The sequence below is a fragment of the Lycium barbarum genome, chromosome 2, assembly GCF_019175385.1.
Source record: "Lycium barbarum isolate Lr01 chromosome 2, ASM1917538v2, whole genome shotgun sequence".
Lineage (NCBI taxonomy): Eukaryota > Viridiplantae > Streptophyta > Magnoliopsida > Solanales > Solanaceae > Lycium > Lycium barbarum.
Window position 1 is genome coordinate 140,111,740 of NC_083338.1, and position 72,089 is coordinate 140,183,828.

A 72,089-nucleotide genomic window follows, 5' to 3' on the forward strand; every position below is an offset into this window, starting at 1 on the left:
GGGGTATGGTCTGCGTACACTTTACCCTCCCCAGACCCCACATTGTGGGATTTCACTGGGTATGTTGTTGTTGTTGTTGTTGTTGTTGTTGTTGTATCTATATATAAATACCAACGTGCAGCACCCATGTTTTTCCTAGAAGTAGAAAGAAAAGAAAATGAATTCTTGAAAAAGAGAAAGAGCAAGGACGTTAGTTGCTGCTATGGGCAATTGGCTTGGCAGGTCTTATTAATTCTTTCCCTATAGATAGAAATATATCATCCAACCATGTATCCTTTTTTTTTTTTTTTTGCTGCTGCTCTCCTTTACCTTAGTGGAAAGCAGTCCCCACTTTGTGGAACTTTGTCCCATTAAAATGAAAACAAAAACGTTGTTGCATATTCTTTTCATAAGTAAATGACCTTACTTTTATAAATATGAATCCTCCCATAGTGGATCTTGGGGTCCACTTCCATAATTAACTTCAATAATAACCCTCTCATCTAAATATGTCACCTACATGTATATGACACATATGCCACTAGTTGCTGCCACCAGATTCGTACATATATGTGAGTCATTTGTCATCCTACTACAATTATTAAATAATTCCTTGTCCACAATCTCTTAAATTATAATCACTTAACGCTGCCAACAAAACACAACAACACGTTGTGGCTCTAAAAAAAAATAGAAGCTGACCACTCTACCCCTCATTATGCCTAAAACGTGAAAATAAAGATAATGATTGAATCCACTTACACTTGGCTTTATTTGGCCCATGTCTACCACTTAACCAATTACTCAAACAATTAATTATGGGTTTGTCCTATTACTCCCCAACTAAAATCATTATCCAAAATAATCTTTTAACTCAACCATTTTGTTTTATTTAAAAGTTATCCACTCCGTCAAATACCATATTTACCCACTTACACCTTATATGTGTGCAAATAATATTTCTATGAATAAACTATTCACACACATTAAATACATATATTCTAAAATTTACTCGTCAATTAAATAACCGAACCACCCGTTATCGTAAGCTATAGACACCCTAAAATTAGACCACGAAAAGGTTGTTTTAGGGATATTAGGCCTAAAAGTGCTAAACGATCAAATGAGTCGTTACATCAGATACCAATTAAACAATTGCTAGTCCTCGAGCGACAAGAGAGAATGAACGCTGACGGTAACTAAAGAATCTTTAATAGGACAATGCGGGAAACCTCTACGGAATGCGCCATAAACATTGCTCTCTCTCCTTACTAGCCGGAACTCCCTCTAACTTAGATACTAATTTTCATAATTCAAAATTCAAATTTCTCCTCATTCTCGGTTTCCGAATATAAGCACTACTTTTGTCAAGATGTTTTAATCCTATATAACCAAACCTATGAACGTTATCGATAGGCCCCACAATTTTCCTTAGAACCACACCGACCTTAGACTAAGACACAAACCTTGCCCACTCTGAACTGGTAAAGTATTCTGATTCCAATAACCCTTCTTAAATTTTCTTCGTACCACGATTTCTTAGGAACACTTGAAGACCAACTCGAAACCACAACTTACTTTTGCCGGGAAAGACTCCTTGCCTTTGTGGAGCAACCTTAAGCGATCCCAACAAACTGCTTCACTCATAGCTGACCTTGCTAATTCTAAGTCTTACTTACACCTCCAAATCACAATGCAAAAGTATACCACTGAATACTCCGTAGAGCCAAGTCCGTAGGACGCCATCAGATCACCCTATAACCTCTTGCGACCATAATACCTTAAATCATTACCAAGTACTAATGTAACCCATTAATTAAATCATACTTTAACTCAATGGAATCCACAAACCTACTTTTCATGGATAAACCCCAATTTCGTACTTTAGAAATCCTGGATTAAAGTTTAAACTAAGGAATTGAATCAAGGGGAAATACTTATATTATGGTTTAGACCTTACTCCATTGAAGGAACTTGGAGAACGCCTTTGAATTCTCCTAAGTCCAAGCTTTCAATATTATGAGAAACTCCAAAGCAACATTAATAACAAAAATGCCCAGCTGTTCTGCCACATTTCTCGTGCCAACTGATCCCAAAAAACGCTTTTGATGCTTCCAACGGATTCCTTGTGAAATTTCACTCAAGTTAGGCTTTTGAATCACTCAATTTGACTTTATAATGAATGAGATATGGTGGTTTCAAGTTTTGGAAAGAATGCAGATTTTTAACACGAATTTCAGTAGCAATTTTGCAACTTTTAAGCAAAATTACACCAGAAAAACCAGCATTGAATTCCTTTAGTAAAATTATCATATCTCCCTCATACGATGGCGAAACATGAGGAGACTTGTTGCTACAACTCCGATATTACGATACGGATCTAACGGTTCAATCGAAACACGTTTCTCCAAAATAAATAATTTATCCAAATAATTGAATTCCAAAATTTTCATAGTGAAACCTCTCCCAAAGTTAATCAAATGATATCCGTTGACTTCAAATTTTGCAAGCAGGTCAAAACAAATGCTACGGAGCTTCTAGAATGGTCGATACGCCAAAAAGAGAATCGATCTTCAAAACGACCGATCGCTGCTCAAACCTGTTAATATACTCATATTCTTTCGTCGAAGTACCCATGCCAAAAATCCTTAATGGAAATAATTCCCCTTTTACCTTAGTTCATAAGTTCACTAACGTGATCACCGATATCTAAAAGTCTTTCACCATTAGTACTAGTCACACCATCATCATTTTGTTACCGTAAATAATTCCATTTACCCATGCCTTATTCGATAGTCCTCAAAAAGGTGCTCACATATGAATAACCAATCCTTACTTAACTATACCGAACCATACACATCTAACTAACCGTGTATTTTTTTTCGCTGGCCTTTGGTCAACCCTAAGTCATTGTATTCAAAATCAATGAAATCCTCAAGATTTAACCTTTGCACAACTTTCCCATAATTCTCATTCGAAAACTTAGATGCAACACCCGATAATCCTTCAACTATACCTCCATCCTTGTCCAACACAAGAGTTGTTTCTAATTGTCGATCACTGGCTCCCATTAGCCTACGACAAGTTTAGCAGACAAACGCATATACGACTTTAACACTCCCCTAAAACCAACCCACTATGAAAATGCCCACGAATCAACACTCTTGGTTTCAACAATTCCCTCTATCATCACTAACCTCGAAGATGCCAAGTGAACCCACGAACACACTTTATAAGTGAATGAACACTACTGTCTATTCCACTAGACTTCACTTATCATAAGTAACACTGCAACCTGATTTCGATCAGAAAATCATTCCCAAAAGAACTCACAACCACTAATTCTATTCTGCTATCACAATACTAATCAAATTTAAGCCAACTCCACATTTCATAGCCTATACAACATGCGCACACGCACACTTTGCAACTTATCTCATAAACGCTTCAGATACCAATTATTCCGTTCCTATAGTGGACATTGATCTATCTGACTATATATATATATATATATATATATATATATATTTCTTACGCCTTTGTCACATCATCACAATAACACTTTTACCAAAATACCATAAGAACTCTTACTTTGCTATACGCTTCCCAAAACCGATCATATCATCGAACAAATCGCTCTTATTAAGCCATAAATGCACTCTTGCCCCTTTCGAGAAAACCCAATACTATAAATATGGAGATCCTATGACCCCATGAATCACCTCTCCCATCTCTTCAACCAACCTCACAATAACGATCCAAATCACGACTCCACACAGCTGAAACCTCAAGTCATAGCTAGAAACCGAATTTAGTCACGCATCTAAATTAGGACAACACAGCTCGTACCATACCATAACATGTCGTAAACAACCGTTCGCACAAGAATTTAAGGACGAGTTCCCATCATCCGGGAGAAGGTAAAACAGAGAAGTTCATATACCAATTGGGATCCACTAGATACCAATTTGAATGAAGTAGCACGAAATAATGAAAGAATCTGAAGTTTCCTAGATGTCCCATAGCCGCCCAATTATAAGTGTGGCGCGCAACACACCCATAAGTAGGACTCTACTAGACATTGCTCTTGTACTTACTGTTGACACCAAATTTTGTCCCTCATTTATTTCAATTTATTGCCTGGAGCTTCTAAATTTATCGACGAGCTAAACACTTTATTTTCACTATTTTTTTTACTACTATTAATATCGTTACTTTCATTTCACTATTTTACTATCAAAATTACTAGTATTACTTTATCACATTTAAATGATTCGTCATCGTTTCATTTTAGGATTTGTACTCGTCAAATTAATTTTACTTTATTAAATCCTTTACGTTCTACATACTAATTATTAATTGTCTTCACGTAGTATACATTTGTACTAGTTGTTAAATTAGAAGCTCAGGAATAATTAAAATAAAGGAGGAAAGACCAATGTTTTTCAGCCAAATTAATGGCCAAAAATACATGACCATTTCTTACCCGTCCAGCCCATTATCCATTGAAATAAATCAGCCCACCAGTCCATATTTGATTATTTTCGGACCAGTCCCTACAACCAGCCCACATATTCTACCCGACCCGGCCCATCTTTACCCCTAAAAACAAAACCTAATCTCTTTCTCTTCTTCATCTCCTCACCGCCGCACCCCTACCCTTTCCCTCTCTCCCACGCTCCTTCCACTTCCCTCTGTTCCCCACGCCTGTCCCCCCGCTCCTTTGTCTCTCTCTCATACGCTCCTCTCTCTCCTCATATTTTTCTATAAAAAGGGAAATTTTACTCAGACTAAAAAAAAAAGAACAAGATAATCCAGCGTTTTTAGAAAAAAAGGGGATTGATTGAGTTTTTTGAGGGACACGGATCAATCTATTCCATTGTTTCTTGACATCAATTTGAAATTCAAAACATTTTATTCTGTTATTATTTCGAAGTCGAGTACATGAAAATTCGGGGATTCGACACTGATCGGAAAGATTGGTGATGCACGAATATTTTCTCACAAAGGTCTTGAGTTTTCCTTTTTTTTTTTTTTTTAAATCTGGTCTTGAACATTTAAATCAGAAAACACTTTGTTGAATTATGAGATTTGTGACGAAAGGTTAAATTCTTGACGATTCGATTAACTTTCGTCGTTGCTCGGCAAGAATTTTAACTACGACAGAGATACTTTAATTTCTGACTCGAGTTTCGAATCTGTCAATACGAGAGTAGATTCGAGGCCTCGACGCCCCTGTTCACTGCACCCGACAAAGGTAATTTTCCTTCCTCCAGTTTATTTGTTATTTTTCCTGCTTGATGATTATATGTGCTGAATTACTCGTGTATTCATGTTTATGTGAACTCCTCTTCCTATTTCAGTCAGATTATGTGTTTTAGTCGCTAGTTTAGGCGTATTCGTCCACGCTTTAATTCCTGTTTAACCATATCGATATGCTGGTTGTTGGTTTAGTTCATGTTTGGTTTAAGTTCAGTATGCCTCTGCCGTTTTAGTGGAATATTGGTCCTCATTATGTTGTTTGAATAATATCAGTATAGACATGAGTTTCAGGCATAAATTATTGTCCTAGTGTGTACTCTAAATAGTTGGGATCAAAGGGATCTATTATGAATAATTAGTTAAGTTTCAACTCTTGTCTTAGCATTTAGAGGAAATACAATGACACATGATTATTTAAGCTCAATCTAGGTTAATAAGAATGCTACAGACTGAAATGCCCCCCTTTAAATGGTCCTTGGATATTTCCTAAATCTACTGAATATGTTTAAAATTTGATTTCAGTAGCTGAAGAAATCTGGGGATACTAGACAAGCTAGATTTATGTGAATCTATTTGGCTATGAATGATTTGTTACTCGAGTCCGTCTAAATGTACAATTTGGGTCCAAAGATGAGAAGAGACGTGAGTTAAGTCTATCTTGACCAGAGGGAGTCAGAATGGTTGTTGTAACTGAGACCATCTGTCCGCGACCAGTTCATATAGAATCCAGCAGAACATGCTCTGAAGGTTTTAAATGGGTCTTAAAATCAGTTTTAATACCTGAAGACTTTTGCCCACATCTTGTTAAGACTAAATAAAATCATGTGATGTGCTTGAATGATGAATACTAGTTATATTCCAAATGATCAGTCCTTGATGAACTTGTAACCATGTTGTGCATCTTTGCTGATTATAAATTTCCTAATGAGTATTCTGCCTTGCCTAGATTTCCTTTAAGTTAACAATGTCTGCTATTGATTTGTAGACTTAGCTTGTATGTGTGTATGTGTTCTTTCAACTTATTATATCATTAATGAATATATGGGTTCGTTATGGCACTGTTATTGAGGCAAATGACTGTTGCGGTCTGGCCATTAGTTGCTGCCTTTAAGGGCAGATTGTTGCCGCGGTTTTAGCCCGAATGTGGCTGAATGTTGGGTACTTTGAGTTGATTTCTGTCATCAAGTCAATTGATGCATTTTTGTCTAACTGAGCTGTGCGTTTGAAATTAAAACCAACTGCGTTCCTGGGACAATTTTGCCACATTGCTGCTTTGTTTAAAGCTTCAAACTTCTTTATTTGGCTTGTTGCTTAGTTGTTGTTTGAACATAATAACTGATGCATTTTGAGAGGTTAGCTGGTGTGTTTTTGAGAGGTGGTGCTTCAGCAGATTGTGTTTAAAACTGAGGGAGATTGTTTTATTCAAAAAAAAAAAAAAAAAACTGAGTGAGATGGTCTATTTTGAGGCATCTAAGAGCTAGCTAACAGAAGCACTTTTACTAAATTTACCTGCAACAAATAGCAGTACAACGTTCAAAACTTACTTTCATTCATTTACGTCTACTGAAGCTCATTTTGACATTGCTACTTTACTATTATTTTGACTTCTGCCAAATAATTAAGGTACCAACTCATAAACATCAGGCTAAATCCAACACCATATTTACGTGATTTCATATTTTAAGCCTCATTCCACTGAACAACACGATTTAACTTTTTAAATAAGTTCTATTTTCCCAAAGTGGCATCCTCACTTTATCTTTATATGACTGATTATCCAAGCAACAGTCGTGGTGCCTTCCCTATTTGTCATTGTTCATATGGGGCGTGAGTTAGCTATTAGGTTGCAACTTGGGATTAATTGTCTGTTGGCGTTTATCGTGCTTTGTTGAGAAATTAAATTTCCCGTTGCTAATCCTTTTCTTTTCTTTTCTTTTTCTTTTGCATGACACACCGGAGTCGAAGAGTCTTACTCTAAGACTCAACGTCACCCCGCAAAGGCTTGAACATGCATCTACTCTATCATTCAAAGTTCTCATTCTTTCGACGCTCATCTGAACAAGAAAACCAAGAGAATGGCTAGCCAAGCGGCAAATTACTCTAATCATCTCATTTACATTCTTTAATGTTGTTTATGTGTTGGTGTGACTTATACTGTTAGTTGGGTGATTAGCTGCTACTAACCTTGTCCCACGTGATTATTTGGAATCTTTCCTTAGCCTTATAGCAAGAGTAATTTATTTATTAGAGAGCATATCTTTTGGATCTAGAAAACCAGACGAGTCTAACTAGAAGTTCCCATCAAATTTGGTTGATTACATAGGTGTACGATGATTAAAATTAACAAAACGATTTGCCAACCAAGCATTTTAACTCTAAAATGATTTATGGTGTGAGTCCAACTTTGAGGTCAGGTTTATTCCCAGGAGCTTAAAGGGGTATTTTAAAAGTTCCCACAATACCATTTCAAAACCCCCCATTACCCAATTTCTCAAGTCATTAGTTTTCCCATACTTTTCGCCAAACCAAAATTCTACTTTCAAAATCATATTGGCCCTTTTGTTAAAACGTCATGTTAACCAATTTACACTCTATATTATATTTATAAATAGATCTTCAACATACTTTCTTTCATAAAATGTTCACATTTTACACTTAGCCTAATTAATTGTAAGTGCGGTCGGATTAACCATTGTTAATGGAATTTAGAGGATGCCTAATACCTTCTCTCTAGATTAGTTGAACCCTTACCTAGAATCTTTCGGTTTCGTAGACTTTAAAATAAAATCAATTTTAGATAACTAGTTTAATGAATTTTAGGTGCCCTAATTCACTATAAATAATTAGGTGGCGACTCCTTAAAATAAACAAAAAATAGGAATCACCAATATGTTGTACTCTAATTTAACCCGGTTAAAATGGGGTATAACACTTATAGACAGGGTAACCTAAGCTCTGATACCAACTTGTCACGACCCAAATCATGGATCATGCGGGCACCCACACTAACCCTCCCTGGTGGGCGAACCCTTCAGTAACTACCTTAATTTGAATACAACATGCGGCATAAATGATTATGCAATGCAGTAGTCACCTCTCACGCTCCACTCTCGTACACACATGCTATGGCAATGCCTCATAGTCATGACCCATGGGTGACCCGCGAAGTCCATGTACCACTCGTGCTCTCCGGCAGCAACCTCGGAGGATATCAATTACTCTCAATCTCCGGAAAAAACCTCGGAGTCTCTCAATCATATTCAATCTCCGGCAAAGACCTCGGAGTCTCTCTCTCACTCTCAATCTCCGGCAAAGACCTCGGAGTCTCTCAATCACTCTCCTCATCATTAGGACAACATAAAAGTAATATGGAAGCATGTCATGCATGATATCAGTTTCAACTATATCACCAATATGCAATAAACAAGTACAAGTCATATTATTGTCCATGCCTCAATAATCAATATTACCCTTCCCTTTCATAAGGTGAGTGAGCTAGTATGTGATAAAGATACAACTAGGTGATAATTACATCAAATAACACATAGAATATAGGATGCATGCCTCGCATGAAATCAACCTCAATAATCACCGCAGTCATAGGTTCCATAGATTCATACTAGGAAGTGCAATTCAATATTCGGTTTCTCAGTAATAACCTTCCTCTTCCATATGACCAGTGAGATAACAAGAGAGAGGAAATTATATCAAGTACATGAAATCACAATACAGTGACAAGCTCACCTAACAATATTGTTATAATGGCGACGAGCCCACATAATAGTATTACAATAATGGCGACAAGCCCACGTAACAGCTGACAATATCAACCTAAATGGAATTTACCTCCACACCATCCTTGAAGACCTATCATGCTTTCCCCGTCAATCACTACTATCTACATACATTTTCCTAACCGGAGTCTAGACATAAAGTAAGCCGTAACCTACCTTAATGCCGAACAGGTGTCACGAACTTCCACGCCAAAGCTTTTTCCTTCTGAAGTGTTTCCGAACGGGCAAAGTCTATCAAATATATAATCTACGTTAGAATACGAATCTAATAGCGCCCATATTGCTATACCTATATTCGAAATCCAAAACTCACTCCAAAAAGTGGCCTTGGGCCCGCAAAGGCAGATTATGAATTTTATTGAAAAATAATTTCACCCATTATCTAAGGATCATATAATTCGGGCGGCATCTTCTCTGGATAATTCACCCCATGCGAACTCCAAATTACTTCCAAATCACAACAACAACACCAACAACCTTATATAATTTGAGTTTATACATCAAGTCTTAACACAAGTTTGAGTTTCTCTTCCATAATTTTCCATCCCCAACTAGTTGGTTAAGGACTAAACAAACTAAAACAAAACAAAGATGGAAATGAAATCTTACCTTAAAATTAAAACAAGCTGCTTTAGTTGGCTTACAACACCTGAACGTTGCTGCCTCCATTTTTCAATTGAAGCAAAAGCTTCACCATAATCACTTGAACGTTGCTGCCCAATTTCTTTCTCAAAATGAAGTGTAAATTTTTTTTATCAACTTTCCTAAAAAAAAACAAGTGTTCTTGATGGCTTACTAAGCACTACTTAAATTAATCCATAAGGTGCAAGTTGTCCCTTGGTTGGTTGCTCGCTGCTGTTACTGCCCTTGTTCCTCTTCAAGGGACAGATTGTTTTATTTGCAATGAGAATTCAAAAGAACCCCTCTTACATATGTCTTGAAATTTGTATAGGTATCTATATATAAATACCAACGTGCAACACCCATGTTTTTCCTAGAAGTAGAAAGAAAAGAAAATGAATTCTTGAAAAAGAGAAAGAGCAAGGGTCACATGTGATGATGATTTAAGTTCAAAATGTTTTTCCTAGAATGTTCACTATAATGCATAATTCGCCCCAGTAGCTTATACGTAACTAGTCAAGGAACCCGCGCTTCACGCGATGGTGAGTCTTTTTTAATGTTTAGTTGATCTACAGGAAATAAAAATTCTATAATAACAAAAGACAAAAAATATGTAATGTAAGACGTTCAGAAGGAACAATAAATTCTAATGACAAAAATATAGCTATGAAAAATCAAACAGAAAAGCAAATCAAAATAATCACATCATTGACTATTTTCTTATAATTTTCATAGTTAGAGAGTTCTCAAAAAACACTTCTCCTAATTTTATAGGTGAAGTTTGATAACGTCCAAATCCACTCCTCAAAGAGAAAGTGTACACGGTCGTATGCAATATAATTTATCCAACTATGAGTCGGGGTCGATCCCACAGGGAACAATATACTAGGCAATTTAAATAAGTAAGGAATTATCACGTTCTACGCTAAGCCAAACACTTGATAATATTTTGATTTTAAGAAAATTATAACTAATGCAAAAATGTAAACTAATCTAGAAAGAGAATAAAATGATCAATGACCACAAGCAAGGATACAAGGAACTGTCAAGTAACGATCCAATATAGTTTATGATTTTACAACTAAGAGCGGGTTTATGTTAATAGATAATGGTTTCTAAAATCTCATTGAAAGTCTTCCAACCAAATCAATGAATTTCACTCTAAGCTTTTCCAAGCCTTAGAGTGTGATATCAAGCACAACCAATTGAATCTCAAGTAACTTTCTCATTCCTAGCTCAAGTTATTAGATGAGTTTAATGACCCAAATTCTTGTTAATTAATCTTTCTCAACCTAGATTTCCTCTTCCGAGCTCAATCAAAGTAAATGGGTGAGTCTTAAGGTTAGCTAGTCCCTTAAGAAACATTAAAGAACAAGATTAATTAAAATAACAAAAAGACCCACTTCAATAGCAATAAAAATCATTCAATACATAAGAATAACAAGAGTTTTAATCCAACACTTGATAATGAATAATATCATAAACAAGATTCAAGTAATAGAATAAAATACAACACCCTTAAATAAGCAATACAAAGCAAGGAATTGAAGGAAGGGTTGAGAAATTTATCATTAACGAGCTCTAATCTTCTCCTCCAAAGGTGTGGTGTAAAACCCTAGCTCCAAAGCTTGTGTTGAATGGCCAAAGATGGAAATGTTTTGCCCCAAGCTTCACTTTTATAATTCCCAAATTTCCCAACTGAAAAAAGGACAAAAACAGCCCCCAAAGTTTCAGATTTTCGAAATTGCAAATCTGGCCGTTTTCGCAAATTTAGCCACTTTTCTTGTTTTCTTCAATTTGCCCTCTTTTTGACTTGTTTTCAATTGATTTCTTCTCGATCACTTCTATATCACATAAAACCTACAAAATAGAAGTAAACGACATTAAATGCACTATTTTCTCAATCAAGCATAGCAAAAATCTAAGATTAAAGAAGAGATAAGTTGGTAAAATACTAACTTATCAAAGTTAAATGTTCATTTGATTAAAAAAAAATTATTTCTAGTTTCAAATTGTGCAAGATGGAAAACAATGCCCGCTTCACAAAACCGATGTTTTCTTCCTAAGCCATTGCATTACTTATTAACATTTTATATTACTATTCCCTCTGTCTCAAATTATCCATCACTTTCTCCAGAAGTATTTTTTTTTTTCAATAAGTGCTTATTTTAAAAAGGTAGGTGTTTGGCATAGCTTTTGGGAGAAAATAAGTGCTTCTGGGGAGTAGTTTTTCAGAAGCTAAAAAGAAAAAAACTTTTGCCCAAAAGCACTTTTCTAAAAGAGCACTTTTGAGAAAAATACACTCAGAATCACTTTTTAAAAGCTTAGCCAAACACAAATTGCTTCTCAAAAGTGCTTTTTAAATTAAATGGCCAAACGCAAACTACTTTTCGTCAAAAGTTCTATAAGCACTTTTCAAAATAAGCTGATTTTAGAAACTTGGCCAAACAGGCTATAAGATATAATCTATCTCCATTAAATGTTTGCTCTATTTATGTGTGTCGTACCCCATTTTAACCGGGTTAAATTAGAAGTACAACATATTGGTGATTCCTATTTTTGTTTATGTTAAGGAGTCGCCACCTAATTATTTATGGTGAATTAGGACACCTAAAGTTTATTAAAGTTATTTTTAAAGTTAGCTCTGTTTAAGGTCTGCGAAACTTAAGATTCTAGGTAAGGGTTCAATTAGTCTAAAGGGAAGGTATTAGGCATCGTTTAAGACCCATTAACAATGATTAACCGACCGGACTTAATTAATTAGGCTAAGAAAACATCTTTATAAGAATTGTTATAATTTGGATAGGTGTATAAGAACACTATTTAAAGTAAGACTGGTAGAAAATAATGATTTGCATAAAAGAGTTTAGTTGTGGGTAAACTGAGAAAGTGCGGGATTGTATAGCATTTTATAAATATTGGAGAAAATAAGTTATACAAATTAAAAGAGTTATTATAAGATTAATAGTAATAAAACTTTAAAGGTTTTGTAGGAAGACTTATTAGTTCAATATAAGCTGTGAAAAGATTGTTTAACAAATACGTATTTCAAGTGTTGGGAAAGTAGCTTAAATTAGAACAGTTATCCATGAAAATAGTTAGTTTTCCTTATTTCTCAAAATAAGTTAACGTCAGTGCAAAATTTGTAACGCTTTAAATTGCTAAGATAGTAAGAGTGAATCTTGATTCTCAAAGTATGTAGTCATGCTATTTTAAAAAAACCAATTATCCCAACAAGTATTATAGATGCTATAAATAGTTTAGAACGTAAACCGAAGAGAATGTAAATTTGTGGAATTAACTACCCATTAGGCTAAAGCTCACCCACTAATTTTACTAGAATTCATCTAAGTTAGGAAAACAAACAAAGTAACGGGTTAGTCAAATAATACAAGTTAAATGCACAAACAAAACAGAGACTGAAATGAAATTAAATGGGCTCGGCCCATTTTTCTGGACTGCTGTGGATCTGACTACTATTGGGCTTCGGCCCAGTAGCAATTTTATATGTTGCTGCTGTTGTCTTTCCTATTGGGCTTTGGCCTAGATTTTATTTCCCGTTTGGCTGCGGATTGGCTGCTACTATATGGGGCTGACTCGAAGAGGTCATGTTGGGCTTTTAGCCCAACACCAAATGCGGGAAATGACGAGTATGCGAGATATCATGCATAAAAAATGAAAAGAAAGGATTAGTATATAATCAATAATAAGACTAAATATATATAATGTAAAAAAAATAGACCAGTGGACTGGGCGTATACCATGTATATCCAAACAGATTCATTATCTAAACAGTGTCAACATTTAGCAATTAGGCAGAATGGGGAAGTGTCAACATTGGGCATTACATCCAGATCATAGAACACAAAAGCAGAGGGATGAAAGAAAGAATTTAGAAAAAGAAAAAGCAAAAGAGGAAAGCAGCAAGCGTAATGGAAGCAGGTTTGGCAGTATGTGAATGTGTTGGATTCAAGTCATAGTGAAGGTAAAGGAACAGTGTCGTATGAATTTACTCCATTTACCCAAGTCTACAGAACATACCAAGAAACAGAGAATGACGCAAAGAGAGAAGAAAGAAAGGCCTATATGATTTTGACGTAAACGAAAGAGGTAGTATTATAGAATGATGCATAATTTTCCTGACAGGTTACATATGTCATGAAGGTGTGACAAATATAGCATCCAAGGAAACAAAGCACGGAGCAACAAAATTAGAATTAACAGGAAATGGTCCAAACAATATGAAGCAAGAAGAGATAAGTTGTGACTTAAGGGAACCGGATTTCAGATCTGGGGACAGTTTAATGCAAGCAGTGCAAGATGAACATTTTGGTTTATGACAAACATTTCATTCACAACTATGAAGAAGGCATAAATGGACAATAATTAATAAGCACATTTCCGGCTAAAGTGACATGGGACATGAGAATGCGAAGGCAACATGAGGCAATGACAAACATGGTAAATGAAGATGTCTAGTATCCCTTCCAGCAAACAGAAACAGTATCAAGGGAGTGCTAAATTATCTAAACACAATTTCACTCATTGAGTTTACGCCTGAATTATGGTGGATGAATAGTCAAGATGTCACATACCATCACATTTATATGCTGGGATAAGAATCATTCTAGTTTGGACTAGGAAAAATTAAGATATCAAACTTATTTCAAACATGTGCAGGCTGCTAGATCAAGCTGACAGGCTTCAGAGATTGGACAAGCAAATTGTGGACTTCATGGATTCGATAAATTACTATAATGCAGGGGTTTTAAACAGAATCCAAGTGTGACAACAAACAATGATTAAGAAGTTTTTAGAACATGGACATACAAAAAGTGACCCCAGGCAATCGGTAAACCAAATCAAAGCCAGGCAAATAATATGTAGAATCAATATGCATGACACACAAGTCCTGAGATTCAACAGAATTGAAGCAGTTTAAGGTGCAATATAAGAACTGAAGCAGCTTAAGGTGCAACATAAAAAAAACAACAATAAAGAACATACAAACAGACCAGCATTCAGCAGCCTATTTCGCATGATCTAAACAAACTAGGCGTTACTAAAGAACTTGTCCTAAAAGAATCAAAGAGCATCCATAAGTTCCTACTGAGTTTTTGACCTCCAAAGAAATACTTAGTCCCACAATCGTACATTCCTCAAATGGAGATTATTTAACACACATCATATGATCTGTTTTTATGGCAAAGGGAATCCTAGATCCTAGCTTAAAAATATTACTGGAAAGCATCAAACAATGCAAAGTAACAACACAAGTGGTTAACAGCAGTCTAACACAGAATGAGGATTTAAGACTAAATGAAGCCAATAGACATGCTATATAGTCATTTCCCTATATCTAAACCAAACAGGGAAATCCTTATTTGAACTTCATAATACTATACAAGTATCGACAAGGGGAATGCTCGACGTCTCTTCTCACAATACATCAACACGACAGATATCAAAATATCGACACAAGCATCAGATATTCAACATTAACATGCTCCGAAGGCCTGATTTTACACTAGAGAACTCTAATTCATGCTTTTACTTCAAACGAGCAGATTAATTATATGCTACCAGTGAAAGAAAACAAAGAAACGATTAAAGCTTAAGATTCACCGACCTTTTGTGGGTGCAGTGAACTGGGTGTCGATGGTCGCGAATCCTCTCTCGTATTGACGGATTTGAAACTCATACAAATGAATCCGAAGACCTCTGTCGTGGCCAAAGTGCACCAAGACAAAATGAACGTTTAACAATCTTAAAGTTAGGATGGTAATAAAAAATGAAAGTCGTAAAACGCTAAAGATTTCTGGTGAAATTTGAGGCGAACAAAAACTTGTATTTTTTGCAGGGGAATTTTGTAGATTCCAAATCTGGGGATTTTCCGGTCCCCTTTTTTTTGTTTTTCAGGGGGATTTTCCGATTTGTTTGATCTTGTTAATTTCGGGTTCCCGATTTTGGGTTTTTTTTTTGTTCCTCCCAAAATCCCCCCTAACTCTGTTCTCGATTCCCCTTTTTATGGGAAAAATGGAGGAGCGTAGTAGAGCGGACGAAGAGGAGCGTAGGGGAGTGGCGGTGAGTGGAAAGTGGGGTAGCGGCGGTGATGATAAAAAGGAGAAAAAGAAAGAGAGGTAGGGTAGAGGAGGAGCGGGGTGCGGCGATGAGTGGAGAGTGGGGTAGCGGAGGAGCGTGGAGTGGGGTAGCGGTGTGGGGAAGGGAGCAGAAGAGAAAGGAAGAGAGGGAGAGTAGAGAGAGAGGGGTGAGCGGCGGAGGTGAGAAAGGAGAGGAAGAGATTAGGTTTTGTTTGGTTTAGGAAATAGGAAAGTGTGGGCCGGGTCGAGTGATAAGGTTTGGGCTAGACCAGGTAGTTTAGGATGTGGGCTGGACCGAGTATTGTGGTGTGCTGGGGGAATTAAACATATGGGCTGATCTGAAATATTGGGGTGAATAAATTAGAGCATGGGCTAATAATTTGGCTGAAAATTATTGGTCCTTTTCCCCCATTTAATTTTTTTTTGGGCTTCTGATTTAATAACTAGTACGATATATACTACGTGAAGACGATTAATAATTAATATGTAGAAAAATAAGGATTTAACAAAGTGTTGTCCTGTGATTAATTTGAACGAGTCCAAACCCGAAAAATGAAAAATGATGACGAACCATTTAAAATTTGCGATAAAGTAATACTAGTAATGTTGATGGTAAAACAGTGAAAATTAATAATATTGAACATAAAGTGTTTAGCTTGTCAATAAATTTAGATGTCTGAGTAAATAAATTGAAATAAAGTAGGGGCAAAATTGGGTGTCAACAATGTGTAATCTCCATTAATACCCATCATGGACTGATTGAGATAGTTATATACTTAGACTATCACTGAGCAGATTATCTGTGAGTCTTGTTATGACTTGTGTTACTATGATTGTACTTCATTGTTTCTGGCTTTGATATGTGTTCTTGATTTATTCATTGTGATTCGATTATGAGGCATTATTGATGAGATTTGAAATTTAACTTTAAGTGTGTACCTTAAGATTTTGGGGTCATATGAATCGACGGAAGTAAGTTTGTTGAAGAAATTGGAACTTGAGTTATGTTTTGGGAAGATTTCGTATCGGGATTAGGCGTATAGCTGATACTTCACTGAACTGAAAAGAATTTAAATCTAACACTTCCCGTCTGGTTTCCTAAGTCCTGGATTATGAACATAGCTTAGTTTAAAGGTATGAGGTGTTACAATATCATTTAAACAGATAAATTTATTTATTTTCCTCCCACATTAGTTCGTTTTTTGCTGTCCGCATATTGTTGAACCCCCGAAGGACTTATATTTAGAGGATAATGTATACTACAATGTTAACTCTGCAGAAAATCATTTAATTTAGTTCATGTGGGCTCTTTGTCAACAGACGCTTAATCGCTTTGAAATTGTTATAGTAATATTCTTTTTCTCTAGAAAGTTCTCAAAGGTGTAACATAAATAGGTCATACAATGGAAGATTTATCTTTCATAGAAACTCTAGCTCCTGAGGTAGGAGTAAGGTGTCCGTACACTCTACCCTCTTCAGACTCCACTTGTAAAATTACATTGAATATGTTGTGTTGTTGTTGTTGTTGTTGTTAATAGTGAAAAAAATCCCGCATAAAGAAGGAGATAGTGTAGACAAGTCATTTTCAAAGACTAATCAATGCTACTCACATTCACATTTAAACTATGTGTTGTTGCAGTATCAAAAAACAAGGAAACTATTAACTTTAATATTGAATATATTGGAAGAACAGCATCAGAAAAAGGTTATATCATTTTCAATTGATTGTGTATAACTAAAAACTACAATACTAATCGACGATCAAGTCAGTTGACTAAACTTATTTTTCATCATTTCAACTAGTATTTTTCTTTTTCTTTTGAATTACTCATTGTTTACATATTTAATTATTATTTGTACCATATTAATTAAAAAATCGTACTAATTAATATGGGAAACGCATGCAAAGCACGTATCCAGAAACTGGTAAAATGAAAACCTATTTAAAGAATAAAGAAAACAAGGATAAAATTGGTAAATAATACTATGGCCGCTATTTTAAAAGCTATATATTTAGCCACTCTTTCCACACGATTTTTTTTTTTATTGACAAAAATATATTCAACTAAAACACGAGTGGAAACGAACATTATGCTTGAGTTCGAAAGAGGTACCATGGGTGAAGTTATCGTTTTCACATAATTTTTAGAATTTATTCATGGCACTTTTTGATACCTCTTTTGAACTAACAATGGCCTTGAGTTTAAAAAAGGTATCATGGGTGAAAATGTACTCATGGGTGCACTTGTTGAAAATAGTAGGGAGCGGAAAAAGAAAAGAAAAATGTGATATACTTGAAAGAGAAGAACTATAGAAAATTGTACCTTGCTAGAGACGTACAAAGAAAATGAAGCGAGTGCTTAATGAAAAAAGGGGACATAAAGTGGAAAAGAATGATTGAAATGTTGATGAAATAGTGGAAAGCGTAGAAGTGATAAAGTGTATGTCTTAAAAGTGCTTAGGGAGGTTAGTCACTATTTACCTACATAATTTTTACCTGTCCCTTAGCCGACATTACAAGCATTAAAGTCCTATTTGATCCTATGCTTAATATGTTTTTTAATACAGTATGACTTTAAGGCCAAGCCTATGGCGACAGGACCCTTTTTGCCTAAATTCATATAAGCGAGTCGATTTTAGAGGTTAGGATATTCTGAACAAGTTGTTGGCATATTTGAAATTGATGTACTACTTGAGATGTTGCTCTTACATATTTAACTAATCGCAGTGACTTTATCCTGAGTAGACCTATCCAATTTGGTAACGCTTGGCAAATCTTAATTGGAGTTGGGTGTGTTTCGTGTGTGTTCAAGGACAAACAAATGTTCAAGCGTAGGGTGGTGATGATAGGTGTATTATACGCCTAACCGCCGTGTTTTACCCATATTTATACCTTGTTTAGAGGACTAATTGTTCTCAATAACCTAACTATTATTGAATCTTGATTACGAGCTGTTATTGAATATTGGCTAAATAAAGGAAGAAGGACTGCCTCGCTGAGCGAAGGCAGGAGCGAGAGGCAGTCCCGCTCTCAGCTTCGCCTAGTGAAATGGATAGTTGCAAAATGGAAGTTGAAGAAAATGACTAAGTGTTGGAAGAATACTCCCCTTCGCTGAGCGAAGGCTGGAGCGAGCAGGGGCTTTGCCATAAGGCTCAACCAGCGAGCTATGTGTGGCTAAAGGATGAAGATCAAGAAAAATTGCTAAGTATAAAATGATGGTGTCCCTTCTCTGAGTGAAGGTGAAAGCGATACCCCATCTCTCTATACCTTTCGCCCAGCGAGCTCAACACGAGACAAAAGAAAAGTCGCGAAATTCACTAAGAATGGGAGAACTGCTTTGCCTCGCGGAGTGAAGGTCAAGGTGAGACACTGTCTTGCTATACACTTCGCCCAGCGAACTCGATATGTCGACATGAAATATTTTCTAAGTCTTGACCCGTTTTGAATGGGCTTTGGAGGATTATTTCCCAAACACTATAAAAAGATCCTTAGGTCATTTTGAATATAAGGGTTCAGATGTTTTATTTCACAGAGAGCAAGGGATAAGCCTTTTCATCGTAGGGTTATCTCTTTTACCTTCATTATTTCATCTTTTCTTAGATTGAACATGAAACCAATTGTTGTAATCCGATTATGAGTGGTTAAACTCTATAATTCTGGGATTGTGGTGTAACCATGAGTATTGACGTTCGAACACGTATTTTCATCTTAGTGGTTTATTCATATACGATTCTTTCTCTACTTATGTTCTTAATTGTTTGATTGCCTGCGCAACAGTCTAGTTAAGTTTACTATTTAATATATATACTTGGGAAAGATGTTATCAGATTAGAGAAGAAGTAAAGAGGGTGTGATCTGATTATCCCTATAGTTGGGTTAGGATTTGTGACTAGGATAGGAATATACTTAGTCGCCGCATTCAATTAAATACTGTAAATGAATTGCATTTTTAACAAGTCAATTTTTTTTATGTATATAGGCGGCGAACTGCTTCGAATCGACGAGTAGTGGTTTGGGAGAATACTACGAGATTAATAATCCGGTTAATTAGAAATCGTGAATAAAACTGCTAGGGTGAGGTACTTTCATTACTCAATACGATTGGTGAACCAACCACAACCCTGGAGTACTCACATCTCTGTGATAAACCCACTTAAATAAACGTTTGTGACAAATTGTTAGCATACTTATTTAGTTCTTTAGTTTTTGCATTAGTTTACAAAACAATCAAACATTCTGCACCCATACTTGCATAATTAGCAGTATTACTGCATACTAGTTTAACTGTTGATCATAAGTCTTTGTGGGTACGATATCTGACTATAAAAGTCAATATATCACTTGGCGACCACGTATACTTGCGTGTGCGTTGGGAGAAACATAGCACCTTTGGCTCATTGCTAAATAAAAAAGAAGATTCCTTGGTCTTGCATCTAAGGTTGAGCCAAATTAAAACCAACTTAGCAGTGGTGTCCTGATCAGAGTCGTTTTGGGGGGTCTTCACCTTGAGCTTGAGCCGGTTGAGGGGGTGGACGACATATTTGTGGCAAATCTTGTAGTTTGATCGGCTCTCGGTAGAGATCTCGTTCAAAGAACCAGTCACCAAATGCCTTTGCAACTGTCTGTTAAGATAAATGTAAATTCCACATCGATAGTTTAAACAAATTTGAAGTTTGACAAAAATTGGGAGCTATTGATTACCTTATTGTTCACCATGAGTAAAGGACTAGTCCAGCTGGTACTGTAGGAAATTTGTAGATGTATGAAGCAAGAGTTGACGAACATTCCTCTTTGTGAAGGGTTGTATGAGTTTGGTAATGCACTTACAAATTCTGCCCCAAAATCTGAAAACTCAAAGTCAAATGAATTATTTTAAAACAACAAAAAAACTCTAGCAGAATGTGATTCATGATCGATAAATCATACCATCTGATCTAGTACGATAAGTTATATCTTGATACCACACCAACTATATATTATAATGGTCGTGTTAGCCTTTAATTGAAGTGAAAAGAATTGTTATTGTTTAATAAAGACAATTTTTTTATTATTCTGATTTTGATTTTCATATCATGAATCATAGGTCGCGCTTTATCGCATTTTCAATGTGAAAAATATCCAATCTCGCAAAGGATTTTCCATGAAATACTATTATGATTCCGACATTATTGTGGCACTAACCTCGTAACATCTTTTGCTGATCGGAAGAGCAATTCTTGAAATCTGGCATACAATTTTCCTTAAAGTCATCTCTTTGTGCGGAGGGTATAACGGTAAATATTATCTGTAAATATACACCAAAAAGAATTTGATCAATAAAAATAACAAAGTACTATAGTTGAATTGGAAAAGGAAATTAAAAGAATATGCTTTTACTGTTGTGTATTTGGTGACTAATAAACAAACCTGGTATGAATCATAAGCAGAATTGATTATGAAAAGTGGTGTCTTGATATATTGTTGTAAATTTTGTGGGAAAAAACACTGCAAGTTATAATTTGTGAAATTATTAGTTTTAGATACATAAGAAAATAAGTCAGTTATATATGAACTGAGACTGGTGATGAAATTGCTCTTACCAATGTTGGATCCATTCTTGAAGTACATGATGAAGGCAACATCTTTGCTGAATTCTATAACCCAATAAAAGATTTCATGTAAGCATCTTGCAAGATGAGAATAATCAAATGTATTACAACAATTTTTTTTATTTCATCCTAATTATTGTTTGTGATATTTACACAAAGCTGAGTGACTACTTTTGTTGCGAATAAAAGTTTAGTGACTTTTGTGATACTGAAATGAGCACTTTATTCGTTTATAAAATAAGTTTAATGGTTTTAGTGAAATAAAGTAAAAATTGAGTGACCGTCAATGAAATTAACCTGGAATATAGTTATGACAAATCATGAAATCGAATATATATGTATTCACAAGTATATAAATTTTTCAATATGTATGAATGCATGTGGCAAGTGACCAGAACAATATATATTTCCCATCTACTTATGTTTTCGTGGATAGAGTTATTCGATATTTTTGCTGATAAGAGACAGCAGATACTTGGTGAAATGGATTAAGATGTGTGCCAAAGTACACCCAAACACCACTGTTATAAAAAATAAAATAAAAAGGACAAAATTAACACTCCCTCCATCTCAATTTATGTGGCGTCATTTGACTAGACATAGAGTTTAAAAAAGAAGATAAGATTTTTAAAAATTTTGGTCCAAAACAAGACTTAGATACTTGTGTGGCTCTAAATCATCTCATTAAGGGTCAAAAGAGATTTTTTGTCAAATTATTTATAAATTCGAGAGATGACATTCTTTTTATGACAGACCAAAAGAGAAACTATGCCACATAAATTGAGACATAGGAAGTACGTTATTTGTCTGTTCTAAAGAGAAAGATTGAGGAAGAGTACATGCAAGTTAACCACTGCAGCAAAGGTTGATTCCAATACTTTCCCTCTCTTGCCACCATTGCTAAAAGAAAGAAACTGTAATTATTATGTTGTTATTGACAAAATACAATTATGGTTCAATGCTTTTTAGTTTCTGAGTTATTTGAATCTTACTCAAGTAAAAAATAGCCACCATCCGAGAGGCATTTCACTCTAGGCGTGCTAGGTAATAGAGATCGAAAACGATCACAATGGATCATAGCAGCCAATCCACCAGCTGAATTGCCTGAAAGAATAGCCTGCCATCACAAAAATCCATTGATAACCGTCAGTAATATTCTTTGCACTATCATCACAATTTAATCTATATTATTTATTTTATCTTTCAAGTTATCATTCTTGTTTTAAAACACTAAGTGTTGTTATAGGTAACTTAATCTGATGGTATAATAATATTACAAACTATCAATTCACAACGCTTAAACTCCTTTCTTAACTTATTGTAGTTTTGTTTATTAAAATGATAGTTTAATTTGCACTAATTGACCATACATTTTTTGCATTCTTCATTCCTTTTGCTAGTAGCTCCTCCATAATTGTTTGAAAAATCCTTGCACCTCTATAATGTTGATTGGTAGCCTGAAAAAGAAGTTTGACATATTACCATAATTCCACTTCTATAACTTATAAATATATAGGACATAATTAAAGTCTAAATTTGATAACACAAATGTGGTGACGTACTTTATCGACTGATTCAACGTCTCCTGTGAATGAAGATCCATCGCAATATTTGATCATAATTCTGTGCCAATTGTAGAAGTCTGGAAAAAAATAACCATTAGTCAAGATCGTTATTATCCAATTAATAAGAAGTATATATAAAAAATATGTTCATATGTACCTGGATTATTGGTCTTGTTGTAATCTAGCAAGCCGCTAAAAACACGGGTGTTATTCATATGGTTAGAGGAACCCATGAAGTTGCCAAAACGGAGTCCACAATCTTCTACACTTCCACACCATCCTCCCCCCTAATTAATCACGTGCAAAGCTATTAATTAGCACTAGTCTACATTTTATTAACCATGATATAAACTAAGCACTGGTTTAAAATTTGGAAGCGAATTGATGTTGTTGTTGCAAATATGGATGTTAAATTTAGTCCATAAAATATAACCAGCCCAATTTTAAATAGGTTGGCGGGACATATACTCATGACAGTTTAATTCGGCACAAGTCAAATTAACACGTTAAATAAGTTACATGAAATGCCCATTTTAGAAAATACTACACTCAGTTGACGCTATATATATACCTTTCAGTTGGTATGCAACATGTAAGTTAGATACCCAAAATTATACAACGTACATAATTGTTGCATTGTAATTTCTTAAGGGACGATTTTGTGAATGATTATAGACGGAAAAATGTTTTATTCCGGGAAAAAACTCCAAGAGATAATTAGCTCATATTCAAGCCTCGAAGATTTTTTTATCGGAGATGCACGAAAATAAAGTTGTGGATAAATATGGCTCACCTCAAGAAAAACTACCCAATTATTGACTCCATCTCCAAACCCTTTGTCATAATGATATGCTGCTGGACTTCCGTCTAAACAAACTGTAAATGGTTTGTCACCACAAATCAAGTTAGTAAAATTACTCAAATAAAATTTCTCGAATCACTTTGATCTATCAAGAGTTAATTAAGGATTTGACCAGCTCCTTTTGAGACGGCGTCTTTAACAAGCGTTTTCTCAACGGTTGGTTGCAAAACCTCAGCTTTTACTTGTATCAATGAACAAATCACTAGGAATAAACACTGATGCCATCTTGATGATACACTTCTGTCAAAGGAAAAAAAAAAAGCAAATAATTACTATCTACTATAGACCAAAAGAACCACATCAAATTACGTGTGCTGATTATATTTCTATTTGGAGATATAGAATTAATGGAACTATTGTTTGCTCTTTGATCAACCCAAAATTACTGCTGGCATGTGGTAAAGGGCTGACTCCCTCGAGTCAACACTTTTGTTTTTTTGGTTAAGCATCTCCTTCTCACACATACACTTCCACTTATTCCGATTTAAGTGATTGTATTTTCTTCTTAGTCTGTTCCTAAAAGAAATGACACATTTATAAAATATGGAAATAATTCAACTTAATCTCTCACTCTATTAACGATAAAGTTTTATAGTCACACAAATATAATGCATGTTGATAATGGCAAATTTCAAAAGCCTTCATTTTTTTTAAAGTCCGCGTTCTATCAAATAGGTTACATATATAAATAAATAGAGCAGAAAGAGTACTATTTCAACCAAAGTATTAATATAAATTAAATATCTTTCACTGGAAAAATCTTGTGTATATAAAGGTTGTCTTTTTATAAGCTGAGATACCTCATTGTGGAGACCTCTTGTGCCTGCGAAGAAAAGACTTGCAATGGAGTTTTATTATTATGCCAATCCTAATTGTATTGTAATTGTCGTTTGAACAGGTATTCTCTGAGCAAATATATTAAAAATGCAGAGTCAATGCCAAGAAATGTGGTATTACGTTCGTTTATAATATTCACTCTTCATATCATTCATACGCGTATAAAACACCATTTTCTAAATATATGTATGGAGTGGAACTCTTTACGGAAAGCCAAATTAAATATTTACATTATATATATAACAATAAATATTCCTTAAAAAAGTAGAATAAGATAAAATTATCTGAATGTACTGAAAATTATTCACCAATGCCTAAAGTTCTTGAATTTGCAACGAGGATTTTTTTTTTTCTTTGTTAGTATTTATGTGTACGATATTCTCTTTTCTTTTGAAAAATTAAAAGTAATAATACAAATGCTCAAAATCCTGACTTCATGAAATCCATAACAAAATTGTGGCTATATTTGTAATTTTCAATCTCCCTAAAAAAATGCAAAATTATAAACTAATTTCTCCCTGGGAAATGATTGAAAACAAAGATGATAAAAAATTACAGGTGTCTATTACATAGTATGCAAGGCATATGGGTTTTTTTTTTTTTTTTTTTAAATATGGAAGGCATATCTAAAGCCTAAAGGTGCTTAATTATTTGGGCAATATGTAATATGCGAGCCCTATTGAATGGTAAAAACTTACTCCATCCTCGCGGTTTATATCAAACAAATAAATATACGGTGCGCGTTTTGCACACTAATCTCATTTAATTAAAATTTGTTTATATATTTTTATTTCATTAAATCAATTAACCATTATTATGAGACGGACCCGATTCTGATCTGGTAAAGTTCACTATCATCATATATGACTTAATTTCAAAAAAAAAAAAAAAAAAAAGAACCATCATCAAGTTGTATGTAGATTTTAGCGCTCACTAGGTTTCAAAGTGACACATCGTATTGGAGTGGGGCGATTGAAATGGAGGCTCACTTCCAGCATTTTGTGTGATAAAAGGTACCAGCAAGACTGAAGTGCAAGTTTTATAAAGTGGTGGTTAGACCGATTATGTTGTATGGGGCGGAGTGTTGGCCTGTTAAAAAAGCTCATGTTCAGAAAATGAAGGTAGCAGAAATGAGGATGTTGAGGTGCATGTGTGGGCATACCAGGAGATATAAGATTATAAATGAAGTGATTCGGGGGAAAGTAGGAGTAGCTCCAAGCGGGAAAAATTGTGGGAAGGGAGGTTGAGATGGCTTGGGAACATGCGGAGGAGATCTGCGGATGCTTGAGGTGCGAGAGCTAGTTGGCTGTGGTTGGGCTAAGAAGAGGGAAAGGTAGGCCTAAGAAGTCTTGGAGAGAGATGATTAGGCATGATATGGCGCAACTTCAGCTTGCCGAGGACATGACCCTTGATAAGAAGGTGTGGAGATCGAGTATAAGGGTAGAGGGTTAGTAGGTTGCACTCGATTTACTTTCCCATACTAGGAGTGGTACTATCTTTGTTTTTTCTGCTTATTATTAGATCCCTAATACTATTTGATTGTTTATTTCACACTGTCATCTTATTATTTGGTTGTTATTATTGCCTATTATTACTGATGCTTTTCATCTCTCTTTTCTTCTCTACTTGAGCCGGGGGTCTATCGAATACAGCCTCTCTACATGTCACAAGTTAGAAGTAAAGTCTGCATACACTCTACCCTTCTCAGACCCACCTGATGGGATTTTACTAGGTTGTTGTTGTTGTAGTTGTAAGGTTTCAAAGTGGTTCAAAAGCTAGGTATGGATCCAATTATTTGAGTTTGATGGAATTATGCTGTGCTTTAGAGGCATATTTTCGGAGATTTTAAAGCTTTAAGGTCTCAGTTAAAGCTAAGTATTGATTCTTTTTGATGCTTAGCTATTTTGGTTGGACTTTCGGTAAGGCAAAGCGTTCTGGCATTTTAGTTAGTTAAAATGACATTCACCACCAGTGTTTTAAAAGGCGGGCATGGGGGCGGGGCGTTTTATTATGTGAAAATATCAACATGTACTCCATACAAGTAGTGCTGCCATATCTTGAGTGCAAAAACTACAGCTGCCAACTCTAGGTCATGAGTCGGATAATTCTTTTCGTGAACCTTGAGCTGAAGAGATGCATAAGCTACAACGTTACCATGCTACATTAAGACGCATCCGAGACCAACTCCCGAAGCATCACAATAAACCACGAAACCTTCGGTTCCTTCTGGTAGAGTCAAAACTGGCGTAAAAGTCAGTCTCATTTTTAATTCCTCGAAACTGTGCTCACAGGCATCTGACCACTGAAATTTAACGTCCTTCTTCATCAGCTTGGTCAATGGTGCTGAAATAGACGAAAACCCCTCTACGAAACGTCGATAACAGCCTGCTAGACTTAAGAAATTGCGGATATCTGAAACTGATGCGGGTCTGGGCCAATTCTTACGGCCTCAATCTTCTGAGAGTCAACCTGAACACCCTCACCAGAAATCACATGACCTAAGAAGGCCACTGACTTGAGCCAAAATTCACACTTAGAGAATTTTGCATACAACTTGCGGTCCTTAAGAATCTGAAGAACTATACGAAGGTGTTCTACGTGCTCGGCCTCACTACCGGAGTAAATAAGGATATCATATATGAAGACAATGACAAAGAGGTCGAGGTATGGCTTGAAGACTCTGTTCATGAGGTCCATAAATGCCGCTGGGGCATTAGTCAAACCGAAGGACATGACAGAGAACTCGAAATGACCATATTTGGTTCTGAAGGCTGTCTTAGGAATATCTTGTCCCCTAACCTAAAGTTGATGGTAACCTGATCGGAGATCTATCTTGGAGTAACATTGGGCACCCTGAAGCTGATCAAATAAGTCATCTATTCGTGGAAGAGGGTATTTGTTCTTGACCGTGACTTTATTGAGCTGACGATAGTCAATGTACATACGCAAAGAACCATCTTTCTTGCGAACGAAAAGGACTGGGGCACCCCATGGAGAGACACTAGGTCGGATAAAACCCTTGTCTAAAAGATCTTTGAGTTGAGCCTTAAGCTCACGTAATTCTGTTGGAGCCATCCTATAAGGTGGAATAGATATAGGTTTCGTACCTGGGAGTAGGTCAATTGCGAAATCAATTTCCCTATCAGGAGGGATTTCGGGAAGTTCCTCGGGAAAGACTTCTGGAAACTCATTAACAACAGAGACTGACTGAAAAGTTGGGGTCTGGGAAGTTGAATCCCTAACCTGAACGAGATGATAGATATAATCCTTAGACACCATTTTTCTTGCCTTGAGGTAAGAAATAAACCTACCCTTAGGACTCACTGAATCACCCTTCCACTCTAAGACTGGCTCATCCGGAAACTTGAAATTTACAGTGTTGGTTCTACAATCAACTGACGCATAACATGAATATAACCAGTCCATGCCCATGATTACATCAAAATCTACCATTTCTAACTCACATAGGTCAGCTGGAACAACATGGTGATAGACTCTGACTGGACAACCCCTTATAGACACATCGAGCTATGATTGACTCACCAACTGGAGTTGACACTTCAAAAGGTTCTTTTAGCTTTTCAGGTTCGATACCAAATTTCCTAGCAACATAAGGGGTGACATAGGATAAGGTGGATCCAGGGTCCATGAGAGCATAAACATCGAAACTAAAAATAGTGAGTATCCCTGTAACAACATCAGTACGGGCATCGATATCCTGGAGCCCGGTCAAAGCATACAAAAGGTTTGGGCCACGCTCGTGTTGCCGGATCCAGCTGGTACATGTCCTGCCCGATTCTGGTTATTATGAGGAGCTGATGAATTTACTGACTGAGTCTGATTACCTCCTGTGCCTTGTCTGATTGAAGGGCAATTTCGCTGAACATGGCCCGGCTAGCCACACCCATAGCAAATATTTGATCCAGAGTGGCACTCCCCCGGATGCCTCTTCCCACACTTAGCACAAATCAGATTGGTGAAGTTACTCTGAGTCACACTGGCCTGAGACTGGGAGCCTGACCACCTAAAATTCTGTTGACGGTTATCTTTCCTGAACATGGAAACTGGAGCACTTGTCGTGGACGGAGTAAGTCCGGCTGACCTGTTCTTAAAGAACTTTCTATTTTCATTACCTATGAACTGTCCGGTAGACTTGGCCCTCTTGTTGAACTCCTTGTCTTTATTTTTTTGTAAGGCTTCTTCCTCCTTCATCCTTGTCTCATTCCCTTCTACGAAAGCAACCATCTTGGAGATAGTCATCCCCCCATTATGTGTCGCAATATTAGCCCCATCATACAAATAGGGATCAAGACCCCTAACAAACCTCCTCACTCGTGCCCTCATGTCCGGTACCATATTTTGAGCATGCTTAGCCAGACTGATAAATTCTAAATAGTAGTCCTGAACTGACCTACCATTCTGTTTAAGCTTCAGGAATTACTCATCCTTAGCTTCTCTGACTTCTGTTGGCATGAAGTGGTCCAGGAATGCACTTGTGAATTCATCCCATGTAGCATCAGGTGCATCCTCGCCTCGGAAAAATTCTCAAGATTCATACCAGGTGTTAGCAATGCTCTGCAGCTGATGAGCTCCAAAAGTAGCTGCTTCGATTGTCTTAACTGTCATAATCCTGAAGATTTTATGAAGAGCATCGATGTAGTCCTGAGGGTCCTCATCTTTCTTTGTCCCCGTAAAGACTGGGGGATTCATCCTGAGAAAGTCCTTAGTCTTAGAAGACTCTCCATTACCTCTTGAGCTTGACCCAGACTCTGACGTTCGGTCTGAGCTGCTGCCAGTTGTGTGAGCATATTGATAGCATTCCTAACATCCCCATCCGAATCAATTGGAGGTGTTACTGTAGGAGCGGTTGGGGCTGCTGTCTGAGTCGGAATAGTCTTATCACGAGTTGCTTCTGCAGTAGCCCCTTGGCTGGTAGCTGTAACCTTTCTGGTGTATTTCCTTTTCGCAGGCATTTTTTGAAAATACGTACACGCATGAATTAGAAAGACATCTTAAAAGCACTGCGCTAACTGCACGATCTAGAATATGAAAGAAGTGACAATCCTGAATGTCTTGGTGGTCAACTGTTTATATGTATGGTGCCCTCACACATATAAAAGTGACCCCACCGGACACGTTTTCATAGACTCCCTAAAGACACTTGAACCTAGGTTCTGATACCAAGCTTTGTCACGCCCCGAACCATGGCCTAGGCGTAACACGGCACTCGAGCCTTGCTTGCATGTGTCCGAGCGAACCTCATGGCTTGCTTGTCAACATGGGCATCAAAACATACAATCTATATGATGCAATTTAAATGAATCATGAAATTTAATTTGCGGAATAAACTCTTAGAATTTTCTTATAACATGAAATATCATGAAAACATAATAGTCTGCAAACATGAAAGCATAGCTGACTCTGTGAACTAATATATCTCTATGAAACCTCTAAAACATGTCTGAATACTAAGTACCAGGACATGGCCCTGGACTACCATAAACTGAATACTAATGCAGACTCCATGTTGAACCCCGAGAGGAGTGGGGCTCACCAATAAGCTGATAACTGAGGTGATCCTACTGCGCAGGTGTATGCTCCTGAAAACTAGTATCTGCACCGTGAAGTGCAGGCCCCGGACAAAAGGGACGTTAGTACATGGTGAATAGTACTAGTATGTAAAACCTGCTGAAACGAAGAACATGGCACAACATAGGTACAGGACGTGAACCGAAACTGAATGTAACTTGAACATGAGCATGAAACGTGAGTAAAGTCTGAAAACAGTAAACCAATGGAAAATACATGTATGTAAAACTACTTGTAATGTGGGGAACGCTATAGTATAACCGACAACATGATCTGGTACTTGCGTCCTACTAGGAGAACACTCACACCTTACCAGGGATATGAGATTTAAGTGATAATAAGCATGTAAGGATCCAAACTGCATAATGAATGTGTTGCCTCCTTGCTGACAACCCTTATCCTATGATGGCAACGTAGTTTCAGGCTATCTGAGCCTTCTCGGTTAACTACGCAATTTCCAAAAATATGAACTTGATATAGTTGGCTAAGAAGCCCATGATCTTCATGAAATAACTTGTAAATAACTTTTAATCATGATTTCACGAAATAACTTGTAACATGGTTTCATGAATATCTTATAATATGGTTTCATGAGATAACTTGTCATAGTTTTGCAAACATGTTCTTGATTCATGAGTAATAACAATAGTTCAAAATCATATATATATAATTGACTTGAAACATTCTTGTAACTTGCTACATAAAATCATAAAGTTTCGTATAAACATAATAAGAACACATGAGGAAGAATTCATGATTCATGGATTAAGCTAGGGTTCCTAATAACCCTAATGGAAGATTAGGAATACAATAACGAATATAGATACAAAATTCATGTACATAAATACATAATTACGGGCTACCAATATGTTGGGTTTAATGCCCTAGGGTTTGAACTTCATAGATATCAAGAAACGGAGCATGGGGAAGAACGTAGAGATTCCCACATGTGGATGGAAGTTCTACATACCTTAATTGCTCCAAAATCTTGAATTAGAGACTTGAATTTTGGAGGAGATTTCCTAAATCTTGATTCTTGAACCTTGAGATGGGTTTTCTTGATAACCCTAGATTAGGAACAATGATTTCTTGCTTAGATCAGTAGAGTGTATGTTAGAATTGTGTTGGAAGGGTTTACTCAAGTTAGAAAGGGATTAGGGACTTGAATTCAACTTAGAATCATGATAAAACTTACCTTGGAAGGTTCTTGAGGTTTGAGACTTGTTCTCTATGAATTTAGGGTGATATTTCGTGACTAGGGGTGTTAGGGAAATAAACCCCAAGCTTAAATATAACTTAAAACGCGAAATCCTGACTTTTGACCCGAACCCGACCTGTTACGCGATGGGTCCGCGATGCGGGGCTGCCGCGCGACATTCTTCAGGTCGATACTCAGAGTTGTACGATCGGCCCGCGCACCCGCACGTGCCCTGGAAAGCGACATGTGTCGATTCTATGCAGTTTTGGGTAAAATGGTCATAACTTCTTGTACAGAGCTCTGTTTGGGCTCCACAATATACCGTTGGAAATATATTTCAAAGCGCTACAACTTTCATGTTTTACATTTTCTCAAATTCTCAACAGATTTTCACGAAAATTGACCGTACGGCAGACGTATCGAAAATTTAGCCGATTCTATAGAATTTTAAGTGCCTTATTATTAGCCATATTGAGACGATCATATCTCCTTAATCCGATCTCTGATTAGCCTGGTCCTTATATCGTTAGAAAGGTATTTCTACGTGCTACAACTTTCATTGAGGGTACTTTCCCAAATTCCCAACTAATCAAGGAGTTATCGCTGCCCGAAGTAGGCCTATCAACCATTTTCGCAAAACGTTCAAACCTTCAGTTTTTCCACTAAAGCTCTAATGATATGAGTCTAACCTTAGTTCCAAGATACGGGGTGTAACAGAAATGTAACAATTTTTTTTTTTTTTTGCATTTCGTTGGAATATGAACGAAATATGATTTTTTTTTATTTCGTTTATTAAAAAACGAAATAGGAATATATATATATATATATATATATATATATATATATATATATATATATATTGTATTTCATTTATATACCAATGAAATAGGATAATTTTTTTTTTTGTATTTCATTTATATACCAATGAAATAGGATAATTTTTTTTTGTATTTCATTTATATAAAAACGAAATAGGAGAATAATTTTTTTTTCGTTTATAGACCTTGATGCAATTGGCGGGAAAGCTTGGGGAGCAGCAGCATTATCATACTTGTACAATTGTCTATGCCGTGGTTCGATGGCTAATAGCCGTGATGTTTGTGGATTTATTTCTTTGTTACAGGTACGTGAATTTCAATATTATATTGCTCTACTTCAGTAGAATTAAGAGATCAAGCAGCTTTTTTATAACCACCATTACCCAAATTTTGAAAAATGAAATTAGGAACCGAAAGTTGAGCTTTATTATAAACACTAAATGCACCACTATATATAATGCAGTTTGGATTATTAATATTTGTGTATATATCTAAATGTTAGCTAACCATATTTCCTTGAGTTATGACGCTAACAAGTTAAAAGTATTGCTTGATACACGTTTAAATAGTCAACTTCTCTGCTATGTTTTAAATGATATTTTAGATTTTCTAGTGTTATAATTTGTATAATAAATCACTAAAAATTATAATATTGTCGAATGGCTTGCATGACAATATTAGCGCATTATCGGAACCCAACCATAACAACACAATTTTCATGTGTATTTTCGGGTTATTTTATTTAATTAAAAAAATATTACATATTTAAATTTACTTATACAAGTTTGGGCTTGGGAGCGAATAATCCCGATGCAGCCATTACTTCGTCCTCCAAGAGTAAACGAACGAGATATGAAATAAAATAATTATTCTCCTATTTCGTTTTTATATAAATGAAATACAAAAGAAAAATATTTATCCTATTTCATTGGTATATAAATGAAATACAATATATATATATATTCCTATTTCGTTTTTATATAAACGAAATAAAAAAATATTTTCATATTTCGCTTTATTATAAACGAAATACAAAAAAATAATATTTTCCTATTCGTTTTTATATGAACGAAATAAAAAAAAATCATATTTCGTTTTTTAATAAAGGACATACCAAAAACAATAATTCATATTTCGTTTTTTAATAAACGAAATACAAACAAAAAAAATCATATTTCGTTCATATACCAACGAAATGCAAAAAAAAAAAAAAAAATTGTTACATTTCGCTACAAGTGTAGCGAAATGCAACGAATACCGGACCGGAACAGTGCTGCTTGTGGGCATTTCGTTGGATAACCAACGAAATACCCATTTTGGTATAAAAAAAAAGGCATCCTATTGTGGGGTATTAGCTCCAAAAATATGTCATTTTGGCTCCGGACTCCATTATTGTAGTTATGATAGTACTGTTTTATGGACTGTCATCTTTCCTATATGAAATTGAATACTCTAATACGTTGTTTTGATTCTTACGAAACCAAACTACGTCCATAATAATAATATAGTTAATTTCGAATTTAAATTTGAGCAAAAAAAAATGAATTTAGATGGAATTATAGAGATTCTATTTAATTTGAATTAGTTAAAATGACATTTAGCACCGGTGTTTTAAAAGGCGGGCATGAGGGCGGGGCGTTTTATTTGGTACAGAGCCCCGAGACACCCGTAAGCCCCATCGATATTTTAATTTTAAATTATAATATAGTAAAATAGTATAATAACACAAATATTATAAAAAAAAAATATTAATAGTTTTACAAATTTAAAACATGATTAAAGAAATTCATAGAAAACAAAACTTCTAGCATGATTTTACAAGTATAAATAATGCAATGATTTAAAAGTTATTATGAGATGCAAACCAACTCTAACCTCTTCATTTTCAAACAATAAAAGAATCACAATTTCTCAAAGCATACTACGATCATATTTACTATGCAATTTACCTCCCTAAAAAAAAAATCAACAATATCAAATTATGATTAAAAAATCACTCCTTCATGAATAAAAATAAATTTACTTTCAAATAGCAAAATAATAAACAATGGTAATTATGAGACATTGGACAAAAACGTGAAGATTAATGGCAAGTGAAGATGTAAAATTTGGCTATGTATTCTTAAAAGAAATGTTAAGTGATGTTTACCCTCACAGTGTTCTCATATAGTAAATATGCAATACTACGGTTTGTTATTTGAGTTACTTTTAATCGTCTTAGTTCTATAGATGAAGAAAACAATTAAACATCATTCATTTAATAAAAAATTATGAGGGTCAATACTATTAACCGAGAGATTTGACACATAATCTACATAAGAACTTTTAGGCGAGCCCCGAGCGTTGGCCGTTAGGCATGTTCAGGGCGTACAGTCGGGCGCTTAGGATATAAGCCTCACAGAACTAAGCACCACACGTAAGCCCCGAGACGTTTTGCCAGTGCCGCGCCTCGGATCGAGCCCCGAAGCAAGTCATAGAATTGCCTTTTAAAACACTGTTCATCACCGCTCCCTTCATCCAAATGGAGTGAGGAATTTTAATTCCTTTGCCTAAAACAAAAGAGGAAGAAGAAAAAGTGAAAATGACAAGATGTTAAAAATATAGTATGTATTTTCCCTAGATGTAATCTAAGCATGTACACAACTTCTGTCAATAATATTTTGTATCTAATTTTCACAAACTAATTCAAAATGAAATCCATCTCTTCATCCAAAATCCAATAGGGCAAAGGATTTATAATTTCTTTAATCAAAAAGCAAAACAAAAAAAAATTGTTTTTTTCAAAGGGGTGATTTATTATAATGGAATTCTTCTCTATACACTAACATACAAGAAGGAAAACTTTCCTAGAATGTTCACTATAATGCATAATTCGCCCCCGCAGCTTATACGTAACTAGTCAAGGAACCCGCGCTTCGCGCGATGATAAGTCTTTTTTAATGTTTAGTTGATCTACAGGAAATAAAAATTCTATAATAACAAAAGACAAAAAATATGTAATGTAAGACGTTCAGAAGGAAAAATAAAATTCTAATGACAAAAATATAGCTATGAAAAATCAAACAGAAAAGCAAATCAAAATAATCACATCATTGAATATTTTCTTATAATTTTCATAATTAGAGAGTTCTCAAAAACCACTTCTCCTAATTTTAGAGGTGAAGTTTGATAACATCCAAATCCACTCCTCCAAGAGAAAGTGTACACGGTCGTATGCAATATAATTTACCCAACTATGAGTCGGGGTCGATCCCACAGGGAACAATATACTAGGCGATTTAAATAAGTAAGGAATTATCACTTTCTATGCTAAGCCAAACACTTGATAATATTTTGATTTTAAGAAAATTATAACTAATGAAAAAATGTAAACTAATCTAGAAAGAGAATAAAATGATCAATGACCACAAGCAAGGATACAAGGAACTCTCAAGTAACGATCCAATGTAGTTTATGATTTTACAACTAAGAGCGGGTTTATGTTAATAGATAATGGTTTCTAAAATCTCATTGAAAGTCTTCTAACCAAATCAATGAATTTCACTCTAAGCTTTTCCAAGCCATAGAGTGTGATATCAAGCACAACCAATTGAATCTCAAGTAACTTTCCCATTCCTAGCTCAAGTTATTAGATGAGTTTATGTCAGGACCCAAATCATGGATCATGCGGGCACCCACACTAACCCTCCCTGGTGGGCGAACCCTTCAGTAAATACCTTAATTTGAATACAACATGCGGCATAAATACTTTTATTATAAGAAATTCCCAAAACCTGGTCTAGACTCATACAAGAGCTTCTAAGAAGTTTACAATTTGAAGTAGATAACGGAATCAAAGTGGATACGACTTCTGTTTAAGGATAGAGAACAACAGAAATCTAAGGAGAGACTCTGGGTTGTAAGATCTCAAATAGCTCACCCAAACGCCTTTGACGAATGCCTTGAAATGGTCGTGAGATCCGAACATCACCTGAAAATAACTCTACACTCCACAAGGAGTGTAGCAAGAGTAGTATGAGCACAACACAAGGCTCGTAGGTATCATAGGCCGACAATGGTTAGTTCACGCATATAAACAAGAAGAAACTAACATGTAAGCAGATAAGTAATCAAACACAGTCACAACTCTAGCACATATGAAAGTCTTGCAGTAACGATAGTCACAAGGGATTTCAATATCTCAAGTTATAAGCATAGGGAGAAATCTATAAACCTCGATTCCATCAAGCCTCTAAAATAAATACTCACAAACAACAACTCAATAATTCACAAATCAAGAATCAATCAGAGAATGTGTCATGCAATGACATGAATGGCAATTCAAATGGAGTGCTAAGCAATGCAATGTCGTGCTATGTAAATGATTATGCAATGCAGTAGTCACCTCTCAAGCTCCACTCTCGTACACACATGCTATGGCAATGCCTCATAGTCATGACCCATGGGGGACCCGCGAAGTCCATGTACCACTCGTGCTCTCCGGCAGCAACCTCGGAAGATATCAATTACTCTCAATCTCCGGCAAAAACCTCGGAGTCTCTCAATCATATTCAATCTCCGGCAAAGACCTCGGAGTCTCTCTGTCACTCTCAATCTCCGGCAAAGACCTCGGAATCTCTCAATCATTCTCCTCATCATTAGGACAACATAACGTAATATGGAAGCATGTCATGCATGATATCAGTTTCAACTATATCACCAATATGCAATAAACAAGTACAAGTCATATTATTGTCCATGGCTCAATAATCAATATTACCCTTCCCTTTCATAAGGTGAGTGAGCTAGTATGTGATAAAGATACAACTAGGTGATAATTACATCAAATAGCACATAGAATATGGGATATGCTTCGCATGAAACCAACCTCAATAATCACCGCAGTCATAGGTTTCATAGATTCATACTAGGAAGTGAAATTCAATATTCAGTTTCTCAGTAATAACCTTCCTCTTCCATATGACCAGTGAGATAACAAGAGAGAGGAAATTATATCAAGTACATGAAATCACAATACAGTGACAAGATCACCTAACAATATCGCAATAATGGCGACGAGCCCACATAACAGTATCACAATAATGGCGACAAGCCCACGTAACAGCTGACAATATCAACCTAAATGGAATTTACCTCCACACCATGCTTGAAGACCTATCATGCTTTCCCCGTCAATCTCTACTATCTACATACGTTTTGCTAACCGGAGTCTAGACATAAAGTAAGCCGTAACCTACCTCAATGCCGAACAGGTGTCACGAACTTCCACGGCAAAGGTTTTTCCTTCTGAAGTTCTTCTGAACGGGAAAAGTCTATCAAATATATAATCTACGTTAGAATACGAATCTAATAGCGCCCATATTGCTATACCTATATTCGAAATCCAAAACGCACTCCAAAAAGTGACCTTGGGCCCACAAAGGCAGATTTGGAATTTTATTGAAAAATAATTTCACCCATTATCTAAGGATCATATAATTCAGGCGGCATCTCCTCTAGATAATTCACCCCATGCGAACTCCAAATTACTTCCAAATCACAACAAAAACACCAACAACCTTATGTACATCTAATCTATAAGAACGTAGCACCATAACAATCCTCTTAATTCTACAAAATCCGATTCATATCTCAATAATTTCATATAAACAACTACAACTACAATCTTCTTTAATCACTTTTGAACTTAAATCATCATCACACGAAGGTATATACCAAAACAGTCCAATATACATTCGTATACAATATCCTTATATACTTTCTTCGTTAAAATTCATGAAGCATAGCACCACAATATTATGCTCCAAGGCAGCCCACTAGATCATTAAGTCTTAACACAAGTTTGAGTTTCTCTTCCATAATTTTCCATCCCCAACTAGTTGGTTAAGGACTAAACAAACTAAAACAAAACAAAGATGGAAATGGAATCTTACCTTAAAATTAAAACAAGCTGCTTTAGTTGGCTTACAACACCCGAACGTTGCTGCCTCCATTTTTCAATTGAAGCAAAATCTTCACCATAATCACTTGAACGTTGCTGCCCAATTTCTTTCTCAAATGAAGTGTAAAATGTTTTTCTCAACTTTCCTTATAAAAACAAGTGTTCTTGATTGCTTACTAAGCACTACTTAAATTAATCCATAAGGTGCAAGTTGTCCCTTGGTTGCTTGCTCGCTGCTGTTACTGCCCTTGTTCCTCTCCAAGGGACAGATTGTTTTATTTGCAATGAGAATTCAAAAGAACCCCTATTACATATGTCTTCAAATTTGTATAGGTATCTATATATCGGAAACAGCCTCCCTGTCTTCCGAAATACAGGTATGGTCTGCGTACACTTTACCCTCCCCAGACCTCACATTGTGGGATTTCACTGGGTATGTTGTTGTTGTTGTTGTTGTATCTATATATAAATACCAACGTGCAGCACCCATGTTTTTCCTAGAAGTAGAAAGAAAAGAAAATGAATTCTTGAAAAAGAGAAAGAGCAAGGACGTTAGTTGCTGCTATGGGCAATTGGCTTGGCAGGTCTTATTAATTCTTTCCCTATAGATAGAAATATATCATCCAACCATGTATCTTCTTTTTTTTTTTTTTTTGCTGCTGCTCTCCTTTACCTTAGTGGAAAGTAGTCCCCACTTTGTGGAACTTTGTCCCATTAAAATGAAAACAAAAACGTTGTTGCATATTCTTTTCATTAGTAAATGACCTTACTTTTATAAATATGAATCCTCCCATAGTGGATCTTGGGGTCCACTTCCATAAATAACTTCAATAATAACCCTCTCATCTAAATATGTCACCTACATGTATATGACACATATGCCACTAGTTGCTGCCACCAGATTCGTACATATATGTGAGTCATTTGTTATCCTACTACAATTATTAAATAATTCCTTGTCCATAATCTCTTAAATTATAATCACTTAAGGCTGCCAACAAAACACAACAACACGTTGTGGCTCTAAAAAAATAGAAGCTGGCCACTTTTCCCCTCATTATGCCTAAAACGTGAAAATAAAGATAATGATTGAATCCACTTACACTTGGCTTTATTTGGCCCATGTCTACCACTTAACCAATTACTCAAACAATTAATTATGGGTTTGTCCTATTACTCCCCAACTAAAATCATTATCCAAAATAATCTTTTAACTCAACCATTTTGTTTTATTTAAAAATTATCCACTCCGTCAAATACCATATTTACCCACTTACACCTTATATGTGTGCAAATAATATTTCTATGAATAAACTATTCACACACATTAAATACATATATTCTAAAATTTACTCGTCAATTAAATAACCGAACCACTCGTTATCGTAAGCTATAGACACCCTAAAAGTGCTAAACGATCAAATGGGTCGTTACATCAGATACCAATTAAACAATCGCTAGTCCTCGAGCGACAAGAGAGAATGAACGCTGACGGTAACTAAAGAATCTTTAATAGGACAATGCGGGAAACCTCTACGGAATGCGCCATAAACATTGCTCTCTCTCCTTACTAGCCGGAATTCCCTCTAACTTAGATACTAATTTTCATAATTCAAAATTCAAATTTCTCCTCATTCTCTGTTTTCGAATATAAGCACTGCTTTTGTCAAGATGTTCTAATCCTATATAACCAAACCTATGAACGTTATCGATAGGCCCCACAATTTTCCTTAGAACCACACCGACCTTAGACTAAGACACAAACCTTGCCCACTCTGAACTGGTAAAGTATTCTGATTCCACTAACCCTTCTTTCACCCTTCTTAAATTTTCTTCGTACCACGATTTCTTAGGAACACTTGAAGACCAACCCGAAACCACAACTTACTCTTGCCGGGAAAGACTCCTTGCCTTAGTGGAGCAACCTTAAGCGATCCCAACAAACTGCTTCACTCATAATTGACCTTGCTAATTTTAAGTCTTACTTACACCTCCAAATCACAATGCAGGAAGTATACCACTGAATACTCCGTAGAGCCAAGTCCGTAGGACGCCATCAGATCACCCTATAACCTCTTGCAACCATAGTACCTTAAATCATTACCAAGTACTAATGTAACCCATTAATTAAATCATACTTTAACTCAACGGAATCCACAAACCTACTTTTCATGGATAAACCCCAATTTCGTACTTTAGAAATCCTGGATTAAAGTTTAAACTAAGGAATTGAATCAAGGGGAAATACTTATATTATGGTTTAGACCTTACTCCATTGAAGGAACTTGGAGAACGCCTTTGAATTCTCCTAAGTCCAAGCTTTCAATATTATGAGAAACTCCAAAGCAACATTAATAACAAAAATTCCATTTACCCATGCCTTATTCGACAGTCCTCAAAAAGGTGCTCACATATGAATAACCAACCCTTACTTAACTATACCGAACCATACACATCTAACTAACCGTGTATTTTTTTTTTCGCTGGCCTTTGGTCAACCCTAAGTCATTGTATTTAAAATCAAAGAAATCCTCAAGATTTAACCTTTGCACAACTTTCCCATAATTCTCATTCGAAAACATAGATGCAACACCCGGTAATCCTTCAACTATACCTCCATCCTTGTCCAACGCAAGAGTTGTTTCTAATTGTCGATCACTGGCTCCCATTAGCCTATGACGGGTTCAGCAGACAAACGCATATACGACTTTAACACTCCCCTAAAACCAACCCACTATGAAAATGCCCACGAATCAACACTCTTGGTTTCAACAATTCCCTCTATCATCACTAACCTCGAAGATGCCAAGTGAACCCACGAACACACTTTATAAGCGAATGAACACTACTGTCTATTCCACTAGACTTCACTTAGCATAAGTGACACTGCAACCTGATTTCGATCAGAAAATCATTCCCAAAAGAACTCACAACCATTAATTCTATTCTGCTATCACAATACTAATCAAATTTAAGCCAACTCCACATTTCATAGCCTATACAACATGCGCACACGCACACTTTGCAACTTATCTCATAAACGCATCAGATACCAATTATTCCATTCCTATAGTGGACATTGATCTATCTGACTATATATATATATATTCTTACGCCTTTGTCACATCATCACAATAACACTTTTACCAAAATACCATAAGAACTCTTACTTTGTTATACGCTTCCCAAAACCGATCATATCATCGAACAAATCGCTCTTATTAAGCCATAAATGCACTCTTGCCCCTTTCGAGAAAACCCAATACTATAAATATGGAGATCCTATGACCCTATGAATCACCTCTCCCATCTCTTCAACCTACCTCACAAAACGATCCAAATCACGACTCCACACAGCTGAAACCTCAAGTCATAGCTAGAAACCGAACTTAGTCACACATCTAAATTAGGATAACACAGCTCGTACCGTACCATAACATGTCATAAACAACCGTTCACACAAGAATTTAAGGACGAGCTCCCATCATCCGGGAGAAGGTAAAACAGAGAAGTTCAGATACCAATTGGGATCCACTAGATACCAATTTGAATGAAGTAGCACGAAATAATGAAAGAATCTGAAGTTTCCTAGATGTCCCATAGCCTCCCAATTATAAGTGTGGCGCGCAACACACCCATAAGTAGGACTCTACTAGACATTGCTCTTGTACTTATAGACAGGGTAACCTAAGCTCTGATACCAACTTGTCACGACCCAAATCATGGATCATGCGGGCACCCACACTAACACTCCCTGGTGGGCGAACCCTTCAGTAACTACCTTAATTTGAATACAACATGCGGCATAAATACATTTATTATAAGAAATTCCCAAAACCTGGTCTAGACTCATACAAGAGCTTCTAAGAAGTTTATAATTTGAAGTAGATAACAGACTCAAACTGGATACGACTTCTGTTTAAGGATAGAGAACAACAGAAATCTAAGGAGAGACTGTGGGTTGTAAGATCTCAAATAGCTCACCCAAACCCCTTTGACGAATGCCTCAAAATGGTCGTGAGACTCCGAACATCACCTGAAAATAACTCTACACTCCACAAGAAGTGTAGCAAGAGTAGTATGAGCACAACACAAGGCTCGTAGGTATCATAGGCCGACAATGGTTAGTTCACGCATATAAACAAGAAGCAACTAACATGTAAGCAGATAAGTAATCAAACACAGTCACAACTCTAGCATGTATGAAAGTCTTGCAGTAACGATAGTCACAAGGGATTTCAATATCTCAAGTTATAAGCCTAGGGAGAAATCTATAAACCTCGAGTCCATCAAGCCTCTAAAATAAATACTCACAAACAACAACTCAATAATTCACAAATCAAGAATCAATCAGAGAATGTGCCATGCAATGACATGAATGGCAATTCAAATGGAGTGCTATGCAATGCAATGTCGTGCTATGTAAATGATTATGCAATGCAGTAGTCACCTCTCACGCTCCACTCTCGTACACACATGCAATGGCAATGCCTCATAGTCATGACCCATGGGTGACCCGCGAAGTCCATGTACCACTCGTGCTCTCCGGCAGCAACCTCGGAGGATATCAATTACTCTCAATCTCCGGCAAAAACCTTGGAGTCTTGATGTGGCGTGATTTTACGCCACAATCGACGCTTTTTAGCTATAAGTTTTACTTGTTTTCAAGCAACTCTATGTGATTTTACGTGGTTTTTAGTATGTTTCAGGTAATACGGGGTCCCTAGAGCCTAAGTGTGGAAAATAAGCAAAAAAGCTGCAAAACTGGAAACAACTGGAGGTTCTGGAAAATTTCGTGGAAAATTACTCTGCGCGTTCGCGCAGGTAACCCACGCGATCGCACCGACGCGCGTTAGTAAGTATACGCGTTCGCGCTGGAATATCACGCGTTCGCGCTGAATAACGAGCGTGACTCCACGCGTTCGCGCTGAAGGATTTTAGCCCAGTTCGACCAGAACTTGGGCTTTGACGATTTCTGCTATTCCAGTCCCTTTAAATAGAAAACTAGGGAAAAAACATAAGGATCTTTTGGCAGTTTTCACAAGTTTGGAGGCTAGGGTTTCATCACCAACACCTTGGAAGAGAAGATTTGGAGACACCAATGAGAAATTCTTTACCCATTTCTTCTACTCTTGCTATGTATTGAATATTTATGTGTGTAGTATTTCATTTCAATACTTGAATCTCGTTTATGGAAATATTCTTGATTAAAGTTTGGATTGAATCTCTTGTTTTGCTTATGTGTTGAATGATTTTATTCCTAATGAAGTGAGTTATTGTTTCTTTAATTAATCTCATTTTGAATGATTCTTAAGGGAGTAGCTAACCCTAAGACTTTCCCATTTATTTCAGTTTAAACTTGGAAGAGGCAAACTCGGGATTGGGAAAGATTAATTAACAAGAATTTGGGGCGTTAACCCTCATCTAATGGAAATCGACCTAGGGATAGGCGACACCACTTGTAGCCATATTCGGGTGTTCTTAATGCTCCTAATTGCTTTAGGGATATTCAATTAGGTAGTCTAGTTAGTCTTCGGAAGAAGCTAATTTAGAGTCATTATCCGAGGCTAAGTAATATAAGCTCACCATTATTTGTGAATCATGAAGTACATTGGATCGTTACTAGAGAGTAGTTTCCCTTGTATCCATGCTTGTGACCATTGATCATTTTACTTGCTTTCTAGGTTAGTTTACATTTTTGCATTAGTTATAATTCTCTTCTCAAAACCAAAACATTATCCATCGTTTGGCTTTAGCTATTACTGGTGAAAATTCCTACTTTTCCTAATTGCCTACATATTGTTTTCTGTGGGATTCGACCCCGACTCATAGTTGGGTAAATTATATATGCATACGACCGTGCCCATTCTAATTAATAGGGTGGATTTGGACGTTATCAAAAATGGCGCCGTTGCCGGGGAACAATTTGGCGCATTTGGGTTAGTTTGGGATTTAAGCTAACTTGCTTTGGTCCAAACTTTCTTTGCTTTATATAAAAATATATATATATATATATATATATATATATATATATATATATATATATATATATATATATATATATATATGGCATCATATAATGAAAATTGGTTGGATGGTAGTTGTCCATATTTTGATGACCCATGTCCATATTGTGGAAGACCTCACTTTTGGCAAGATTGTGAAAATGCTCCTGGGAGAGAGATGTGTGCACCGTCTCAATCCTATGATGAGAGTATTTGTAATATATGTGATGGTCAAAGTGGACATTGGGGTGATTGTCCCAATTATTTTGTTTCCCCTCCCCCAAGTAGTTCTAACAAAAATGCTAGTTGTGCTTTTGAGTTTGATAGGGACAATAACATAGCAAGTGAAGAACAAAGTGCCGGATATGAAGGTGTCATGGAATTGCTCCAAGCATACTTTGACCGAGAAAGGGAGGAGGAACAAGAACTCGTCGGGCAATCCATTTTGGAAATGAACAAATCACTTGAAGATGAAATTTTTTCAATTTCCATGGATGTGCCTATTCCTCAAAGTGAAATAGCGGAAGAAGAGATTTCAAAATTACAAGATGAACCCGAAAATTCTTGTGACCACAACAAGAGTTGTGAAATTGAAGAAGTGGTTCAACTTGAAGAAAATGAGCCAATCCATAAAGAAGAAATCTACAATACTCGGAATGAGAAAATTGAGTAAATGTTGAATGGCATTATGGCGAGAAATGAAACATATGGGAAGATTGTGGCCAAATGGTGGGAAGCAGTTCAATGTGGAGATGATGAAACTATCCAAAACATGAATTTCACCATGCTAGGATTTTTACAAGCTTTGGACGATTCTCCCCATGAAGAAAAACTTGACAAAGTGGATATTATGAGCCAAGATTGGCTAATGAATCAAGCTCAACAACTTGAACTCTATGGGGATCACCGTGATGGCTTTTCACGGATGATAGAAGAATTTCTAAAAATGCATGTTGAGCAAAGTCAAGAAGTGGAGTTACTTGAAATTGCTATCCAAAAATTGGAGGCCGAATTGAATGCAAAGATTGAGGCATGTGACGCTCAATATCAAAAGGCCATGGATAGTAGTTTTAAGTTGGTTTCCAATGAAGAAGTGGTCACTAGTGATTTTCAAGAGCTGATGATAAATTACCAACCAACAAATCCAAAAATAGTGAATGATGCCGAGATTGAAGAAATGATACTAGAGTTGCATAAAAAAGTTCATGAAATCGTTTTTGAAGACTCTAGTTCATTTATGGGTAAGGATGTCAAAATTCATGCAAATTTGAAATTTGAGCGCGTTGGACCACATTCGAACCATTTTTCAACATTGTGCTTGGTTGATGATATGGAAGTTGAACCAAACAAGCCAATGGAGAATTTTGGATATGAAGAAGAAAGCGTTTTTATTTTAAAGTTTGCTATGCCAAGAAGACAAAATGGCATTCCTCACTCAAAGGCCAAGAAGTGCAAAATGCGACATCCGAGAGTTGGCCTCTTTGTTTTTCTACCACCGCCCCATGAGCGTCATCATAATCTTGATTCAAAGTTGGGGCGCAAATTCATATCTTCCAAATGGAAGGAAAAGTGGTACAGGTAACCGTCGTGCCGCGACGTTAACTTAAGCGCTTGGTGGGAGGCAACCCATCGTTTTAAAATTTTTAAATCATTTTTGAAATTTGATTTTTTTTTTTTAGAACAGTTTAGTTTATGATTTGTGACTAATCTGCAAAATTTTAAAATTTTTGGAATTTTTTTTGAGCAGGTTGGGTTTTCAGAACAGCCACAAATCAGTAGCAGCTGCTGAAACATGAGTTATAAGTTGTTAGACTGGTTTCTGTACTTAATTTCTGACTCTGGAAAAATGGGGCCTGATTTACCTCTGCGCGATCGCGCAAGAAAATGACGCGAACGCGTTAAAAAAGAAAATTTACTCTGCGCGAACGCGCCATATGGACACGCGAACGCGCAGACGCGCGTTTTTCTGTTACAAAACAGAAGACCAGGGGGTTAAACCCCCATTTTCCTCCTATTTCCCTAACTTTCCTCTCAACCCCAACTTCAAAATTTTAAGAAAAAATTCTTCAACTTGCAACCACAAGGTATGTAATTCTCTCATTCTCTTGTTCATAGGGTTGTTTTTATCATCTCTTCATGTAAGATTTGTGAAAGAAAATTTTGACTTTCACTTGTTTAACCATAAAAACTTGATAAAATTGTTGAAATTTCTTGTCATATAAATTGTTGTTTGTTGTTGAGTGATGTGAGTTGAGAGTTGGGTGCTGATATATGAAAAAGATGGGGCAAAATACAGGCTTAAAATCGTTGAATCGAAGCCCCAAAAATCATGCCCATAACCTGTTTGTGAAAATGCTTCTGAGAATCTGAAACGCCACTGCGCGATCGCGCTGACACATTACGCGAACGCGCAGAAAATATGAGCCAATGTAGCGCGAACGCGTCCATTATTTGCGCGAACGCGCTGAAAAAAAAATCAGCTCACAATCAGAATGCTTGCACAGAGCTGCTCAAAACTTCTGTGACCAATTTCCTTCCCCTAATTGCCTCATTATACACCGTTCTAGGTATTCATATGTATTGCTTTTGTTTTGTAGGTACTTAAACTTGAAAAATGGCTTCATCATCCAATGCTGCCCAAGTGCCCTTGATTGAATACTACGACACCACCACCTTTCAGTCAGCAAAATGTTCGAAGCTCTATGATAGACTGTTGGGAAAGAGCTTCATCGAAGAAAGGGGCATCGTCACCGAAAATTTGGAAGAAAAGATGCCCGAATTCTATGAAAGGCTGGTAACAAGCGGATGGATACACTTTGCGGATGAACCAATCAAGGCAAATTATACCCTTGTGCGGGAATTCTATGCCAATGCTGCAGAGGCAGACATTACACATCGGGCAATTGTCAAAGTCAGAGGTGTAGATGTCCTGTGCAATGCTTCTCGAATCAATGCCTACTACAATCTGCAGGATGGTGACAATAGTGAGATGGCACAGCGGTACGAACAAATGCGGCAACAATGGTTTGTGACCCACCTTCACGGTGGGGAGCAACCGAAGTGGTTGACCACAATGCAAAGAAATATTGATTCAACAGAGTTCACTGCTGAGGCCAAAACTTGGCTAGATATTGTGACATCCAGGGTGATGCCTTCTAAACATGATTCAGAGGTGCCCCTTGAGAGGGCTAAGTTAATTTGTGCTGTGATGGAAGGATTGCCGGTTGATGTGGGGAGGCTTATTATGCGAGAAATACGGGAGGTGGTGCTTGAAAGGACTAAGAGTCTATTCTTCCCGTCGTTGATCACTTATTTGTGCGCCACTGATGGGGTGCCCACAAGGACAGGTGACAAAGAAAAGGGCCCCGGTGGACCGATTCATCAATTGAAGAAGAGAGGGCCCGGGAATGTGCAGAAGAAAAGGAGGATTGATGTAGCAGCCCCGTCATTTGGGCAGTTCACCTCTACTGCATCAGATTCGACTGGTGGGGCACCTGCTCCTCCCATGGGTATACCAATCTTGCCACCACTGCAAGAAGCCGCCAGACCTTTCCAGTATATCTCCACCCAGGTCCATGGGGTGGACAATCGGATTCAGCAGCTAGTGGCTAGTCTCCCTTCGGGCCCACATGGAGAGGGCACATCTACAGCTCCCTCTGGTCCTGGTGGTCCGACATTAGCAGGTGTGGTGGAGGACATGAAGCATATAAAAGAAAAGCAGGGTAAGATAGAGAGGAGGCAGAAAAAGACAAGAGAGCACGCCAAAAAGTAAAGCAAGTTTTTGAACAAAATGATGAGCATTCTGAGGAGTGTATGCGGAGCACAGCATGAAGAGGAGGAAAATGAGGAAGATTTTGTCCTGCCAGAACCCAGCAGCTCCAGTTCCGAGGGTGAGCAGAGATGACCATAGCACTCAGTGCTAGTAGGTATGCCTCGGATTTTTTTTTATTGTTTTTAATTTTTTGTTTTTGGTATGCTTATGGGATGCAGTGAGGACACTGCAAATTTTTTAGTTGGGGGTGACTATCTGATAGTGTTGTATCGTAAATATGTGTTTAGGAACCCCCTCGGCTTTTCTTTGCCAGAGTTCTTTTCCTGAGGGGGGTTTTATTTTGTTGAAACTGGCATGTTTAGGATGTTACTTAGGTTGAGTAGAGTAATTTTGTCTTATTTGGTACTACTTGGTAACTAATGGCATGTATTGTGGTTTGTTGGAAATTTTGGATCCCTCGAAATTTTGAAAAATGCATACTTAGAACAGGATTGATTAACATGATTGATTCTTTATATGACATTATTATTATTGGGGTATTGTGTGTGACAAATGACTACTTAGGAGGTCACAAGTGTAAAAATAATTGTCCTTATGCCAATGTGTGTGTGAGCTGTTAGTTTGATTCTGTTTATGCATGTATAATCTAGAACTTGCCCGGTTGGTCTTGTATGAAATCTAAAAGTTAGTTTGGTTGTGAGATAATCTTATGTTTTCTTTGTTGAAATAGTCACTTTGCCTAAATAAGCCTTACCAAAAGTTTTACATACCCCTAGTTTCCCTTTTTGAGCCTTTTGACCTTTTTCTTGGCTAGCAAATTATGAAACTTTACCCTTTGTGCAATTAATCCATCTTCGCACCCGTTCCCTCCTTGATGCTACTAGTTAGAAGAGGCAAAATGCCTAAGTTGGGGGTGAATTAAAATGTGGAGTAGATGTTAAAAACATAAGTTGGGGGTGGCGGAGTTTGCTAGTGGAGATTCGATGTGGTAGTTGCGTATATATATATAATAAAAAAAACAGAAAATTGTAACACAAAAAGATTTGTAAGTTCACATCGAGGTCGAAAACTGAAAGAAAATAAAAGGGTGAAAAGAAAAGAGGCGAATTAAGGTGACAAGATGTTGTAGTGTTCAAGGAGGGTGAGTCACTAATATCCAAAAAGTATCCGACCCGTCCCTAAACCTACATTACAAGCCGAAACAAGTCCTAATGTGATCACAACCGAACGAGCCTAGGATGAGAACATAGAAAATAAGGGCAAGCCTATGGTATTTGCATGTGTAGATATGAATTCTTTGTGAGTGTTGAGTGTTTTTCTCTTCTCTTTCATCTTCGTCCCATTCTTGTCATATATATGTGTGTTGGGACATTCTTTGGTCTATGTGAGGGCATAAGGATGAGAATTGAACAAAATAAAGTGACTGCCTAAAGTAGCGTTTGTGTGCACCATAATATGTTCGATAATGTAATGTCATTCATTGGAGCTTCATTGTTAGTCGTAGTGTTCTTGAGTTGTGCATATTGCTTTAAAGTAGAAAGTTGGGGTGGTCGTTTAAAGGAAAACATGCAAGCCGGTAGTTCAAAGTCAAAACCAATGTAGACGTTGTTATTCTATGATATCTAGGTGTTAGATTGAGTCGTTGTTTTGTATGGCTTGCTTGAGGACAAGCAAATACTTTAAGTTGGGGGTATTGATGTGGCGTGATTTTATGCCACAATCGACGCTTTTTAGCTATAAGTTTTACTTGTTTTCAAGAAACTCTATGTGATTTTACGTGGTTTTTAGTATGTTTCAGGTAATACAGGGTCCCTAGAGCCTAAGTGTGGAAAACAAGCAAAAAAGCTGCAAAACTGGAAACAACTGGAGGTTCTGGAAAATTTTGTGGAAAATTACTCTGCGCGTTCGCGCAGGTAACCCATGCGATCGTACCGACGCGCGTTAGTAAGTATACGCGTTCGCGCTGGAATATCACGCGTTCGCGCTAAAGAACGGGCATGACTCCACGCGTTCGCGCTGAATTATGGCGCGTTCGCGCTGAAGGATGTTTAGCCCAGTTCGACCAGAACTTGGGCTTTGACGATTTCTGCTATTCCAGTCCCTTTAAATAGAAAACTAGGGCAAAAACATAAGGATCTTTTGACAGTTTTCACAAGTTTGGAGGCTAGGGTTTCATCACCAACACCTTGGAAAAGAAGATTTGGAGACACCAATGAGAAATTTTTTACCCATTTCTTCTACTCTTGCTATGTATTGAATATTTATGTGTGTAGTATTTCATTTCAATACTTGAATCTCGTTTATGGAAATATTCTTGATTAAAGTTTGGATTGAATCTCTTGTTTTGCTTATGTGTTGAATGATTTTATTCCTAATGAAGTGAGTTATTGTTTCTTTAATTAATCTCATTTTGAATGATTCTTAAGGGAGTAGCTAACCCTAAGACTTGCCCATTTATTTCGGTTTAAACTTGGAAGAGACAAACTCGGGATTGGGAAAGATTAATTAACAAGAATTTGGGGCGTTAACCCTCATCTAATGGAAATCGACCTAGGGATAGGCGACACCACTTGTAGCCATATTCGGGTGTTCTTAATGCTCCTAATTGCTTTAGGGATATTCAATTAGGTAGTCTAGTTAGTCTTCGGAAGAAGCTAATTTAGAGTCATTATCCGAGGTTAAGTAATATAAGCTCACCATTATTTGTGAATCATGAAGTACATTGGATCGTTACTAGAGAGTAGTTTCCCTTGTATCCATGCTTGTGACCATTGATCATTTTACTTGCTTTCTAGGTTAGTTTACATTTTTGCATTAGTTATAATTCTCTTCTCAAAACCAAAACATTATCCATCGTTTGGTTTTAGCTATTACTGGTGAAAATTCCTACTTTTCCTAATCGCCTACATATTGTTCTCTGTGGGATTCGACCCCGACTCATAGTTGGGTAAATTATATTTGCATACGACCGTGCCCATTCTAATTAATAGGGTGGATTTGGACGTTATCAAGTCTCTCAATCATATTCAATCTCCGGCAAAGACCTCGGAGTCTCTCTCTCACTCTCAATCTCCGGCAAAGACCTCGGAGTCTCTCTCTCACTCTCAATCTCCGGCAAAGACCTCAGAGTCTCTCAATCACTCTCCTCATCATTAGGACAACATAAAAGTAATATGGAAGCATGTCATGCATGATATCAGTTTCAACTATATCACCAATATGCAATAAACAAGTACAAGTCATATTATTGTCCATGCCTCAATAATCAATATTACCCTTCCCTTTCATAAGGTGAGTGAGCTAGTATGTGATAAAGATACAACTAGGTGATAATTACATCAAATAGCACATAGAATATGGGATGCATGCCTCGCATGAAATCAACCTCAATAATCACCGCAGTCATAGGTTCCATAGATTCATACTAGGAAGTGCAATTCAATATTCAGTTTCTCAGTAATAACCTTCCTCTTCCATATGACCAGTGAGATAACAAGAGAGAGGAAATTATATCAAGTACATGAAATCACAATACAGTGACAAGATCACCTAACAATATCGCAATAATGGCGACGAGCCCACATAACAGTATCACAATAATGGCGACAAGCCCACGTAACAGCTGACAATATCAACCTAAATGGAATTTACCTCCACACCATGCTTGAAGACCTATCATGCTTTCCCCGTCAATCTCTACTATCTACATACGTTTTGCTAACCGGAGTCTAGACATAAAGTAAGCCGTAACCTACCTCAATGCCGAACAGGTGTCACGAACTTCCACGCCAAAGCTTTTTCCTTCTGAAGTGCTTCCGAACGGGCAAAGTCTATCAAATATATAATCTACGTTAGAATACGAATCTAATAGCGCCCATATTGCTATACCTATATTCGAAATCCAAAACTCACTCCAAAAAGTGGCCTTGGGCCCGCAAAGGCAGATTTGGAATTTTATTGAAAAATAATTTCACCCATTATCTAAGGATCGTATAATTCGGGCGGCATCTCCTCTAGATAATTCACCCCATGCGAACTCCAAATTACTTCCAAATCACAACAACAACACCAACAACCTTATATACATCTAATCCATAAGAACGTAGCACCATAACAATCCTCTTAATTCTACAAAATCCAATTCATATCTCAATAATTTCATATAAACAACGACAACTACAATCTTCTTTAATCCCTCTTGAACTTAAATCATCATCATACGAAGGTATATACAAAATAGTCCAATATACGTTCGTATACAATATCCTTATACACTTTCTTCGTTAAAATTCATGAAGCATAGCACCACAATATTATGCTCCAAGGCAGCCCACTAGATCATCAAGTCTTAACACAAGTTTGAGTTTCTCTTCCATAATTTTCCATCCCCAACTAGTTGGTTAAGGACTAAACAAACTAAAACAAAACAAAGATGGAAATGAAATCTTACCTTAAAATTAAAACAAGCTGCTTTAGTTGGCTTACAACACCTGAACGTTGCTGCCTCCATTTTTCAATTGAAGCAAAAGCTTCACCATAATCACTTGAACGTTGCTGCCCAATTTCTTTCTCAAAATGAAGTGTAAAATTTTTTTCTCAACTTTCCTAAAAAAAAACAAGTGTTCTTGATCGCTTACTAAGCACTACTTAAATTAATCCATAAGGTGCAAGTTGTCCTTTGGTTGCTTGCTCGCTGCTGTTACTGCCCTTGTTCCTCTTCAAGGGACAGATTGTTTTATTTGCAATGAGAATTCAAAAGAACCCCTATTACATATGTCTTGAAATTTGTATAGGTATCTATATATAACTACCAACGTGCAACACCCATGTTTTTCCTAGAAGTAGAAAGAAAAGAAAATGAATTCTTGAAAAAGAGAAAGAGCAAGGGTCACATGTGATGATGATTTAAGTTCAAAATGTTTTTCCTAGAATGTTCACTATAATGCATAATTCGCCCCCGCAACTTATACGTAACTAGTCAAGGAACCCGCGCTTCACGCGATGGTAAGTCTTTTTTAATGTTTAGTTGATCTACAGGAAATAAAAATTCTATAATAATAAAAGACAAAAAATATGTAATGTAAGACGTTCAGAAGGAACAATAAATTCTAATGACAAAAATATAGCTATCAAAAATCAAACAGAAAAGCAAATCAAAATAATCACATCATTGACTATTTTCTTATAATTTTCATAATTAGAGAGTTCTCAAAAAACACTTCTCCTAATTTTAGAGGTGAAGTTTGATAACGTCCAAATCCACTCCTCAAAGAGAAAGTGTACACGGTCGTATGCAATATAATTTATCCAACTATGAGTCGGGGTCGATCCCACAGGGAAGAATATACTAGGCAATTTAAATAAGTAAGGAATTATCACGTTCTACGCTAAGCCAAACACTTGATAATATTTTGATTTTAAGAAAATTATAACTAATGCAAAAATGTAAACTAATCTAGAAAGAGAATAAAATGATCAATGACCACAAGCAAGGATACAAGGAACTGTCAAGTAACGATCCAATGTAGTTTATGATTTTACAACTAAGAGCGGGTTTATGTTAATAGATAATGGTTTCTAAAATCTCATTGAAAGTCTTCCAACAAAATCAATGAATTTCACTCTAAGCTTTTCCAAGCCTTAGAGTGTGATATCAAGCACAACCAATTGAATCTCAAGTAACTTTCCCATTCCTAGCTCAAGTTATTAAATGAGTTTAATGACCCAAATTCTTGTTAATTAATCTTTCCTAACCTAGATTTCCTCTTCCGAGCTCAATCAAAGTAAATGGATGAGTCTTAAGGTTAGCTAGTCCCTTAAGAAACATTAAAGAACAAGATTAATTATGTGAAACTTACATAAACAACTACCTTTTAATAGCTTCTAACAATTTATAGCTACTTTTTCTATATTTACAAATCGTAGCTAGTTTTTGTTGTATTTGGTTGTATTTCGCGTTTTTGAAATACAGGGAAATACACGGAAATACAAAATCTGGGAGAGTTCACATTTTTGAAATACACTGAAATACAAAATCTGGCAGAGTAAAAATAGGCTGTATTTATGGAATAGATTATCTTCTTTCATTTTAAATGGTAAGTCAAATTAAATCAACCATGTATAACGACATTACTGTTGAAGTTCCATAACAACCCATGTTTCTCTCTCCAAATTACTCCATTCTAAACTTTTAGAAATACTTCCAAATACAGAAAAATATACACTGAAATACAATGAAATATGATTGATTGTTTAAGAAATATAAAATTGCAGTATGTGTATGTACAATGGAATACAATGAAATATATCAGAATCTGTTTCATAAATTAGAAATACATTGAAATACAACGAAATATACTGAAATATACTGAAACAGTACACTGAAATATACTGAAATAGTACACTTAAATACACTCAGATCTAAGATACAACAAGGAGAAGAATCCGTGAATTTTGCTATCCGTCCAGATCTGAGAAGCTTTCCACTCCGAAGCTTCTTCTAGTTTCCTCAACCTTTCAATAACGAATACACTCAGATATGAGATACAAGAAGGAGAAGAAGCTATTTCGGCATCACCTATGGCTAGGACTGCCACCTTAGCTGCAGCAATGCTAAGGACCACCACGTGTATGACGACGTCGGAGCCGAGGGAGAAGAGAGAAGGAACTGAGAGAATTTTAACATCTTCACACCTTGAATACATAATCACCAAAGCTGAACCAACTATATGATTAACTTCAATTTTGTACTTTTCTACATACGAATGAACCCATTTACCGAGCTCTAATGCACCCAGCTGCACACAAGCAGATAGAACACAAATAATCGTAACTTCATTAGGCTTTACACCTGTGATCTGCATTTCTCTAAATAACTCCAATGCAAAGTTCATTTCACTATTTCTAACCACCATCAATCATAGCTGTACAGCCAACATTATCCTTGGTAGAAACCAGACGCATTGCCTTATTCACCAACCCATGATCAAGATAACATGATATCGTAACAGTAGAGGCAATAATATATCTTTGAGGCATTTCATCAAACACCTTCTTCGCGTCATTAAACTCTCCGGATTTTTCATAAAGTTCCATTAGCTTTAACCTCACGAACCTGTCCGAAGCTTTACGGTTGTGATGTTCATTATTCCAAATCCGATCAACTTGTTTGAAGGGAGCTCGATCTCAACCGATTTGGATCCGGTGAGAAGAACTCGATCTTAATCGATTGTGTAGGGTTGGAGAACTCGATAACCATCCAGATCTGAGAAGAAGCCATGGATTCTGGCATCACCAACGACAAGAGGAGAGAGAAGTTTTTTTTGGCATCACCGACGGCAAGAGCAGCCTTAGCTGCGGTGGCGCTAAGGAGATGTCAGAGCCGAGGCGACAGTGAGGGGAAAGGGAAAGAGGAGAGAGAATTTTTTTAGGATTTGGAGAAGATGATAAATCTTAAATATGTAGTGAGGGAGAATAAAGAGGTACATGTATTTCAAAAGTTACTGGACTGGTTATGAAATGTAATTTTAGAAAAATAAAGCTACAAAAATTAAATAAAAAAATAAGGTAGTTATTATTCATAAATAAGTCTTAGAGGTAGCTATGATAGGTAAAACAACAAAAAGACCCACTTCAATAGCAATAAAAATCATTCAATACATAAGCATAACAAGAGTTTTAATCCAACACTTGATAATGAATAATATCATAAACAAGATTCAAGTAATGGAATAAAATACAACACCCTTAAATAAGCAATACAAAGTAAGGAATTGAAGGAAGGGTTGAGAAATTTATCATTAACGAGCTCTAATCTTCTCCTCCAAAGGTGTGGTGTAAAACCCTAGCTCCAAAGCTTGTGTTGAATGGCCAAAGATGGAAATGTTTTGCCCCAAGCTTCACTTTTATAATTCCCAAATTTCCCAACTGAAAAAAGGACAAAAACAGCCCCCAAAGTTTCAGATTTTCGAAATTGCAAATCTGGCCGTTTTCGCAAATTTAGCCACTTTTCTTGTTTTCTTCAATTTGCCCTCTTTTTGACTTGTTTTCAATTGATTTCTTCTCGATCACTTCTAAATCACATAAAACCTACAAAATAGAAGTAAACGACATTAAATTCACTATTTTCTCAATCAAGCATAGCAAAAATCTAAGATTAAAGAAGAGATAAGTTGGTAAAATACTAACTTATCAAAGTTAAATGTTCATTTGATTAAAAAAAAATTCTTTCTAGTTTCAAATTGTGCAGGATGGAAAACAATGCCCCTTTGCTGAATAGCAGAGGGCTTCACAAAACCGATGTTTTCTTCCTAATCCATTGCATTACTTATTAACATTTTATATTACTATTCCCTCTGTCTCAAATTATCCATCACTTTCTCCAGAAGTACCTTTTTTTTTTTTTTTTTCAATAAGTGCTTATTTTAAAAAGGTGGGTGTTTGGCATAGCTTTTGGGAGAAAATAAGTGCTTCTGGGGAGTAGTAGAAGTAGTTTTTCAGAAGCTAAAAAGAAAAAAAACTTTTGCCCAAAAGCACTTTTCTAAAAGAGCACTTTTGAGAAAAATACACTCAGAATCACTTTTTAAAAGCTTAGCCAAACACAAATTGCTTCTCAAAAGTGATTTTTAAATTAAATGGCCAAACGCAAACTACTTTTCGTCAAAAGTTCTATAAGCACTTTCCAAAATAAGTTGATTTTAGAAACTTGGCCAAACAAGCTATAAGTTATAATCTATCTCCATTAAATGTTTGCTCTATTTATGTGTAATCTCCATTAATACCCATCATGGACTGATTGAGATAGTTACATACTTAGACTATCACTGAGCAGATTATCTATGAGTCTTGTTATGACTTGTGTTACTATGATTGTACTTCATTGTTTCTGGCTTTGATATGTGTTCTTGATTTATTCATTGTGATTCGATTATGAGGCATTATTGATGAGATTTGAAATTTAACTTTAAGTGTGTACCTTAAGATTTTGGGGTCATATGAATCGACGGAAGTAAGTTTGTTGAAGAAATTGGAACTTGAGTTAACATTGTAGTATAGACAAGTGACTGTTATGAGGCATTATTGATGAGATTTGAAATTTACACACTCCACCCTCTTCAGACTCCACTTGTAAAATTACATTGAATATGTTGTGTTGTTGTTAATAGTGAAAAAAATCCCGCATAAAGAAGGAGATAGTGTAGACAAGTCATTTTCAAAGACTAATCAATGCTACTCACATTCACATTTAAACTATGTGTTGTTGCAGTATCAAAAAACAAGGAAACTATTAACTTGAATATTGAATATATTGGAAGAACTGCATCAGAAAAAGGTTATATCATTTTCAATTGATTGTGTATAACTAAAAACTACAATACTAATCGACGATCAAGTCAGTTGAATAAACTTATTTTTCATCATTTCAACTAGTATTTTTCTTTTTCTTTTGAATTACTCATTGTTTACATATTTAATTATTATTTGTACCATATTAATTAAAAAATTCGTACTAATTAATATGGGAAACGCATGCAAAGAACGTGTCCAGAAACTGGTAAAATGAAAACCTATTTAAAGAATAAAGAAAACAAGGATAAAATTGGTAAATAATACTATGGCCGCTATTTTAAAAGCTATATATTTAGCCACTCTTTCCACACGATTTTTTTTTTTTGACAAAAATATATTCAACTAAAACACGAGTTGAAACGAACATTATGCTTGAGTTCGAAAGAGGTACCATGGGTGAAGTTATCGTTTTCACATTATTTTTAGAATTTATTCATGGCACTTTTTGACACCTCTTTTGAACTAACAATGGCCTTGAGTTTAAAAAAGGTATCATGGGTGAAAATGTACTCATGGGTGCACTTGTTGAAAATAGTAGGGAGCGGAAAAAGAAAAGAAAAATGTGATATACTTGAAAGAGAAGAACTATAGAAAATTGTACCTTGCTAGAGACGTACAAAGAAAATGAAGCGAGTGCTTAATGAAAAAAGGGGACATAAAGTGGAAAAGAATGATTGAAATGTTGATGAAATAGTGGAAAGCGTAGAAGTGATAAAGTGTATGTCTTAAAAGTGCTTAGGGAGGTTAGTCACTATTTACCTACATAATTTTTACCTGTCCCTTAGCCGACATTACAAGCATTAAAGTCCTATTTGATCCTATGCTTAATATGTTTTTTAATACAGTATGACTTTAAGGCCAAGCCTATGGCGACAAGACCCTTTTTGCCTAAATTCATATAAGCGAGTCGATTTTAGAGGTTAGGTTATTCTGAACAAGTTGTTGGCATATTTGAAATTGATGTACTACTTGAGATGTTGCTCTTACATATTTAACTAATCGCAGTGACTTTATCCTGAGTAGACCTATCCAATTTGGTAACGTTTGGCAAATCTTAATTGGAGTTGGGTGTGTGTTCAAGGACAAACAAATGTTCAAGCGTAGGGTGGTGATGATAGGTGTATTATATGCCTAACCGCCGTGTTTTACCCATATTTATACCTTGTTTAGAGGACTAATTGTTCTCAATAACCTAACTATTATTGAATCTTGATTACGAGCTGTTATTGAATATTGGCTAAATAAAGGAAGAAGGACTGCCTCGCTGAGCGAAGGCAGGAGCGAGAGGCAGTCCCGCTCTCAGCTTCGCCTAGTGAAATGGATAGTTGCAAAATGGAAGTTGAAGAAAATGACTAAGCGTTGGAAGAATACTCCCCTTCGCTGAGCGAAGGCTGCAGCGAGCAGGGGCTTTGCCATAAGGCTCAACCAGCGAGCTATGTGTGGCTAAAGGATGAAGATCAAGAAAAATTGCTAAGTATAAAATGATGGTGTCCCTTCTCTGAGTGAAGGAGAAAGCGATACCCCATCTCTCTATACCTTTCGCCCAGTGAGCTCAACACATGACAAAAGAAAAGTCGCGAAATTCACTAAGAATGGGAGAACTGCTTTGCCTCGCGGAGTGAAGGTCAAGGTGAGACACTGTCTTGCTATACACTTCGCCCAGCGAACTCGATATGTCGACATGAAATATTTTCTAAGTCTTGACCCGTTTTGAATGGGCTTTGGAGGATTATTTCCCAAACACTATAAAAAGATCCTTAGGTCATTTTGAATATAAGGGTTCAGATGCTTTATTTCACAGAGAGCAAGGGATAAGGCTTTTCATCGTAGGTTTATCTCTTTTACCTTCATTATTTCATCTTTTCTTAGATTGAACATGAAAACCAATTGTTGTAATCCGATTATGAGTGGTTAAACTCTATAATTCTGGGATTGTGGTGTAACCATGAGTATTGACGTTCGAACACGTATTTTCATCTTAGTGGTTTATTCATATACGATTCTTTCTCTACTTATGTTCTTAATTGTTTGATTGCCTGCACAACAGTCTAGTTAAGTTTACTATTTAATATATATACTTGAGAAAGATGTTATCAGATTAGAGAAGAAGTAAAGAGGGTGTGATCTGATTATCCCTATAGTTGGGTTAGGATTTGTGGCTAGGATAGGAATATACTTAGTCGTCACATTCAATTAAATACTGTAAATGAATTGCATTTTTAACAAGTCAATTTTCTTATGTATATAGGCGGCGAACTACTTCGAATCGACGAGTAGTGGTTCGGTAGAATACTACGAGATTAATAATCCGGTTAATTAGCAATCGTGAATAAAACTGCTAGGGTGAGGTACTTTCATGACTCAATACGATTGGTGAACCAACCACAACCCTGGAATACTCACATCTCTGTGATAAACCCACTTAAATAAAGCGTTTGTGACAAATTGTTAGCATACTTATTTAGTTCTTTAGTTTTTGCATTAGTTTACAAAACAATCAAACATTCTGCACCCATACTTGCATAATTAGCAGTATTACTGCATACTAGTTTAACTATTGATCATAAGTCTTTGTGGGTACGATATCCGCCTATAAAAGTCAATATATTACTTGGCGACCACGTATACTTGCGTGAGCGTTGGGAGAAACATAGCACCTTTGGCTCATTGCTAAATAAAAAAGAAGATTCCTTGGTCTTGCATCTAAGGTTGAGCCAAATTAAAACCAACTAAGCAATGGTGTCCTGATCAGAGTCGTTTTGGGGGGTCTTCACCTTGAGCTTGAGCCGGTTGAGGGGGTGGACGACATATTTGTGGCAAATCTTGTAGTTTGATCGGCTCTCGGTAGAGATCTCGTTCAAAGAACCAGTCACCAAATGCCTTTGCAACTGTCTGTTAAAATAAATGTAAATTCCACATCGATAGTTTAAACAAATTTGAAGTTTGACAAAAATTGGGAGCTATTGATTACCTTATTGTTCACCATGAGTAAAGGACTAGTCCAGCTGGTACTGTAGGAAATTTGTAGATGTATGAAGCAAGAGTTGACGAACATTCCTCTTTGTGAAGGGTTGTATGAGTTTGGTAATGCACTTACAAATTCTGCCCCAAAATCTGAAAACTCAAAGTCAAATGAATTATTTTAAAACAACAAAAAAACTCTAGCAGAATGTGATTCATGATCGATAAATCATACCATCTGATCTAGTACGATAAGTTATATCTTGATACCACACCAACTATATATTATAATGGTCGTGTTAGCCTTTAATTGAAGTGAAAAGAATTGTTATTGTTTAATAAAGACAATTTTTTTATTATTCTGATTTTGCTTTATCGCATTTTCAATGTGAAAAATATCCAATCTCGCAAAGGATTTTCCATGAAATACTATTATGATTTCGACATTATTGTGGCACTAACCTCGTAACATCTTTTGCTGATCGGAAGAGCAATTCTTGAAATCTGGCATACAATTTTCCTTAAAGTCATCTCTCTGTGCGGAGGGTATAACGGTAAATATTATCTGTAAATATACACCAAAAAGAATTTGATCAATAAAAATAAAGAAGTACTATAGTTGAATTGGAAAAGGAAATTAATAGAATATGCTTTTACTGTTGTGTATTTGGTGACTAATAAACAAACCTGGTATGAATCATAAGCAGAATTGATTATGAAAAGTGGTGTCTTGATATATTGTTGTAAATTTTGTGGGAAAAAACACTGCAAGTTATAATTTGTGAAATTATTAGTTTTAGATACATAAGAAAATAAGTCAGTTATCTATGAACTGAGACTGGTGATGAAATTGATCTTACCAATGTTGGATCCATTCTTGAAGTACATGATGAAGGCAACATTTTTGCTGAATTCTATAACCCAATAAAAGATTTCATTTAAGCATCTTGCAAGATGAGAATAATCAAATGTATTACAACAATTTTTTTTATTTCATCCTAATTATTGTTTGTGATATTTACACAAAGCTGAGTGACTACTTTTGTTGCGAATAAAAGTTTAGTGACTTTTGTGATACTGAAATGAGCACTTTATTCGTTTATAAAATAAGTTTAATGGTTTTAGTGAAATAAAGTAAAAATTGAGTGACCGACAATGAAATTAACCTGGAATATAGTTATGACAAATCATGAAATCGAATATATATGTATTCACAAGTATATAAATTTTTCAATATGTATGAATGCATGTGGCAAGTGACCAGAACAATATATATTTCCCATCTACCTATGTTTTCGTGGATAGAGTTATTCGATATTTTTGCTGATAAGAGATAGCAGATACTTGGTGAAATGGATTAAGATGTGTGCCAAAGTACGCCCAAACACCACCGTTATAAAAAATAAAATAAAAAGGACAAAAATAACACTCCCTCCAGCCCAATTTATGTGACATCATTTGACTAGGCATAGAGTTTAAAAAAGAAGATAAGATTTTTAAAACATTTGATCCAAAACAAGACTTAGATACTTGTGTGGCTCTAAATCATCTCATTAAGGGTCAAAAGAGATTTTTTGTCAAATTATTTATAAATTCGAGAGATGAAATTCTTTTTGTGACAAATTAAAAAACAAAGTATGCCACATAAATTGAGACATAGAGAGTACGTTATTTGCCTGTAATAAAGAGAAAGATTGAGGAAGAGTACATGTAAGTTAACCACTGCAGCAAAGGTTGATTCCAATACTTTCCCTCTCTTGCCACCATTGCTAAAAGAAAGAAACTGTAATTATTATGTTGTTATTGACAAAATACAATTATGGTTCAATGCTTTTTAGTTTCTGAGTTATTTGAATCTTACTCAAGTAAAAAATAGCCACCATCCGAGAGGCATTTCACTCTAGGCGTGCTAGGTAACAGAGATCGAAAACGATCACAATGGATCATAGAAGCCAATCCACCAGCTGAATTGCCTGAAAGAATAGCCTGCCATCACAAAAATCCATTGATAACCGTCAGTAATATTCTTTGCACTATCATCACAATTTAATCTATATTATTTATTTTATTTTTCAAGTTATATATCATTCTTGTTTTAAAACACTACGTGCTGTTACAGGTAACTTAATCTGATGGTATAATAATATTACAAACTATCAATTCACAACGCTTAAACTCCTTTCTTAACTTATTGTAGTTTTGTTTATTAAAATGATAGTTTAATTTGCACTAATTGACCATACATTTTTTGCATTCTTCATTCCTTTTGCTAGTAGCTCCTCCATAATTGTTTGAAAAATCCTTGCACCTCTATAATGTTGATTGGTAGCCTGAAAAAGAAGTTTGACATATTACCATAATTCCACTTCTATAACTTATAAATATATAGGACATAATTAAAGTCTACATTTGATAACACAAATGTGGTGACGTACTTTATCGACTGATTCAACGTCTCCTGTGAATGAAGATCCATCGCAATATTTGATCATAATTCTGTGCCAATTGTAGAAGTCTGGAAAAAAATAATCATTAGTCAAGATCGTTATTATCCAATTAATAAGAAGTATATATAAAAAATATGTTCATATGTACCTGGATTATTGGTCTTGTTGTAATCTAGCAAGCCGCTAAAAACACGGGTGTTATCCATATGGTTAGAGGAGCCCGTGGAGTTGCCAAAACGGAGTCCACAATCTTCCACACTTCCACACCATCCTCCCCCCTAATTAATCACGTGCAAAGCTATTAATTAGCACTAGTCTATATTTTACAAAACATGATATAAACTAAGCACTGGTTTGAAATTTGGAAGCGAATTGATGTTGTTGTTGCAAATATGGATGTTAAATTTAGTCCATAAAATATAACCAGCCCAATTTTAAATAGGTTGGACAGGACATATACTCATGACAGTTTAATTCGGCACAATCCAAATTAACACGTTTAAAAATATTGACTGATTTCGACTTAGGTATGTAGTGAAATTGACCTATAATTTTATTTTTTTTAATCAAATCATAGAAAAATAAGTTTCTTTTTTCTTTTGTTTGCATGTTGGATATAGCCATCATAAAGAAAAAAATTGTTAATCATGTTTGATGAAAATAATTAAATCAACAAACAAATAAATACAAAGTCGGTTTGTTAAAACCCAATATCTAGCTTAATTTGACTCGTACATCTTGATCCAAGTAAACGTGTTTGTTGACTCAAGTTATTTTTATCTTTTCAACTTTAACCTAACATGCCCATTTGATACCCCTATTTATATCAATTGATGAGAAAATAACATCATATGAAAGTAACAAAAGATAAGAGACGTTTACGCAAGACAATAAAATAAGTTACATGAAATGCCCATTTTAGAAAATAGTACGTACACTCAGTTGACGCTATATATATACCTTTCAGTTGGTATGCAACATGTAAGTTAGATACCCAAAATTATACAACGTACATAATTGTTGCATTGTAATTTCTTAAGTGACGATTTTGTGAATGATTATAGACGGAAAGATGTTTTATTCCGGGAAAAAACTCCAAGAGATAATTAGCTCATATTCAAGCCTCAAAGATTTTTTTATCAGAGATGCACGAAAATAAAGTTGTGGATAAATATGACTCACCTCAAGAAAAACTACCCAATTATTGACTCCATCTCCAAACCCTTTGTCATAATGATACGCTGCTGGACTTCCGTCTAAACAAACTGTAAATGGTTTGTCACCACAAAACAAGTTAGTAAAATTACTCAAATAAAATTTCTCGAATCACTTTGATCTATCAAGAGTTAATTAAGGATTTGACCAGCTCCTTTTGAGACGGCGTCTTTAACAAGCGTTTTCTCAACTTTTGGTTGCAAAACCTCAGCTTTTACTTGTATCAATGAACAAATCACTAGGAATAACCACTGATGCCATCTTGATGATACACTTCTGCCAAAGGGAAAAAAAAAGCAAATAATTACTATCTACTATAGACCAAAAGAACCACATCAAATTACGTGTGCTGATTATATTTCTATTTGGAGATATAGAATTAATGCAACTATTGTTTGCTCTATGATCAACCCAAAATTACTGCTGGCATGTGGTAAAGGGCTGACTCCCTCGAGTCAACACCTTTTTTTTTTTTTGGGTTAAGCATCTCCTTCTCTCACATACGCTTCTACTTATTCCGATTTAAGTAATTGTATTTTCTTCTTAGTCTGTTTCTAAAATGTGGAAATAATTCAACTTAATCTCTCACTCTATTAACGCTAAAGTTTTACAGTCACACAAATATAATGCATGCTGATAATGGCAAATTTCAAAAGCTTTCATTTTTTTAAAGTCCGCATTATATCAAATAGGTTACATATATAAATAAATAGAGCAGAAAGAGTACTATTTCAACCAAAGCATTAATATAAATTAAATATCTCTCACTGGAAAAATCTTGTGTATGTAAAGGTTGTCTTTTTATAAGCTGAGATACCTCATTGTGGAAACCTCTTGTGTCTGCGAAGAAAAGACTTGCAATGGAGTCTTATTATTATGCCAATCCTAATTGTATTGTAATTGTCGTTTGAACAGGTATTCTCTGAGCAAATATATTTAAAATGCAGAGGCAATGCCAAGAAATGCGGTATTACGTTCGTTTATAATATTCACTCTTCATATCATTCATACGCGTATAAAACACCATTTTCTAAATATATGTATGGAGCAAAACTCTTTATGGAAAGCCAAATTAAATATTTACATTATATATATAACAATAAATACTCCTTAAAAAAAGTAGAATAAAATAAAATTGTATGAATGCACTGAAAATTATTCACCAATACCTAAAGTTCTTGAATTTGCAACAACGAGGAAAACAATTTTTTTTTCTTTGTTAGTATTTATGTGTACGATATTCTCTTTTCTTTGAAAAATTAAAAGTAATTGTTGTAAAAATAATTTGAATATCTCAAAAAGAAATATTAGTTTCTAATATTTCTATTTACAATTTCAACAATCAATTGGTACAAAAGTTGAATTGCCTTAATGGCATTTATTATGGGAATATTTGATCCGTTGCCAGAAGGTTTTCTTCAAACTATTGATTGTCACATATTGATTTTTAATGAGCAATAAGTTGCCATTTTGTAACATATAATTTGAATTCATTGCAATTCAAATGATAACGTATTTGACCTCTTAAATGGTTATCTTTGGCTTATATTCATTTAAATTAAAATGAGAACGTTGGCAGCTCTTTAACAATGGTTTTCAACTACTACCTATATATATACTTCTATATATCTACTTTAGGGAGGTAACAAAAAAAAAAAACAAGAAAGACAATTCTTCCTCCCATATTTGTTTGTACTGGGTTTTATATATATTAAAAGAAATCTTTGTTAGATTCTGGTTCCTAGTTTTGTACTAGAAGAGCTTGTTGAATCCTGGGGGATACACCCATACCGGGTGAAATATCCTTAAGGACAGTGCCATTGGCATGCCTCAAGCTACGAAGAATTCTCTACAATTGTTCGTGATCAAGCATTTTCCTCAAGTGTAAAAGAAGTTCCTACAAGTGTTCGTGATGAAGAAAAGTCCCTACACGTGTTCGTGATGAAGTATTTTCCGTAAGATTTCCAACAGTAATAATACAAATGCTCAAAATCCTGACTTCATGAAATCCATAACAAAATTATGGCTATATTTGTAATTTTCAATCTCCGCAAAAAAAATGCAAAATTATAAACTAATTACTCGTTGGGAAATGATTGAAAAGAAAGAAGATAAAAAATTACAGGTGTCTATTCCACAGTATGCAAGGCATATAGGGTTTAAAAAAAAAGTATGCAAGGCATATCTAAAGCTTAAAGGTGCTTAATTATATGGGCAATATGTAATATGTGAGCCATATTGAATGGTAAAAACTTACTCCAACCTCACGGTTTATATCAAACAAATAAATATACGATGCGTGTTTTGCACACTAATCTTATTTAATTAAAGTAGTTAATATATTTTGATTTCATTATAATGAGACGGACCTGATTCTGATCTTGTAAAGTTCACTATCATCATATATGACTTAAATTTCCAACAAAAAAAAAACCATCATCAAGTTGTATGTAGATTTTAGGGCTCACTAGGTTTAAAAGTGACACATCGTATTGGAGTGGGGCGGTTGAAATAGAGGCTCACTTTCGGTGTTTTATGTGATAAGAAGGTACTAGCAAGGCTGAAGGGCAAGTTTTGTAGAGTGGTGGTTAGACCGATTATGTTATATGGGGTGGAGTTTTGGCCTGTTAAGAAAGCTCAAGTTCAGAAGATGAAGGTGGCAGAAATGAGGATGTTGAGGTGGATGTGTGGGCATACCAGGAGATATAAGATTAGAAATGAAGTGATTCGGGGTAAGGTAGGAGTAGCCCCATGCGGGACAAAATGTGGGAAGGGAGGTTGAGATGGCTCGGACACGTGCGGAGGAGATCTGTAGATGCTTGAGGTGCGAGAGCTAGTTGGCCATGGTTGGGCTGAGAAGAGGGAAAGGTAGGCGTAAAAAGTCTTAGGGAGAGGTGATTAGGCAGGATATGGCGCAACTTCAGCTTGCTGAGGACATGACCCTTGATAAGAGGGTGTTGAGATCGAGTATGAGGGTAGAAGGTTAGTAGGTTGCACACGATTTACTTTCCCATACTAGGAGTGATACTATCTTTGTTTTGTCTGCTTATTATCAGATCCCTAGTACTATCTGATTGTTTATTTCACACTATCATCTTATTATTTGGTTGTTATTATTGCCTATTATTACTGATGCTTTTCATCTCTCTTTTCTTCTCTACTTGAGCCGGGGGTCTATCGAATACAACCTCTGCACATGTCACAAGTTAGATGTAAAGTCTGCGTACACTCTACCCTCCTCAGATCCACCTGATGGGATTTTACTAGGTTGTTGTTGTTGTAGTAGTTGTAAGGTTTCAAAGTGGTTCAAAAGCTGGGTATGGATCCAATTTTATACGGAATAATTGTGATTATTTGAGTTTGATGGATTTATGCTTTGTTTTAGAGATATATTTTCGGAGATTTTAAAGCTTTAAGGTGTCGGCTAAAGATAAGTATTGATTCTTTTGGATGCTTAGCTATTTTAGTTGGTCTTTCGGTAAGGCAAAGCATTCCGGCATTTTAATTAGTTAAAATGACATTCAGCACCAGTGTTTTAAAAATATGGTTTGTTTTTTCCCTAGAAGTAATCTAAGCACGTACACAACTTCTGTCAATAATATTTTGTATCTATGTTTCACAAACTAATTCAAACGAAATCCATCTCTTCATCCAAAATCCAATAGGGCAAAGGATTTATACTTTCTTTAGTCAAAAAGCAAAACAAAAACAAAAAACAAAAAAAAAAGAAGATTTTTTTCTTTTTTTCAAAAGGGGTGGTTTATTATAATGGAATTCTTCTCTATACACTAACATACAAGAAGGAAAAATTTCCTAGAATGTTGACTATAATGCATAATTCGCCCCCTCAGCTTATACGTAACTAGTCGGAACCCGCCCTTCGCGCAATGGTACGTCTTTTTTAATGTTTAGTTGATCTAAAGGAAATAAAAATTCTACAATAACAAAAGACAAAAAATATGTAATGTAAGACGTTCAAACGGAAAATAAAAATTCTAATGACAAAAATATAGCTATGAAAAATCAAACAGAAAAGCAAATCAAAATAATCACATCATTGACTATTTTCTTATAATTTTCATAATTAGAGAGTTCTCAAAAAACACTTTTCCTAATTTTAGAGGTGAAGTTAAATGTTCATTTTATTTTATTTTAAAAAAAACCTCTTTCTAGTTTCAAATTGTGCAGGATGGAAAACATCAAGACCTTTGCAAAAGGGAACGAATAACAATGCCCCTTTGCTGAATAGCAGAGGGCTTCACAAAACCAATGATTTTCTTCCAAATCCATCACATTACTTATTAATATTTTATATTACTACTCCCTCTGTCTCAAATTATCCATCACTTTTTCCAGAAGTACTTATTTTTTTTTTCAATAAGTGCTTATTTTAAAAAGGTAGGGTGTTTGACATAGCTTTTGCGAGAAAATAGGTGCTTCTGGGGAGTAGTAAAAGTAGTTTTTCAGAAGCTAAAAAGAAAAAAACTTTTGCCCAAAAGCACTTTTTTTAAAAAGCACTTTTGAGAAAAATACACTTAGAAGCACTTTTTAAAAGCTTAGCCAAACACAAATTGCTGTTTAACAGTGTTTTTTAAATTAATTGGCCAAACGCAAACTACTTTTCGTCAGAAGTTCTACAAGCACTTTTCAAAATAAGCTGATTTTAGAAGCTTGGCCAAACAGGCTATAAGTTATAATCTCTCTCCATTAAATGTTTGCTCTATTTATGTGTAATCTCCATTAATACTCATCACGGACTGATTGAGATAGTTACATACTTAGACTATCACTGAGCAGATTATCTGTGAGTCTTGTTATGACTTGTGTTACTATGATTGTACTTCATTGTTTCTGGCTTTGATATGTGTTCTTGAGTTATTCCTTGTGATTCAATTATGAGTCATTATTGATGAGATTTGATATGTAACATATACATCTATGGGAGTCGTCTCCTTTGGGAGAACAAAAGGGGGGAGGTCACGGGTTCGATACCAGCCGCTGCAGCGTATATCGAATTGTCTGTTGGCACCTACCCATACAATACCTGAGTATGTCATGACCAGTCAGCAGGGCCGAGGCCACTAGCAGTCAGTCATGGGACCGAGGTCCAGGGGGTTCACAGTTCCGAGGTTCTGTGGGTCCTCACAAAAAAAAAAGGCTATTTTTTGTCGAGGATCCACAGGCTCGCCTGTGGGTTGCCCCCTCATGCTGACATGCTGTGGCCTCGGCCCGCTGACTAGCTGACATGGTCTTGACCATGGACTACTGAGCTATTGTGGCAAGAAATCACAGACAATTCGCACACGCTGCAGCGCTTCGAACCCGTGACCTCAAGCCTTTTGTCCTCCCTAAGGAGACGCCTCTTACCAGTTGAGCTGCAGCTCAACTGGTGAGAGTCGTCTCCTTTGGGAGAACAAAAGGGGGGAGGTCACGGGTTCGATACCATCGAATTGTCTATTGGCACCTGCCCATACAATACCTGAGTATGTCATGACCAGTCAGCAGGGCCGAGGACACTAGCAGTCAGTCATGGGACCGAGGTCCAGGGGGTTCACAGTTTCGAGGTTCTGTGGGTCCTCACACTTAGTATGCTGAGCCGCATACTCACCGCAACACGGAGCGGTGGGGCGAATTGGATATCTTTTTAAACCCCAAAAGATCCCATTTTCATTTCAACTTCCCTCATTTATTTCTAGAGGGTTATTGAGAGTTATTGAAGGTTCCACAACACTCCAAACCTTTCCGTATCATCAAGAGAAAAGATCAACATCAAAACCCCAAAAGTTAATCCATGGAAGGTGATGGTTCTTGCTTCTCTTGAAAGTTCTGATGAACTTGGTCTTGAAAGGAGTTGAGGGAGGTGAAGTTCCTCTATTATAAGGTATGTTCTTCCTTTTATTTGCATGATGGGGTTGATGTAAAGGTTTTGTAATCCTTGGAAAGGAGAAGAATTAAAGTGGAGAAGTTATAAAATGTTAAAGTGAAGAAAATGATTATGAGATGAACTTGAAAAGGGATTTTGGGATAAATTTGAGATTAAATTGAATGTAAATTCTTGATTATGCTATTGTGGATGTTGTTATTGTTATTTCGGAGTTTTTTTTTGTGATATGGTGAAAGTTGACAAAATAGGGGAAATGATGCCCAAATTTCGTTAGCTCGTTAATTGCACTAGTTTGAACTTAAGAATGTTTTCAAGACTTACCCTTAGTGTGAATCCTCTTGAATGTAGATTTTGCGGACTTTGGGGGAGAACGTTAAATAGTTAAGAAGACGTAAAGGTATGTAAGGATAACCCTTCTTTCTAAAGGCATGATTTCCTTATTGTGAATCTATACATGATATCCGTAATATTCCTATTCCTATAAATGCTAGAAGCTCATAATTCTCAAGGTTCTCATGATATAGTTGACAATGTTCCTTGTCATGATGATGATAACGATTATGATGATGATTTCAATTCTAAAGATGCCATTTAAGATATCCACAATGTCCTATTCCTAGAAATGCTAAAAGTTCATGACTTTCAAGATTCTTGAGATGTCATTGGTAAAATCTCTTCACTTTGATGATGATAATGATGATGATGATGGTGGTGATTCCATAATATAAATCGGGGGTTTATTGACCTTATGTCACCCCGATAGAGTTTTAATGTTTCTCTCGGATACTTACGTATGTCATATATGTATGTAGTTGTTTTGTGACACCGAGCTTATATGGCCGGATATGATATCTATTGTGCGCACACCACTGCAATTGGGTATGGAAAACACCGAGCCTTGTTATGGCCGGGTATGAATGACACCGAACCTACATGGTCGGGTATGGTACCATTATGTGTATATGTATATGTATGAAATGTTTTCTTTATAGGAAGGTTAAGTAATAACAATGAACATCCTAAGAGGTATTATAAGGTATAAATGATTCATCTTTCTTATGTTATTCTTCATGCTTGTATCATGTTACTATTCATGTCGCACATACTCAGTACATTGTTCGTACTGACGTCCTTTTGTTTGTGGACGCTGCCTTCATGCCTGCTTCACCAGTGATTGATAGAGGTGCTCCATTTGATTCAGAGTTGCAATAGTTGGTATTATTCTTTTATGTACATATATGGGCATGGCGGGGTCCTATCCCATCTTTATGATTTTGTGTACTCTTCGTAGAGGCTCATAGACAGGTGTGTATAGCTGGGTATCCCTCAGTGTCGTCGGTTCACATTTTTTATATCATTTTGATAGCCTTGTCAGCTTGTGTTTATATGGGCATAGTTAATGATGTTTATATAAAATAGTGCCTTAGTCCGATGGAATTTGTGTTATTGATGCATGGTAATTATGAGTTAGTTATGTGGCTCACCTAGAGAGGATTACGCAAGTATGATAAGAGGTGCTCGGTATGTTAGCACCGGGTGCCCGTCATGACCCTCCGATTGGGTCGTGACAAGAAGCTTCACCTTAGGTTGTGATTCGGTTATGTGATATGTTATGACCTTGATTTGGGTATTATGTGCCTATCTGCTTATCTTGACAGAGTTTATGCTTATATGCGTGAGCTAATCTTAGTCGTCCTATGATTCTTACTCAGTACGTGTTGTTTGTACAGATGCTACTCTTGATGTCCTCTCCTTTTGAGTGCAGAGCCTGTTACTAGTTCTAGTTCCTGTCGTCGAGAGTGATCCGAGTCTACTTGATCGAGATTCCAGGGTGTGCTTTGGCTAGATCCGCAATCTGGCATTACAAAAAAAAAAGTAATTTTCGGAGGTTGAAAGTTGCAATACGCGGTGGTTTTAGTCTCCTCAAGCAATTAGCGGAGGCCAAAACCACCACGAATTGCAATTTTCAACCACCGCAAATTACTTTTTTTTTGTAGTGCGGAGACTCTTCCTGTATTTAACTGTCTACTTTGCATTCTGGAGAAAGTATTGATATTTTGAGATTTCTATTTCTTATCAGACTTTGTATCTTCTTCATAGTAGCTCTTGTACTAGTCCATACCATATTTTGGGGTTGTTGTTACTTCCGCACTTGTTATCAATATAATTTGAATTGGTTAACTAAATCATTGTTTAATTTCGCATAATTTTTATAAATGATTAAAACAAGTTAGGAATAGTTCGCCTACCTGGGGGGACAGTGTAGGTGTCATCACGATTCACGAATTAGGTCATGACAAG

The 72,089-nt window shown here is 36.0% G+C and overlaps 2 protein-coding genes across 2 annotated transcripts; both read right to left on the reverse strand.

The window, feature by feature from the left end:
- Positions 1-20,236: 20,236 nt before the first annotated feature.
- LOC132629027 (pectin acetylesterase 8-like) lies at positions 20,237-28,966 on the reverse strand. The gene is made up of 13 exons (XM_060344773.1): positions 28,515-28,966; positions 23,886-24,013; positions 23,705-23,787; positions 23,069-23,198; positions 22,909-22,988; positions 22,717-22,803; positions 22,339-22,463; positions 22,186-22,246; positions 21,338-21,391; positions 21,165-21,242; positions 20,940-21,042; positions 20,460-20,602; positions 20,237-20,380 (listed from the first exon to the last, which is right to left on the reverse strand). Exons 1-13 carry the CDS (start codon positions 28,964-28,966, stop codon positions 20,237-20,239), a joined length of 1,668 nt encoding a protein of 555 aa, XP_060200756.1.
- A 31,063-nt stretch (positions 28,967-60,029) lies between these two features.
- Positions 60,030-64,726, reverse strand: LOC132629028 (pectin acetylesterase 8-like). Its single transcript, XM_060344774.1, has 13 exons — positions 64,722-64,726; positions 64,053-64,180; positions 63,872-63,954; positions 62,838-62,967; positions 62,678-62,757; positions 62,486-62,572; positions 62,104-62,228; positions 61,951-62,011; positions 61,103-61,156; positions 60,930-61,007; positions 60,705-60,807; positions 60,253-60,395; positions 60,030-60,173 (listed from the first exon to the last, which is right to left on the reverse strand). Exons 1-13 carry the CDS (start codon positions 64,724-64,726, stop codon positions 60,030-60,032), a joined length of 1,221 nt encoding a protein of 406 aa, XP_060200757.1.
- Positions 64,727-72,089: the final 7,363 nt, after the last annotated feature.

Excerpts from the sequence above, each read along its gene's own strand:
- LOC132629028 (XM_060344774.1), bottom strand. Across the intron at positions 62,968-63,871 it reads ATTGGGTAGTTTTTCTTGAG|GGGGGAGGATGGTGTGGAAG; the intron begins GTGAGTCATATT and ends GTGATTAATTAG. Across the intron at positions 60,808-60,929 it reads CTGCTTATGATTCATACCAG|ATAATATTTACCGTTATACC; the intron begins GTTTGTTTATTA and ends GTATATTTACAG.
- LOC132629027 (XM_060344773.1), bottom strand. The coding sequence starts at position 28,966 with ATGGTACCGGACATGAGGGCACGAGTGAGGAGGTTTGTTAGGGGTCTT. Across the intron at positions 23,199-23,704 it reads ATTGGGTAGTTTTTCTTGAG|GGGGGAGGATGGTGTGGAAG; the intron begins GTGAGCCATATT and ends GTGATTAATTAG. Across the intron at positions 22,247-22,338 it reads GGTGGCTATTTTTTACTTGA|CAATGGTGGCAAGAGAGGGA; the intron begins GTAAGATTCAAA and ends TCTTTCTTTTAG.